The 72089-nt window shown below is 34.9% G+C and overlaps 1 protein-coding gene and 1 non-coding gene across 2 annotated transcripts; one reads left to right on the forward strand and one right to left on the reverse strand.

Annotated features, from left to right (window-relative positions):
• Positions 1-31803: 31803 nt before the first annotated feature.
• LOC125369564 lies at positions 31804-52339 on the reverse strand. Its single transcript, XM_048372340.1, has 3 exons — positions 51946-52339; positions 51454-51731; positions 31804-31983 (listed from the first exon to the last, which is right to left on the reverse strand). The coding sequence occupies exons 1-3, from the start codon at positions 52337-52339 to the stop codon at positions 31804-31806; spliced, it is 852 nt and encodes a 283-aa protein (XP_048228297.1).
• A 1060-nt stretch (positions 52340-53399) lies between these two features.
• LOC112534146 lies at positions 53400-53503 on the forward strand. Its single transcript, XR_003078455.2, has one exon. It is a non-coding gene; the product is annotated as a small nucleolar RNA R71 (small nucleolar RNA).
• Positions 53504-72089: the final 18586 nt, after the last annotated feature.

The following is a 72089-nucleotide window of genomic DNA, read 5'->3' on the forward strand; positions in this document are numbered from 1 at the left end:
AAAAGAAAGAGGGAGGGGAGAAAAGAGTGACATATAGCCCTGGCGGCTGGTTCGGTTTTTGCACAGTATTGAGTGCGAGAGAGAGTTGTGGGGAGTAAGAATCCCGGAATCGCAAGGTTCCGAGTGCAAAACCGTAGTGGAAGCACTTCAAGAGGCAGTTTGGGAGATTAATCAAAGTGTAGATCCAGATTTGGAGCTGTTCATCCAATTCGAGAGAAAAGGGTGTACATGTTTTATTTTCATTATTCTTTCATTGTAATTGATTTCCTAGATTGTTTTAAACATGAACATGTTTAGCTAGACTGATTTAATCCATTGGGATTTCTTTACTATGTTGGCTTGATATTATATTGTTGGATTGTTTGAGTTGGTTTTGTATTCTTCTTGTTTTCAGTATTAATAAGATTATGCATTATTCATGAGACGTTGTGAATTGTGATGTTTAGATTGCTTTATGAGATTGAGAAATCCATTTGGCAATTGGAATTTTGAATAACAAGAACTGGTTAATAATCGCTTACAGATAAGGATAATTAACTAGCCGGATTAAGAATTAACAAAGCTTAATAGAGGCGGATTAAAGCTTAATGCTAATTTAAGAATCAATTGTTAGGAAGAGATTCCAACTTTAGGTTATTAGGTTTAGGAATTCGGTTATCGAGAGAGAGAAACCGAATTCAGTTAAGAATTCGTCCACGGGTAGCATAATTAGACTCACCGATCCTTTATCTTTTGTTCGGTTGCCAACTAGTTTAGATTCCCTTTGGGTTTGTCTTCTTGTCTTGATTATTTCATTTATCAATTACTCTTGCATCTCCCTCAGAACTTAGCTTGTAGTTAATAGTTAGTTTAGAATTTATTCATTATCCATTTTAGGTTAATATAACAAAGAACAAAGGAGTAACTCTAGGCTTTCACTTTCCCGAGGAATACGACCTTGATACTCGCCATTAGTGCTAGACTGCATCGGTAGGTTCACTGCCTTAGGTGTAGGTTGCATAAAGAGCCCATCATTTAGCAATACCAAAATCAATATCAAAGTTGAGTCGTTAGTTCAATCAATATCAATAATTCATAAATAATAAGAACAAGAAATAAAGAATACTTAAATTAAAGAAGAATTCTGTTAAGCACAAAGCCTCACAAAATCACAATTAGAATTTATTCACTCTTGAATCAGAAACTAAAAACTTAGCCACTCATGGTGGAGTAAGAATTCACAAGAATTGTAGAGAATAGAAGAAGAATAAGAATATCAAGTATCCACCCCCCCCCCCCCCCCCTTACTTGGTAGAACTAGCCTCCTTATATAGGAAGTTAAACCTAAACCCTAATAAGAGAATCCTTATTAAAAAGAAATAAACTTCCTATATAATCTTATCCCTATAAGGAAGGATAAGATAAAGAGTAATCTAAACAAATTAAAATCCTAAATACATGGGAGAAAGTTCTCTTTATCCAACACTTCCAAAAATAAAGAAAATTAACTAAAGATGGGTCCACCACAAATTTATCTCTGAAAAATTCAAAGCCCTCTTTTGCAACTTTCAGCGGCTCATGGGTTGCAAGGCGTGGTCACGCCTTATTGAAAATGATCTTCTGCCTAAATTTTTGCTCTTCCTTCAAAAGACTTGGTTTTTGATAAGTGATGCTTTAAAACATGTCTTTTGGCTGAATTTCGCTCAATCCTTGATATTTCACCATCTAGATCAGAATAAACACAATTTCCACAACTAAGCACATTATCCAATCAAAATGTAAAAGAATTAAACACAATAAGTATAACTATTTATGACCTATCATTTTATTATATAGGAAGATTTTATTATAGGCTTTATTTTGTAATTCCTATCTTCGATTAATTCCTTATTGCATATGGGAATTAGGTTTTGTTTTCTCTATATAAACTCATTGTTCCCGCATGTCTCAAGGTTAATGAATATTTTTATTTTCATTCCATTGTGAGAATTCAATTCTTAGTTCTTCTAAGAACTTATGAACTTATCAAGACTTGTCTTATGGCGTTCCTTTGTGAGTTATCACCCACCTTCTTCCTTTTTATAATGCGAAAGCCCTCATTCCATAACAAGAAGAAACTAGAAGCTAAATATGAATAAATAAATAAAGAAAGATGGATAAACTAAAGTCAAATTAAGAATAAGAGTGGAGTTGTTTGGTCAACTACTCTCGTAGTCCCAAATTTTATGATCAAACTTAATAAAAATAATGAAAAATTCTGGTAGGGCTACTTAATAACACTCTAACCTAAATTACTTAGTTATATGCGTCCTAGACATGAAAACATTCAAATTCTCGATTTATTATACATGGATTAATCGAAAATAATATTATTTCTCCTTTATGCGCATGGATATACGTCTCATCCTGCTTGATCATCAAGCTAAGCCGGAATGCCACTGATCAATCTTGTCAATTGTGTTCCCATGATTCCTTATGCAAAATCATAAGTCATAAGGAGTCCTTGTGCCTAAAGGAACAAGCAATGATAGGGATCCTAATGGTGCAAATCCTAAATCGAAATATTTGGACATGCCTCAATTCGTTGTTCCTTCTTTCCTCAAAAGATTCATATGTGATCATCTAGAGAATGATATCAATACACAATTAACTAATTTTTTTTCTTCACATTCATCAAAGCATTGGATCGATGCCTATGATTGCCGCTTCCATGCACTTTCACTCAATAGTTGTGTTTATACTTCCTAAATTAAACCAAGCCATCATACTAGATAGAGATTAGAAAGAGAGACATAAAAGAAACAAATAAAATGAGAAATATAGGTAGGATTTCAGATCTGGTAAGGAAAGAAATCACAAGTTCTTTGTTCTCTTCCATGCGGCCAAGTGTAAGAATCAAATCGAATTGATTTAAATACAAGGGTGGATAAAGAACACAAAAGAAAGGAAGGACGTGAGGGATAAGTCTATGCTCGCTAGTGCGAGTGTTGATAAGTCCAAATAGTTCTTGAAAAAACCAAAAACTTGATTTCTACAAGGTAGAGAACTAAAATAATATGCTCATTAGGCTCAAGTATTCAATTGTATACGGTTTTTATAGAAAAGTCGTCATTCCATAAAAAGAAGAAACTAGAAGCTAAATATGAATAAGTAAATAAAGAAAGATAAACAAACTAAAGTCAAATCAAGAACGAGAGAGGAGTTGATTAGGCAACAACTCTCGGAGTCCCAAATTTTATGAGCCAGCTTAACAAAAATAAGGGTAAATACACATGGGACTACCTAAAAACACTTCGACCTAAGTTACTTCATTATATACATTTCAAACATCAAAATGCTCAAATTTTGGCTAGCATTATACTTATATTAATCCAAAACAACATGAGTTCTCCCTTACACATATGGATTTATGTCTCATCCTACTTGATGATTAAGGTAATCTCTAATGCCACCGGTTAAGCTTGTCAATTAGGCACCCATGATTCCTTATGCCAATCCTTGTGTCATCAGGAGTCCTCGTCCTTAGAGGAGCTAGGAATTATGGGGATCCCAATGGTGCAAATCATGAATAATAATATATGGGCATGCCCCGATTTTCATCTTTCCCTCTTTCTTCCAAAAGATTCATCTACGATCATTTGGAGATTGATATCAATAGTTGATCAACTAATTTTCTTTCTTCGTATTTGTCAACGCATTGGATCGATGCTTATAATTGATGCTTCCACGCGCTTTCACTCAACAATCGTGTTTATGCTCACCTAATAAAACCACACAATCAAATAAGACAGATTACAAAGAGGCAAGCAAAAAAATAAATAAATGAGAATATAGTTTGGATTTTGATAAGGAAAGAAATCACAAATTCTTTATTCTCTTCCATGTCTAAGTGTAAAGATCAAATTGAATTGATTTTAAACACAAGGGTAAATAAAGAACACAAGAGAAAGGAAGGACATGAGCGATAAGTCTAGGATCGCTAGTGCAGGTCTTCATAAATTCGCAAATGATACGAACGTGGCTAACTTTTGCCAAACCAGTATTCAATGTTGATGTCTTCATTAAGGATCATTCACCTGATCAAGCAAAAAAACTCTAACTCCCAACAAGACCCTTAAATAACTTGTACTTAAGAACCTTAATTATAAAGAATTAAAGGTTGTTTAACATAAATAAAAGTTTAGAGTAACCTAAGTTTGTAAAATACCAAGCCTTCACTTGATAAATTCACCATGTTCATAAAGAACAAAAGAAGAGAATCAACTCTAAAATAATCAATATTCAACAACCTTTACATAGAAATTCATACTAGCTTATATATGCCTTAGAAAAATCTAATTATATAATTATAAAGAAGCAAATAACAATAAGACTAGGAGTGGAACTCCTAAACTATAATGATAACTTAAAACAAGACTCCTGACTATTAAAAGACTTCTTTAAATGAAGAAACACTCCTAAAAATCGTCTAAACCAAGCTCATATAATAAACATGACATTTGGGCTTAAGTTTCATATAATAAGAGGCCCATTCTTGAGTATTGAACTCCAATTAGCTTGACTTATTTATTTTCAGCATATTTTGACTTGTTCATGCCTTCATATATTGAATTAAGTTGATAGGAATATCGTGAGGCCCATTATCTTGATTAAGCCCAATCTCACTTGGACTTTGGATCTCTAACCCAAGCTTCAACTCTTGCTTCACGAACACTCCTAAAACATCCTTGAACTTCTTCATGCAAGCTCTAGTCATTGGTCCATCATATTTGAGTGGCTCGTGTACAATCCTAGTTGGATTAACTAGGATTCCTAATGGAAGTAGGATTCCTAGTCGGATTAGGATTCCTAGTTAGAGTGGGATTCCTAGTCGAAGTAAGACTTATTGTGCTTGTAGGATTCATATCAGCAAAGTTCTTAGAAGAATCGATAACTTGATTTCCCGCAAGATAGAACACTGGAATAATACGCTCATTAGCCTCAAGTATTCAATTGCATGTAATTTTTATAGTGCGGAAGCCCTTATTCCATAAGAAGAAGAAACTAGAAGCTAAATATGAATAAATAAATAAATAAAGATAAATAAACTAAAGTCAAATCAAGAAAGAGGAGTTGACTGGGCAACAACTCTCGCAGTCCCAGATTTTATGAGCCAGCTTAACAAAAATAAGGGTAAATTCGTATGGGCCTACCTAAAAATACTTGACCCAAATTACATCATTATATGCATTTCAAACATCAAATTGCTCGAATTTCGCTATTATTATGCTTGGATTAATAAAAAAAACAACATGAGTTCTCCCTTATGCCCATGGATTTACATCTTGTCCTGCTTAATCATCAAGCTAAGGCCTAATGCCATCTGTCAAGCTTATCAATTTGCGCTCCCACATTTTCTTATGCCAATCCCTACATCAGCAAGAGTCCTCGTGCCTAGAGGAACAATGAAGGATGGAGATCCCAATGGTGCAAATGTTGAATCGGAATATATGGTCGTGCCTAGATTCTTATTGTTCCCTCTTTCTTCCAAAAGATCTATCGACGATCATTTAGAGAATGATATCAATACATGATCAACTAAATTTTTTTCTTACATTCGTCGAAGTATTGGATCGGTGCTTATGATTGCTACTTCCACACACTTTCACTAAAGAATCGTGTTTATGCTACCTAAATAAAACCAAACCATTATACTAGACAAAGATTAGAAAGAGAGACACAAAAGAAGTCAATAAAATGAGAACATAAGTAGGATTTTAGATCTAGTTAGGAAAGAAATCAAATTGGCTAAGCGTAAGGATTAAATCAAATTGATTTAAACACAAGGATAGACAAAGAACACAAGAGAAAGGAAGGACGTGACGGATAAGTCTATGCTTGCAAGCACGAGTGTTGATAAGTCTACAAAGTTCTTGAAAGAACCTATAACTTGATTTCCCACAAGGTAGAAAATTGAAATAATAGGTTCTCTAGCCTCAAGTATTCGATTACATGCAGTTTTTACATTGCGAAAGCCCTCGTTCTATAAGAAGAAGAAACAAGAAGCTAAATATGAATCAATAAGTAATGAAATGATGCGAATCCTATTGGCACTAGGATTCCTACTCCAATAAGGAATCCTACTTCAACTAAGATTCAAGTTCCACTTCACATCCGTGGAGGCCCAATTACAATGTCCAAGGCTAAGAAGATAAAAGAAGCTCTTAATGGGCTTGTTCAAGATGTTTGGGCTAAGGACACATCAATGCTTGAAGAGTTGGATTCAAATTCAAGGCTCATTAATCTAATTCAGTTTATTAGGCTTCAATAAATCGAATATGGGCTTAATGAGCATAAATGAGCACATAAAAGAGTTTGGGCTAATTAGCTCCACCAAAGATGACCCATGCATGTGGCTTAAAGAAACTAGGGTTTCTTACTCCTAATGGGCGGCTAAACAGCATTTTGGGAGTATTGGGACTTTATTTTTAGCTATCTATTTTAGTTGGATGTTTATCTCTATCCTATTTGAGTTGTAATTCCTTAATACCTTAGAATTAGGTTTTCCTAAAGGTTATTGATGTGCGTAAAACACACACATCTAAATGGAGTTTTTAAGATTGATTTTATGGACATTTGGATGTGAATTGGTCCCAACACTCACCCTATGCGTCTGTTTCTGTGCATTAGGTTCAAAAGAAGTCAAAGAATGATAAAAAGGGAAGAATTGGAGCATAATTGGACGTCAAAGCTGCCGAAACAAGCTAAGTACGAGCATGAGGAAGCTGAACATGGCCGTGTTGGTTTAACACTGACCGTTTTGGGTGCATTAGACATCAAAGAAGAAGAGTCGTTAGGGAGCATGACCACAGAGAGTAACACGGCCAGAAACACCAACCCATGTTCCCAACACGGCCAGGAACACAAAACCGTGTTCCCAACACGGCCATGTTGGCGGCGACAGGGGGAATTAATTAAAAAAAAGAAGAGAGGAAAGAAAGAAGAGCGGGGGGAGAACGTCCCAAACCCTAATATTTCTCTCTAAGGGTTTTCTAAGTTGGAACCAAGGGAAAAGGAGACTTAGATCAAGGTTTCAATCGGATTCCCTTCAAAGATTGAAGATTGGGCGAGGTTAGTTGATTGGTTTTCAATTTGGGTAAGAGGAACAAGAATCGATTCAATTCGAGCAAGAGGAATTGGGGCTGTTTACTCTCATCCAAGGGTGTAATTGGGTTTCTCTACCTTTACTCTTTGTTGTAATTGTATTCTTGTGGATTTTGATAATGAACATGATTAGCTAGATTGATTAAATCCATTATGATTTCTTTACTATGTTGGCTTGATATTATATTATTGGATTGTTTGGGTTAGTTTTGTATTCTTCTTGCTTTCAGTATTAATAAGATAATGCATTATTCATGAGACGTGAATTGTGTGTTTAGATTGCTTTATGTGATTGAGAAGTCCATTTGGCAATTGGAATTTTGAATAGCAAGAACTGGTTAATAATCGCTTAGAGATAAGGATAATTAACTAGTCGGATTAAGAATTAGCAAAGCTTAATAGAGGCGGATTAAAGCTTAATGCTAATTTAAGAATCAATCGTTAGGAAGAGATTCCAACTTTAGGTTATTAGGTTTAGGAATTCGGTTATCGAGAGAGAGAAACCGAATTCGATTAAGAATTCGTCCACGGGTAGCATAATTAGACTTACCAATCCTTTATCTTTTATTTGATTGCCAACTAGTTTAGGTTCCCTTTGGGTTTGCTTTCCTATCTTGGTTATTTTATTTATCAATTACTCTTGCATCTCCCTTAGAACTTAGCTTGTAGCTATTAGTTAGTTTAGAAATTATTCATCATTTATTTTAGGTTAATATAACAAAGAACAAAGGAGTAACTCTGGGCTTTCACTTTCCCAAGGAATACGACCTTGATACTCGCCATTAGTGCTAGACTGCATCGATAGGTACACTGCCTTAGATTGTAGCTAACACAAGTAGCATACATCAATTATAAAAGCCTAGTACAAATTTTCAAGTTGGTTAATCGATGATTCATATATTTTGTGAGATTATACTCTATTCTTAGTTCTTGTTTAGAGCTAATTCAAACTTATGAAGCAATTCATTGTTTATGGCATTCAAATCCGACTTATTAATTTAGAATCCATAATAAATTGTAGCGTCTTCTACCTTTAATGCCTTAGATTTGATAGTTTAATATACTTGAAGGGTCTAAGGTTTCCATTGATTTGGTTCTAGATAGATCTTGGGCAATGAAATCAAACTTGCATACGGGTTTAATCCTTTGATATAGGTTAGGTGTGTATCATTTGGTATCAGAGCTTTGGCTTCTAAATTAGGTTACGTATCTTTAATTTTCGCATATTCTTTTTGTTATCTTCTTTTGTCATTCTTCTCTATCCAATTTTTTTTCAAATTAAAAATAAGTCAGTTTCATTCTTGTGATCTTATTTAAATTTATTTTATGATTATTTGTGATTAATTATTCTAATCACATCTTTACTTGTTCTAAATTATTTGGTTAAGTGCCTTCGAAAAAAAGAAGAAGAAAAGGAAAATCCCAATGGCACACCAAAGCCCGCCCAACTCTAACCAAATAACAGTTTTAGAACAAGCCTTGGTTGGGTATCGCGACCCTATCTGCCTATTTATTGTCTTCTTCTTTGATTACGGCCGCCGTTCACCAGGGCTTCGGTTGCCGGCCCCCTAATATGATATTATGGTGCCGGTATAGACCGAAATTCCGTTATGGTTTTGAATGACTTTCTAGTCAGATCCTTCCTGCGTTTCGGATATTTTTATGTATAACTCTGTTATCTCTATCTAAACAACTCTTCTAGAAAGACTCTCTCCTACTTTATCTTGTTAGAAGAAGTTGTGGAAGATTCGTCCCCATTTTTGTTCGGTCATAGGTTGGTCCAAAGAGAGCCAAGAAAAGAATCAAACAAAGAAAGAAAAAAAAGTTATTGTCAACCGGCTCTACGATCGATTCTACGACCGGTTCTAACAAAAAATAAAAAATTAAAAAAGATTCGTCCCCATTTTTATTTTCTTCATTTTGTTAAGCTTAGTTAGTCTTTTATTACCTTTGTTCTTGTGTCATTCATTGTGTATAGGCTTAATCTTGTTCATTAATTCTAGTTTAGTCTTCTTATTTTTGTTTTCATATGTATATTTTAAATCTAATTTGTTGGATATTGAATAGTTACAATTTTGGTTGTTTGATAATTGATCGTTTTAGCCTTTATAAGAACCAAAGAGTAGAGATTGAGTGGTAAACAGCGAGGGGCGAGTTCACTAGAGGGTAAAAGCCTATTTAAGTAAAACACAAGCATGAGTGATGCAACAAAGACAAGAAATATAAATGGTCCTTTAAGCTTTCAACGAGGTCTGACAAACTCCAAGTCCAAAAGGATGAAAGAAGCTTTGTTGGGCTTAATTAAAGACATTTGGAGTGCTCAACCACAACATGGCTTAGCCCAAAGTTTAGGATTACAGAAAGGGACCAAAATCATCAATTTAGTGTAATAAGTCTGGGTTGAACTCAAAGGTCCAAAACAATTCATTTGAAGCCTTTTTATTTTCATTTTTATTAGGTTTTCTTAAGTTAAGATATGATTAGTTGTCATTTAGAATTATACAATGGATGCACATAATTAGTTATAATTTGGAGTTACAAAATAGATGCACATGATTAGCTGTCATTCAGGAGTTATAAAATGAATGCAATCAATGTAAAAACAACCACTTTTAATGAGTTTTAATGGTTGGTTAGAATTTAGGCTTAGAAAATTTAAGTGTCTTGCCTATTTCATTCTAAACAACTTTTAACATTTAATGGTAGAATCACTTTTAACAAGGATTCAAAATGAGCCTAGAAGAGAAGAGATACGTAAAAGAAAGCATGAGTCCATGTGCGCTTCCTATAATTTTAGCACCTAAGAAAGATGGTTCATGGAGGATGTATGTTGATTGTTATGTCGTCAAGAAAATAATAGTAAAGTATCACCATCCTATACCTAGGCTAGATGACATGTTGGATGAATTGCACGATGCTTATGTGTTTTTAAAGTGGATTTAAAATCTGGATATCATCAAATAAGAATGCGTGAGAGTGATGAATAGAAACTACTTTCAAAACAAAACACAAATTATATGAGTGGTTAGTCATGCCATTTGGTTTAACTAATGCTTCAAGTACTTTTATGTGATTAATGAATCATGTTTTGTGCACTTTCATTGGAAAGCTTGTAGTGATTTATTTTGATGATATTCTTATGTATAGCAAATCTTTAGATGAGCATATAATACACTTAAAGCTTGTTTTCGACGTGTTAAGGCAGACACATTATATGCTAATCTTAAGAAATGCACTTTTTGTACTAAATGAACTTACTTTTCTTGGATATATTGTTAATGACAAGGGAATTCATGTTGATGAAGAAAAAGTAAAAGTAATTAGAGAGTGGTCGAAACTTACTAGTGTGCATGATATTAGGAGTTTTTACAGTCTTGCTAGCTTTTATAGGAGATTCATTAAGGATTTCTTTAAAATTGTTGCACCTTTAACTGAATGCATTAAAAAGAATATGGGTTTCAAGTGGGGAAAAGAACAAGATGATGATGCTTTTAACTTGCTAAAGATAAACTTAGTTTAGCACCTTTACGTGCTTTGCTTGACTTTACTAAAACCTTTAAGGTTCAGGGTGATGCAAGTGGAATAGGTAATAGTGGAGTCTTGATGCAAGAAGGAAGACCAATTGCGTTCTTTGATGAGAAGCTAAGTGGAGCAAGTGTAAACTACCCAACTTCTGACAAAGAGTTTTATGCTTTCATAAGAGTTTTAGAGACATGACAGTACTATCTTTAGTATAAGGAATTCATTATACACACCGACTACAAGTCTTTGAAATATATCAACGGACAAGGGAAGCTAAGCCGTAAGATGCTAAATGGATGGAATTTACTGAATCCTTTCCATACATCATCAAGTACAAACAAGGTAAAGAGAATGTCGTTGCCGATGCTCTATCTAGAAGGTATGCTCTAATTTCTACACTTGATGCGAAATTATTTGGTTTTGAGTTTATTAAGGAATTATATAATTTAGACCATGATTTTGCTAATGTATATGGGGCATTTGAGAGAGGGGGTTTTGACAAGTTCTATAGACATGATAATTTTCTTTTTAAAGCAAACAAGTTATGCGTGCCTCAATCTTCTTTAAGGGAGTTGCTTAGGAGGGAGGAACATGGTGGGCGTTTGATGGGGCATTTTGGTGTGAGAAAGACTTTAGGTTTTTTAAGTAATCATTTCTTTTGACAACAAATGAAAAGAGATGTTGAAAAAATATGTGAGAGATGCATCACTTGTAAATAAGCTAAATTTAAAGTGATGCCTCATAGGTTGTATACTCCACTTCCTATACCTAATGAACCTTGGGTAGACATTTCTATGGACTTTATTTTAGGATTACCTAGCTCAAGGGAGGAAAAGATTTTATTTTTGCTATTATTAATAGTTTTAGCAAAATGGAACATTTCATTCTATGCCACAAAACAGATGATGCAACTCATATTGCGGTCTGTTCTGTAAAGAAATTGTGAGATTGCATGGAGTTCCAACTTAGTGATAGAGATGTCAAGTTCCTTAGCCACTTTTGGAAGATACTTTGGAGCAAGTTAGGAAAAAAGCTTCTATTCTCAACAACTTGGCATCCACAAATGGATGGACAAACAGAGGTGATTAATAGGACTCCCTCACAACTATTAAGGGCAATAATTCAAAAAATTTGAAGAATTGGGAAGAATGTTTTCCATATGTTGAGTTTGCATACAATCAGAGTATTCATACTACAATAAATTATTCAATCCATTATATGGGTTCAATCCATTATATATGGGTTCAATCCATTAACTCCTATGGATTTACTGCCATTACGCATTGATAAGGCTAATTTTGAAGGCAAGCAAAAAGCTGAATTTGTTAAAAGCTTATATGAGAAGGTGCGCGCTCAAATAGAGAAAAAAGATCAATAATATGAAAAACAACACAATAAGGGGAGAAAGGAAGTTGTATTTGAGCCGGGTGACTAGGTTTGGGTGCATTTGAGGAAGGAAAGATTTCCAAGCCAAAGGAAGTCTAAGTTAATGCCAATAAGGGATGGGCCATTCCAAGTCCTTGAAAGAATTGATAACAATGCCTACAAGCTAGATTTGCCAAGTCAGTATGGCAATGTAAGTGCTTCTTTTAATGTTGTTGATCTTTCTTTATTTGATGTAGTTGATGAAGTTGATAATGAGGCTAGTTCGAGGACGAATCCTTACAAGAAGACAGGGAATGATGCAACAAAGACAAGAACTACAAATGATCCTTTAAGCTTTCAAGGAGGTCCAATGATGAGATCAAAGTCCAAAAGGATGTAAGAAGCTTTGTTGGGCTTAATTAAAGTGTTTGGAGTGTTCAAGCACAACAAAGCTCAGCTTAAGGCTTAGGATTGAAAAAAGGGACCAAAATTATCAATTTAGTGCAATAAGTTTGGGCTGAACTCAAAGGTTCAATACAATTCATTTGAAGCCTTTTTATGTTCATATTTATTAGGTTTTCTTAAGTTAGAGTGCGATTAGTTGTCATTTGGAGTTACACAATAGATGCACATGATTAGTTATAATTTGGAGTTACAAAATGGATGCACATGATTAGTTGTCATTTGGGAGTTACAAAATGAGTGCAATCAATGTAAAAACAACCACTTTTAATAAGTTTTAATGAGGATTAAAGGGAAAAACATGGGAAAGCTCAAAAGACATCCATTTAGGGTTCTTTATCTTATTTCGACTATAAATATCAAAGCCAAATTCATTTGTTATAATTAATTGATGAATGATAATCTTTATTTACTTTTTGTGAGTGTTTTTGCTTAAGTTCTTGCATGAACTTTGAACTTATCAAACTCTTTTTTTAGTTTGTGGCTTTCTCTAATCAAAATCTTGTGTTTGATTATTAACTTATCAAATCATACTTGGTTTGTGGCGTTTCAAGTTGAATTCAAGTGCTAGTTTCATTGTTGGAACTAGTTTTCTCTAACTTCACTTGAGGAGATTCTTGGGTTTTGGGATCGTCTTGATTGGAGGGTATTTTCTTGCATTCCATATGTATCATAACTCATTAGTTATTAGGGTGTGTGGTTGCTAAGATGATAATTTCCTATCAGTGAGTCATATCCTTTGAGTGTAAACACACGAGAGACTGTTATTTGTTAGATTTCTTTGTTCCTTTTTGTGTTATTGTAGATTGTCAAGTGATGAGAACCCATGTAGCACAACGAATCCTAGTTGAATAAGGAATTCTAATTCAACTAGGAATCCTAATCCAACAAGGAGCCCTAATGATATTAGGAGTTCAAGTGAAGATGGGAATCCTGATTCAGCTAGGAGTCCTACTTTGATTAGGAATCCTACTCTAGCTAGGAGTCCTACTCCAACTAGGAATCCTAATCCCACTAGGATTGTACACGAGCCACTCAAATATGATGGACCAATAACTAGAGCTCACATGAAGAAGTTCAAGGATGCTTTAGAATTTTAGAATTGTTCGTGAAGTAAGAATTGAAGCTTGGGTTGGAGATCAAAAGTTCAAGTGAGATTTGGTTTAATTAAGACAATGGGCCACAAGATACTCATATCAACTTAATTCAATATATGGAGACATGAACAAGTTAAAATAGGCCCAATATAAACAAGTCAAGCTAGTTAGAGTCCAATACTTAAGAATGAGCCGCTTATTACATGTTACTTAAGCTCAAATGTCATGTTTATTATAGGGCTAGGGCTGGACGAATTTGCTCATTTAAAGAAGTCTTTTAATAGTTAAGAGTCTTGTTTTAAGTTATCTTTTCAGTTTACGAGTTCTATTCCTAGTCTTATTGTTATTTGCTTCTTATCATTATAGAATTAGGTTCTTTTTAAGGCCTATATAAGCTAGTACGAATTTCTATGTAAAGGGAGTTATTGAATGTTGGTTATTTTGGAGTTAATTCTCTTCTTTTGTTCTTTATGAACTTGGTGAATTTATCAAGTAAATGCTTGGTATTTTATAAACTTAGTTTAATCTAAAGTTATATTCATGTTAAACAACCTTTAATTCTTTACAATTAAGGTTCGTAAGTACAAGTTATTTAAGGGTCTTGCTGGGAGTCAGAGTTTCTTTGCTTGATTAGGTGAATGATCCTTGGTGAAGACATCAACATTGAATACGGGTTTGGTACAAGTTAGCCATGTTCGTATCATTTGGTATTAGAGCTTTGGCTCATCAATCAAGTACGTATCCTTTATTTTGTTAGTTGATTCGTAATTTTTAGTGTAAAAAAAACAAAAACAATTATCAATCCATTATTTTCTTATTCTTTGTTATTCGTTTTCTTCTCTAGAGTAATTTTTTTGTTCAATTCGTAATTTTTGCTATTTTTTAGAGTCTAATTCGTTTTTTCCTTTGTTTTAAGTGTTAAATACATTCTTTATTCTACATAAATCAAATCTGTCCTTTTCGTTCGTTCATCAAACTTTGTTCTTCGTTCATTCATCTTATTCTTGTGTGTTTTATTGTTTAGACTTAATCTTGGTTATTAAGTCTAGTTTCGTTTTCTTAGTTTATGTTCTTGTGTATTCTAAATCTGATTCGTTTGTTATTGAGTCGTTACAACTTTGGCTGTTTGGTATTTGATTATTTTAGCCTTTATAAGTGCCAAAGGGTAGAGATTGAATGGTAAAATGCAAGTGGTGTGCTCATTAGTGGATAAAAGCCTAATTGAGTGAAACACGATTGTTTTGAGTGTTGAACACGTGAGATTGTGTGTGTGAGATGGTTTATCAAGAGGAGTTGCTAGAGGACATCGAGATCTTCTTTATCAATCTTATGATATATTATGAGGATGAAAGAATGATGATTATTATGAAAAGAGTCGCCAAAATTCTTATAATCCTAAACCTAAGCCAAAGAAGATAGAAAGACAATCGTGTCAAGATCCCAATAATGAACTTTTAAAGGATATAAAATCTTTAAGGAGCAGCCTTGATTCACTTAAAAATAGTTTTGAAGTTTTAAAGGGATTGGTTCGTCGTTATGCTAAGCATCCTGAAGATTAAGCCGAGTCTAAGCCATCTTTAGAAACTAATATTGATGATGTAGAGAAGGTAAATTGCTCTATTGATGTTAATGAAGAATTTGAAGACATGATTATTAAAGATAGTGAGGAAGACAACAATTTGGCACCTTTAAGTGAGTCCAAAATTGAAGAAATCATTGTCGAAGATGAGGCAAAAGTTGAGTTAGTGATGAGTGAGATTGTGTTGGTTGATACAATGGAGTCATTTGAGCATGTCAATTTTATTGGCATTGAAAATATTATTTTTTCTAAAGTTCCTTTAATCACTCTTGTGAATGATTTGCACATTGATAATGAGCTTGTATTGTTCTTTGAGATTATTTGTTTGTTTCTTTCACAATATTCGGGCAAAATTCGATGACAAATCTTTTCAAAGAAAAGGGGAATGATGAGAATCCATGTAGCACAATGAATCCAACTTGAACAAGGAATTCTAATTCAACTGAAAATCCTAATCCAACAAGGAGCCCTAATGATATTAGGAGTTCAAGTGAAGCTGGGAATCCTGATTTAGCTAGGAGTCCTACTCTGAGTAGGAATCCTACCCAAGCTAGGAGTCTTACTCCAGCTAAGAATCCTAATCCAACTAGGATTGTACACGAGCCACTCAAATATGATGGACCAATGACTAGAGCTCGCATGAAGAAGTTCAAGGATGCTTTAGGAGTGTTCGTAAAGCAAAAGTTGAAGCTTGGGTTGGAGATCCAAAGTCCAAGTGAGATTTGGTTTAATCTAGACAATGGGCCTCAAGATACTCATATCAACTTAATTCAATATATAGAGATATGAACAAGTCAAAATAGGCCCAAAATAAACAGGTCCAGCTAATTGGAGTCCAATACTTAAGAATGGGCCCTTATTACATGTTACCTAAGCCTAAATGTTTCGTTTATTATATGGGATAGGGTTGGACAAATTTTAGGAGTATTTGCTAATTTAAATAAGCCTTTTAATAGTTAGGAGTCTTGTTTTAAGTTATCTTTTTAGTTTAGGAGTTCTATTCCTAGTCTTATTGTTATTTGCTTTCTTATCATTATAGAATTAGGTTTTTCTTAAGGCCTGTATAAGCTAGTACAAATATCTATATAAAGGGAGTTGTTGAATATTAATTATTTTGGAGTTAATTCTCTTCTTTTGTTCTTTATGAACTCGGTGAATTTATTAAGTGAAAGCTTCATATTTTACAAACTTAGTTTAATCTAAACTTTTGTTTATGTTAAACAACCTTTAATTCTTTATAACTAAGGTTCTTAAGTACAAGTTATTTAAGGGTCTTGTTGGGAGTTAGAGTTTTTTCGCTTGATTACGTGAACAATCCTTGGTGAAGAGATCAACATTGAATACGGGTTTGGCACAAGTTCGCCATGTTCGTATCATCATGGCTGATCCATCGAAGCTAGCCATATAACAAGTTATATAGCATTTGGAGTGTATAAGGAGGCAACTTTGAGATTTTGGTGATCGAGTGGAGAGGGTGGAAAGAAATCAAAATGGCCCCAACAACAATGCCAACCATGTAAACCAACACGCTCTTAGACAAATTCATAGAGGAAGGTGGCATGATGACCATTATGATGAGCCCGTTGATGATAATGAACAAGGGCATAGAAGGCAAGATAACAACTTTAGAAATATAAAGATGAAGATTCCTAAGTTCCAAGGCGAAGCCAATCCTGAACATACTTGGAATGGGAAAAGAAAGTAGATTTCATCTTTGATTGTCATAACTACTCCAAAGACAAAAAGGTAAAACTCGTAGTTGTTGAATTCATAGATGATGCTATAATTTGGTGGGATCAATTTTTTTTGAGTAAGAGGAGAAACGGAGAAGCACCTATTATTAGTTGGCAAGAGATGAAAACCGTCATGAAGAAGAGATTTTGTACCCCAACATTACTATGGAGATGTGTGTAATCGATTATAGAGATTGGTACAAAGATCTAAAAGTGTGGAGGAGTACTATTAGGAGATGGAAATTGGAATGGTAAGAGGCAACATAAAGGAGGAAAGAGAGGCAACTATGGCACGGTTCTTGAGCGGATTGAACAAGAACATTGCTGATGTGTTAGAGTTGCAAGAATATGTTGAGATGGAGGACATGCTACATAAAGCAATCAAGATTGAAAAGTAATTAAAGAGTAAAATGACTAGGTACAATTCAGGAAGTACAACTTCCACATGGAAACCAAATTGGAAAGATAGTGATAAGAGCTTTTCCATGCCCAAAGTAGATATTAGCAAGAATGGGAAAGATTTGGGCAACATTAAAACGAAAGGTAAACCTAAAACTTCTAACACTAGATCTCGAGATATTAAGTGTTTTAAATGTTTAGGGCAAGGACATATTGCATCACAATCTCCAAATAGGCGTGTAATGGTGGCTATATAAAATGGTGATATTGAGAGTGATAGTGATGATGATGAAGAACGCATGCCCGAGCTTGAGGATGCAAGTGACATAGATGAGCAAATTAGGCCTAATGGTGAGTTATTTCTCATAAGACGTGCTCGTAATATGCAAACAAAGGAAGAGAATAAAGTCCGAAGAGAGAACATCTTTCATGCTAGATGCCAAGTCCAAGATAAGGTATGTAGCTTGATTATAGACGGGGGAAGTTGTGCCAATGTTGCTAGTGCTAGTTTAGTTGATAGGTTGCATTTACCTACTACTAAACATCCAAAACCCTATAGATTGTTATGGTTGAATGATTGTGGGGGAAATAAGGGTTAACAGGCAAGCATTAATAGCATTCTCTATTGGAAGTTATAATGATGAAGTTTTATGTGATATCATTCTTATGCATGTAAGTCATATATTATTAGGACGTCCATGGCAATATGATAGGCGACTTGTGCATAATGGATATTCAAATCGATATTCTTTTATGATGAACAACAAACCTATTACACTTATACCATTATCTCCTAAGAAAGTTTATGAGGATTAGAAGGTGCTAAAAGAGAGAGAGAAAGCGCTTGAGAGGGAAAAAGAGTTAAAAGTGCAAGAAAATGAGAGTTGTGTGAAAAGCCATGAGAGATGTGAGCTTAGAGAGGAAAAAGGAGAGAAAGAGGGTGATGTGCAAAGAAGAAAAGAGAGAGAGGCGCATGCAAAAGGAAACAGTGTGATTGTGAGTTGTAAGAAAAAAGGCAATTTCTATGCAAAAAAGGGTAAGGTGAAGAGCTTTTATGTCAAGGCAACCCATGATTCTATTTTTGTGCAAGGGCGCCTATTTAAGCACTAACCAAGAAAGCACTAGTTTTCCTAGTGTATTCAATCTCTTGTACCCAAAGAGATGCCTAAAGGACTACCACCAATAAGGGGAATCGAGCATCAAATTTATTTTATAGCCGACGCTTCAATTCTAAATAGAACAACTTATCGAAGTAATCCTGAGGAAACGAAGGAATTACAATATTAAGTGGAAAATTTAATGGCCAAAGGGTTGATTAGAGAAATTATGAGCCCATGTGCGGTGCCCGTCTTATTTGTACCACAAAAGGATAGAACATGGCGTATGTGTGTTGATTGTCGTGCTATCAACAAGATTATGACAAAGTATCACCATCCCATTCCTCATTTGGATGATATGTTAGATGAACTTTATGGGTCGACTATCTTTTCTAAAATTGATTTAAGATCTAGTTATCATCAAATTAGGATGAAGGTGGGTGATGAATGGAAAGTCGCATTTAAAACAAAATATGGTTTGTATGAATGGTTAGTCATGCATTTTTGCTTGACTAATGCACCTAGCACTTTTATAAGATTAATGAACCATATTTTGCATGCTTTATTGGAAAATTCGTGGTTGTCTATTTTGATGATATCTTGATTTATAGCAAGTCTTTAGATGAGCATGTTGAACATGTGCGCATGGTACTTGATGTTTTGCGCAAAGAGAAGTTGTATATCAATTTTGCTAAATGTTCTTTTTGCACTAATAAACTTGTGTTTATGGAATTTGTTGTAAGTCCAAAAGGAATAGAAGTTGATATTGAAAAGGTTAAGGCAATAGAGTCTTAGCTGAAACCTAAGAGTGTTGGGGATGTAAGATCATTCCATGGCTTAGCTAGTTTTTTTAGGAGTTTTGTTAAGGATTACTCTAGTATAGCCGCACCTTTAACAGAAGTAATTAAAAAGAACGTGGGATTTGAAAGGGTGGGGAATAAGAAAAGGCTTTTAACTTGCTTAAATCTAAGTTAGTTAGTGCACCTTTACTTGCTTTACCTAATTTTGACATGACTTTTGAGATTGAATGTGATGCTTCCAGAATTGGTATTGGAGCTGTTCTTATGCAAGAAGGATGGCCTATATCTTATTTTGGTGAAAAGCTCCATGGGGCAGCCTTGAACTACCCAACTTATGATAAGGAGATGTATGCATTGGTGAGAGCTTTAGAGACATGACAACACTATCTTTGGCCTAAAGAGTTTGTGACTCAGACAGATCATGAATCATTGAAGCATTTGAAAGGGAAAAATAAGCATAACAAACGCCATGCTAAATGGAGTGAGTTCATTCAACCCTTTCCATATGTGATAAAAGGTAAAGATAATGCTGTTGTAGATGCGTTATCTCGAAGGTATGCACTTCTTTCTACTTTGAATGCCAAATTGCTTTGGTTTTGAGCATATTAAAGAAATTTATGAGCATGACTCTGATTTTGGCAATGTGTTTAATGCTTGTAAAAAAGGTGCTTTTGATAAGTTTTATAGACATAATGGATTTTTATTTAAAGAAAATAGTTTGTGTATTCTCATATTTTCTATGCATGAGTTAGGAAAGCTCATGAGGGTGGTTTAATGGGACACTTTGGAATTGCTAAGACTTTAGATGTCTTGCATGATGTTTTCTATTGGCCTAATTAATATGAAGCGAGATGTCGCTAGATTTTATGATCGATGCATTATTTGTAAACAAGCAAAGCCTAAATCTAAACTCCATGGCTTGTATTCACCATTGCCCGTGCCTAGTTCACCTTAGATTGATATTTCTATGGATTTTGTGCTTGGTTTACCTAGGTATAGGTGTGGTAATGATTTCATATATGTTTTTGTTGATAGATTCTCTAAGGTGGCTCATTTCATTCCATGTCATAAAACTGATGATGCAACATATATTTCTAACTTGTTCTTCAAAGAAATTATGTGTTTGCATGGTATGCCTAGAACTATTATTAGTGATAGGGATGCAAAGTTCTTAAGTTACTTTTGGAAGACTTTGTGGGGAAGTTGGGAACTAAGTTATTGTTTTCTATTACATGTCATCCACATACTGATGGTTAAATTGAAGTAGTTAATAGGACTTTAGGTACTTAGTTGTGTAGTATGGTTAAAAAGAACCTAAGATCTTGGGAAGAATGTTTGTCGCATATAGAGTTTGCATATAATCTTGGGAAGAATGGTTTTATTCCTTTATATCTATTAGATATGATTCTTTTACCTTTGAGTGAACATGTTAATCTAGATGGAAAGAAAAAGGCAGATTTTATGAGGAGTTTGCATGAGAAGGTGTGTGCAAATATAGAAAGAAAGAATAAATTCTATGCTTAACAAGCCAACAAAGGGCGTGTGAAGGTTGTTTTTGAACCCGGTGATTAGGTTTCGATACACATGCGCAAGGAAAGGTTTCCATCATAAAGGGGTTCCAAGTTACTTCCGTAAGGAGATGGTCCATCTCAAGTTCTTGAAAGGATTAATAATAATGCATATAAATTGGAATTGCCCAATGAGTATAGAATTAGTGCTACTCTTAATGTTGCTGATGTTTCTCTTTTTGATTTTGACATAGGTGATGATTTGAGGATGAATCATACTAAAAAAGGAGGGAATGATGCAAATCCTATTGGCACTAGTAGTCCTACTCCAACAAGGAATCCTACTTTAATTAGAATTTAAGATCCACTTCACATCCATAGAGGCCCAATTACAAAGTCCGAAGCTAAGAAGATAAAAGATGCTCTCAATGAGCTTATTCAAGATGTTTAGGCTAAGAACACATCAAGGCTTGAAGAGTTAGATTCAAATTCAAAGCTTATTAATCTGATTCAGTTTATAGGGCCTGAAAAAATCTAATATGGGCTTAATGAGCATAAAGGAGCCTATAAGGGAGTTCGGGCCTAATTAGCTCCACCAAAAATGGCCCATGCGTGTGGTTTAAAGAAACAAGGTTTTCTTACTCCTAATGGGCGGCTATATAATAATTCGAGAGTATTAGGACTTTGTTTTTAGTTATCTATTTTAGTTAGGATATTTATATCTATCCTATTTGAGTTGTAATTTCTTAATACTTTAATATTAGGGTTTTCTAAAGGCAATAAAAGCCTAGTATGAATTTTCAAGTTGATTGATTGATGATTAATATATTTTATGAGTTTATACTCTATTCTTAGTTCTTGTTTAGAGCTAATTCGGACTTATCAAGTAATTCATTATTTGTGGCATTTGAATCCAACTTAGATCTAATTATTCAAGCCTTGATCGGTGCTTATGATTGTCGCTTCCACACGCTTTCACTCAACATTTTTGCTTATGCTACCTAAATAAAACCAAACCATCATACTAGACAGAAATTAGAAAGAGAGACAAAAAAGAAATAAATAAAATGAGAATATAAGTAGGATCTCAGATCCGATAAGCAAAGAAGTCACAAGTTCTTTGGTCTCTTCCATATGGCTAAGCTTAAGGATCAAATCGAGTTGATTTTAACACAAGGGTAGATTCAAAACAGAGAAGAAAGGAAGGATGTGAGTGATAAGTCTATGCTCGCTAGCACGAGTGCTAATAAGTCCACAAAGTTCTTGAAAGAACCCATAACTTGATTTCTCGCAAGGTAGAAAACTGGAATAATATGTTCATTAGGTTCAAGTGTTCGGTTGCATGTGGTTTTCATAGTGCAAAAGCCCTCATTTCATAAGAAGAAGAAACTAGAAGCTAATTATGAATAAATAAGTAATGCAAGATAAATAAACTAAAGTCAAATCAAGAACTAAAAAGGAGTTGACTGCGCAACAACTCTCGTAGTCCTAAATTTTATGAGGTAGCTTAAAAAAAATAAGGGTAAATTTGCATGGGCCTACCTAAAATTACCAATTATCATTCAAATTCAACTTAATTTTACACCAAAATTCATACTAGCCTTATATAGGCCTTAGAAAACCCTAAATCTTAACTAATAAGGTTTTATATCTTATCTAAGATAAGAACAACCTTTCTAATAAAAAGAGATAAGTAAAACAAAGTCTTATTTAGGTTAAGATACATTTGTGGTCTCCTATAATAAGCCATAAAACTATAATTTACATAAGTCATATAGATGGGCCTCAAAACATAAGCCAAGTTAGGCCCAAAGTCTTTATATGCTCTGATTCTACTTCTTTGGTCTTTTTAAGCCTAATAAATTGAATTAGATTAATGAGCCTTGAACTTAAATCCAATTCTTCAAGTCTTGATGTGTCTTTAGCCCAAATGTCTTGGATAAGCTCATCGACTTGTAATTTGAATCGGCTAGTTGAATTAGGATTCCTTTTGTTGCTTGAACTACTAATATCATCAAGACTCCTTACTGGAATAGGATTCCTAGTTGAGTCAAGACTCTTTGTTGAATTAGGATTCCTTGAGCTTGTAGGATTTGCATCATCAAGACTCCTTGTTGGAGTAGGATTCATTATGCTAGTTTGGTTTGTATCACAAGTTAGGCCTAAAGTCTTCATATGCTCCAATTCAGCTTCTTTGCCCTTTCTATGCCCAATTAGATTCATTCAAGCCTATTGAACTGAATTAGATTAATGAGCCTTGAACTTAAATCCAATTATTCAAGCCTTGATGTGTCCTTAGCCCAAATTTATTGGATAAGCTCATTGACTTGCAATTTGAATCGAACCAAGACTCCTAGTTGAATTCGGATTCCTTTTGTTGCTTGAACTCCTAATATCATCAGGACTCCTTGCTGGATTAGGAATCCTGTGGAGTTAGGACTCCTTGTTGGATTAGGATTCCTTCTTGGAGTACGATTCATTGTGCTAGTTTGGTTCGTATCAAAAGATTTTGTGATTTCTTTCCTCATTGAATCTAAAATCCTACCTATGTTCTCATTTATTCTTTTACTTGTATAATGGTTTGGTTTTATTTTGGCGAGCATAAACAAGAGTGTTAAGTTAAAGTACATGGAAGTGACAATCATAGAAACTGATCCAATGCTTGGAAAAATGCGATGAAAGAAAATTAATTAATTGAGTATCGATATTATTTTTCGAATGATCGCGGACGAATCTCTCAAAGGAAATATGGAACACTGAGAAATCGAGATATGCCCAAATATTTCGATTGATGATTTGCAACATTAGGATCTCCATCATTCCTTATTCCTCTATGCACGAGGACTACTAATGACACAAGGATAGACATAAGGAATCATAGGAATGCAATTAAAAAACTTGACTAGTGGCATTGGGGATTAATATCATGATCAAGCAAGACAAGACATAAATCCATGCATATAAAGGAGATATTGTTTTCACTAAATCCAAGCATAATACAAGTGAGAATGCTAGTGCTTTGATGTTTAGGACACACATAATGAAGTAGTTTGGATCGAAGTGTCATTAGGTAGGCTAAAGCAAATTTTTCCTTGTTTTTGTTAAGTTGGGTCATAAAATTTGGGACTACAAGAGTGGTTAACCAGTCCTTACGGTAATCCTTGTGTCATCAAGAGTCCTCGTGCCGTGAGGAACAATGAATGATGGAGATCCCAAATTTTATGAACCACCTTATTGAAAACAAGGGGAAATTCATGTGGGCCTACCTAATAATACTGCAAACCAAAATTACTTAATTATATGCATCCCAAAGACCCAAAAGCTTGCATTCCTAACTATATTATGCTTGGATTCATTGATAACATAATGATTTCTCCCTTACGCGTGTGGATTTACGTGTCATCCTGCTTAATCTTAAAGCAAAGCCTTAATGCCATTGGTCAAGCTTATCAATTGTGTTTCCATTATTTCTTATGCAAATCCTTTTGTCACCATGCGTCCTCATACCTAGAGGAATAAGGAATGATGGAGAACCTAATGGTGTAAATCCTGAATTAGAATATTTGTTCGTGCCTTGATTTTCATCTTTCCCTCTTTCCCCTAAATATTTGTCCATGATTATTTAGAGAATGATATCAATATTCGATCAACTAATTTTCTTTCTTCATATTCTTCTAAGCATTGGATCAGTGTCCTCGATTACCACTTCCATGCGCTTTCATTGAACAATTGTGTTTATGCTCCCTAAATAAAACCAAACCATCATAGTAGACAAAGAGATACAAAAGAAACGAACAAAATGAGAACATATGTAGGACTTCGAATTCGATAAGGAAAGAAATCACAAGTTTTTTATTCTCTTCCATATTGCTAAGGGTAAGGATCAAATAGAATTTTTATAAACACAAAGGTAGATAAAGAATGCAAAAGAAAGGAAGGACTTAAGCAGTAAGTATATGTCCGTAAGCATGAGTCTTGATAAGTCGACAGAGTTCTTGAAAGAATTCATAACTTGATTTTCCACAAGGTAGACAACTGAAATAATATGCTTACTAGCCTCAAGTATTCAATTGCATGCAGTTTTTATAGCGTGAAAGCACTCATTCCATAAGAAGAAGAAACTAGAAGCTGAATATAAGAAAAAAATAAATAAAGCTGAATAAACTAAAGTCATATCAAGGACTAGATATGAGTTGACTGGTTAACAACTCTCGTAGTCCTAAATTTTAAGATCTAGCTTAATGAACATAAGGGAAAATTTGCGTGGGCTTACCTAATAATACTCTGACCCAAATTACTTAATTATATACGTCCCAAACATCAAAACACTTGCATTACAACTTGTATTATGCCTGGATTAATCGAAAACAACATGATTACTCCTTACACGTGTGGATTTACATCTCGAAAGAGACAAAAAAGAAATAAACAAAATGAGAATGTAGCTAGGATTTCATATCTGATAAGGAAAGAAATCACAAGTTCTTTATTCTCTTCCATATGGCCAATATAACTCACATTGAAATGATTTAAAGACAATGGTATACAAAGAACATAAAAGAAAGAAAGGATGTGGGAGATAAGTCTAGGTTCGCTAGCTCGAGTCTTCATAAGTTTGCAAAGTTCTTGAAAGAACCCATAACTTGATTTTCTGTAGAAGACTAAAATAATATGCTCACTTGCCTCAAATATTCAGTTGCATTCGTTTTCATTGTGTGAAAACCCTCATTCCATAAGAAGAACAAGCTAAATATGATTAAATAAAGAAGAAAGATAAATAAACTAAAGTCAAATCAAGAACCGGAGAGGAGTTGACTGGTGAACAATACTCGTAGTTCCAAATTTTATGAGCTAGCCTAACAAAAACAAGGAGAAATTTGCATGGGCCTACCTAATAATACTTCAGTAGAAATTACTTCATTATATGTGTCCCAAAAGTCAAAGCTCACCCGTGGATTTGCGTCTTGTCTTACTTGAAAGGACCCATAACTTGATATCCTACAAGGTAGAAATCTGAAATTTCCATAACTTGATTGGCCAATAACTCTCGTAGTCTCAAATTTTATGAGCCAACTTCATAAAAACAAAGGTAAATTCTCATAGGCCTACCTAAAAATACTCTCACCCAAATTACTTCATTATATTCACTCGTATTACGGCTAGTATTATGCTTGGATTAATCGAAAATAACATGAGTTCTTCCTTACATGCATAGATTTATATCTCGTCCTCCTTGATCATCAAGGTAATCCCTAATGTCACCGGTCAATCTTGTGAATCTGCATTCCCATGATTCCTTTCGCCAATCCTTATATGTCATCAGGAGTCCTTATCTTTAGAGGAGCAAGGAATGAGAGAGATTCCAATGGTGCAAATCATGAATAAGAAAATTTGGATGTACCTCAATTCTTGTCATTCCCTCTTTCCTCCAAAAGATTCGTTCGCGATCATTTGGAGAATGATATCAATACTCGATCAACTAATTTTCTTTCTTCGCATTTGTCCATGCATTGGATCATTGTTTATGATTGACGCTTCCACGCGCATTCGCTCAACACTTATGTTTATGCTCTCCAAATAAAACCAAACTATCATACTAGACAGAAATTAGAAAGAGAGGCACACACTACAAGAAAGTTATAGTTTAATGACTAAAAATTACCGATGGATTCAAGTTAGTAGGTAAACTAGTAAAAGTACCGACTATTCTCCGACGGTTTTCATAAATAAAATTTTCATTTTTGTACCGATGAATTTACCGACTATTTTATGACAAATATTTATTAACAACAATAGCACCGTCCATAATTAAGTCACAATCTCTTAGTGCTATAATTTAGCAACCAATTACCAGCAATATAAAAAGAAAATTTACCGACTATAATCAGCCGTCACTAAACTAATTGCTAAAATTTACTAACTATTTTCAGTTTTATAGCTAAATAAATAAATTCTTGCAATTTCTTAAATAACATTAGAGATGATTTTTCAAACTCTCACTAATTTCATGTAAAAAATGATTTACCAACTATTATATTTTTTTGCTAAATATATAACTTACAATTTTTTTACTTGAGATTACAAATGATAATGCAAACTGTTGCTAATTTCATGGAAAATAAATTGATTTGCCAACTATATTATTTTTATTGCTAAATATGTAAATTTTTACAATTTATTTTACATGAAATTATCGGTAAATTGTCAAACCATTGCTAAATTCTTATAAAAAATTAATTTACTGACTATTTTAGTTTTATCGTTAAATATGTAAATTTGTACAATTTTCTACATAAATTACCGATGATTTTTCAAACCGTCACTAATTTCATGTATTTTTGTCGCCAACTTTTACAAATTGTAGACATTTTAAATCAAAACTCTATTGTTTTAATTATATTAACCTTCTTCCTCAAATAACCATAACTTTCCTTCCTTCCTTAATTTCCTCATCTTCCTCCCTTTGTCACCTACAGACAATGCACTCTTCCAGCATCTCCGTCTCTTGCACCTCTAACCGGTGTCGCCTATCATGCCCCACCACTGCCTATCTCACCTCTCATAGTTGGTGTAGGTTAGTTAATTTTTTTGAAATATTTTTTTTAATATTTTTTTTGTTTTATATGGAAAGCTACTTTAAATGGAAATGAAACTTGATGCTTTCGTTTAATTTCTTAAAAACTAAAATAAATTATGTTATTGTTGATCTTGAATGTAACAATTTAGGAGAGAACGACGAAAGAGAAAGATGGTAGAGATATTCACCTCCCTTTGTTCACTTTGAGCAATAAATTCCTAAATCTTATTTATTTATTTATTATTATTATTATTATTATTATTATTATTATTATTATTGTTATTATTATTATCACTATTAATAGGGAGGCAAGAAATATAAATTGGGCTCTTTTTCTTTCTTTCTTTTTTAATAGTTGTGTTAATGAATCTTTAGAAAGTGATGATATGGGCAAGTGACTTGCCACCTTATTGATTATTAGTAGATAGATTATAATCAAGTTTTTTCATTTTAGCTTAATTTCTTTTTGTTTTGTTAATCTGTTGAGACATTTTTTTTGGTTGATCATCTTTGACTCCTAGATTGTATTGGATAATCGGTGAAACTTAATTACTTATGTTAGTAGGCAGGTTTATATTGTTAATGATTGGTTTACCAAATACCAACCCTATCAATAGGCAGATTAATATTTATTTATTTATTTTTAATTTTAATATTGTAACTAAATGCATAAGCATGTTATTTAGTGATTAGTGTAAATAAGTAATTTTATTTATTGCCTTTCAATTTTTTAAGTATGTGTTCTTTATTCTTCTATGTTTTTATGCTTGTTATCCACCCTTAATCACACTACTTTGTTGTTTCTCCTTTTTTTATTTTTATTTCTACACTTGAAAGAATAAATATAAGTTTTCTTATTTGTGTCCTTTTAAAAGACCTTATGCTTCCAATTACTTGACTTAATAGTTAAATATAAATGAGAGGCAAGAAATATAAATTGGGCTCGTGCAATAAATTTCTAAAATGTTATTTATTTATTTATTTATTTATTTATTTATTATTATTATTATTATTATTATCACTATTGGTAGGGAGGCAAGAAATATATATTGGGCTCCTTTTCTTTCTTTCTTTTTTAATCGTCGTGTTAATGAGTCTTTAGAAACTGATGATGTGGGCAAGTAATTTGTCACCTTATTGATTATTGGTAGATATGATTATAATCAAGTTTCTTCATTTTAGTTAAATTTCTTTTTTTTTTTGTTAATCTGTTGAGATATTTTTTTTGGTTGATCCTCTTTGACTCCTAGATTGTATTGGATGATCGGTGAAACTTAATTACTTATGTTGGTAAGCAGGTTTATATTGTTAATGATAGGTTTACCAAATACCAATCCTATCAATAGCAGGTTAATATTTTTTTCATTTGTTTTGAATTTTTAATTTTGTACACTAAATGCATAAAAATGTTATTTAGTAATTGGTGTAAACATATAATTTTATTTATTGCCTTTCAATTTTTTAAGTATGTATTCTTTATTTTTCTAGGTTCTAATGCTTGTTGTCTACCCTTAACCACTGTCTTGTTGTTTTCTCTTTTCTTTTCTACACTTCAAAGAACAAATATGAGTTTTCTTATTTGTGTCCTTTTAAAAGAAACTCTCAACGAGTATTTATCGCCTTATGCTTTCAATTATTTGACTTAATAGTTAAATATAAATGAGAGAGTTTAAGAGCAATCTTTCTAAAATAGTTTAAGGTCATTATAAATATTCCAAAAGAAACATAAAGATCCAATCTTACTATCAAGACCAATGTTATAGTCATTTTGCAGATTTTGCCTTTTAAGAATTTTGTAGTAATTTTAAATAGCTAAAAAGTATAAATAAGCCCTTGATTTCTACCTAAAATATACCAGCTAATATTGAAAGTGTCTCACCCAAATTGAAAAAAATAAAACTAATTTGAGTATAATGTAATTTTAATTAAATCGAATATATATATATATATATAGTAGATTTTATATTCTTGTTTGGATTTATGCGTTTTTAATCGTCTAATATTGTAAGTATATATTATCTTAAATATTTATGATGTTAGTAAGTAATTATTGCTGTAATTCTGTTGGTTATGCCCAATTATCTTTAAAGTAGGAAATGGACTCGTTTTACGAGTGTATCTTACTTTTATAGGAGAAATTCTGTCGAAATTTCGGTAGTTTTTTAGGAAAGAAAATTAAGGGTTGCAATGAATACATATAAAATTTAATGTGAGATGTAATGTAATGTACACAGGAGAAAAACATGAATTTTGATCAGTAATGGATGCACACTAGGCTTAATGCTTATGGTAAAATTAGCTATGAATTTACCTCCATGGTATGTATGAAAGAGGCGTACATGTTCTTATCTATAATTATTCATGGGCCAACTAATCCTAAAAACAAGATAAATGTTTTCCTCCACGTTTGATTGATGAATTGAAGTATCTTTAGGATGTGGGTGTCCAAACATGTGATGTGTCTGGATAGCAGAATTTTCAAATGAGAGCAGCTCTTATGTGGACCATCAGTGATTTTCCTGCAGACCATCAACTCAAGTCATAGTCAAATTACTGAGACTGTTTTACACGGGTCAAAAATCAGCAACATGCAAATATCATCCAAAATTCATATATACTAAACTTACCATATAGCTATTTTTCTCTCAGAATTTCTAATGTTGTTCTCAAATAATGTTCATGCTCTTCCAAACAATCGAAGTATATCAGAATATCATCAATAAACACAATCACGAATTGATCAATATACGGTTGGAAAATATTATTCATCAAAAAGATAAATGTTGCAGGAGCGTTAGTCAAACCAAATGGCATAACAATAAATTCATAATGAGCATATCGTGTTAAAAATGTTGTTTTTAGGTATAGAAGTCTTTACAACCCTTAATTGCCAATATATAGATCTCAAGTCAATTTTGGAAATTACAGCTACCCCTCTGAGTTGATCAAACAAATCATCAATGTGAGGTAAAGGATATTTGTTTTTGATAGTAACTTGGTTCAAGTTTTTATAATCAATGAAGAGTCGCATACTTACATCTTTTTTCTTCACAAACAACACGAGCTCCCCAAGGTGATATGCTACGTTGAATGTTGGTGCCATTCTGTAAGGTGCTATGGAAATAGGAGCAACTCCTAGAATAGTTTCAATTTCAAAATCTACCTCTCGTTGAGCTGGTAACCTCGGTAATTCCTCTGGAAATACATCTAGAAATTCTCTAACTATCGGTAACTCTGAAACTCCTAGAATAACAATTGTAGTGTCTACCATATTCACAAGTTAAGCATCACACCCATATTTCATTAAATGCAAAGCAGCAGTAGTAGAAATCAAACATGTAGGCATAATCTTCCTGTCACAGTTTTTACTTCCCCATCTACATCCATTTTTACTTCCTTCGTTAAACAATCAACTATAACATGATTTCAAGATAGCCAATCCATTAGTTAATCCAAAAGGCATAACTAACCATTCATATAACCCATATTTTATTTTGAATCCATTTGTCCGCTTTCCTCATAGAGATTTAATGATATCCACTCTTTAAATCTATCTTAGAAAACATACAAGATTCATATAATTCATCTAACATGTCATCTAGTTTAGGAATGGGATGTCTATACTTTACAGTAATATTGTTGACAGCATGGCAATCAACACACATTCACTAAGATCCATCCTTTTTAGGTACTAGTAACACAGGAATCATACATGGACTCATGCTCTCCTTCACGTGCCCTTTGGTCATTAACTCCTAAACTTGCTTTTCAAGTTCCTTTTTCTCTTGGGGATTACTCCTACAACGTTTATTTGGAATTGAAGCTTCAGGTACAAAGTCAATTTGGTGCTCAATTCCCTTAATAAGTGGTAAACCATTAGGCACATCTTTGGGAATCACATCACCAAATTCCTATAACGAGGAAAGAATAGGACTAGGTAGGGAAGAATCAAGATTGTTAGTGCTTAGAAAGGCCTCTGTGTACAAAAGTACAATTATAGGCTGATTGGAATAAAAAGCTCTCTTGATCTCACTCTCCCTCCCATAAAAGCTCACTTTTCTCTCTTTATTTTCACTCATATGCATATCCTCTTTCTTTTCACTCTTAATTAAACCTGCCTTTTCATTCATTCTTTTTTCTTTAAACTTTCGGCCTTCTCACTTTTTTCACTGTTTCATGCGCATTTGATCATGATACACCTCTTTAGTTGTCAAAGGAACAAGAGTAATAGGCCTTCCATTCATTATAAAAGAATTCCAGTTAGTGTATCCATCATAAACTACTCTCTTATCATAGTGCTAAGGATGCCCTAAAAAAAGATGACCCGCATGCATAGGTACGATATCACATAAGACCTCATCCTTATAACGCCCAATAGAGAAAGACACTAAAACTTGTTTAGTCACCTTAATCTCTCCATAATCATTTATCCATTGCAATTTGTAAGGCCTAGGATGTGCTAAAGTAGAAAAGTCAAGCTTTTCAACTAACTCAACACTAGCAACATTTGTACAACTACCCCCATCAATAATCATTTGTTATTTACATGGCATCTAGTATGAAAATATTATCACGTTGTGCCTCATCTACTTTGGCATGTGCGCTCAAGGCTCTTCGTGCCACTAATATCTCTTCACTTACTAGCATCTCAATATCACTTGAATCCTCAAGTGGTAGCATATCTTCCTCTTCCTCAATCTCAGTGTCCAATCCACCATCATCCTTCAAGATCAAGGCTCTTTTGTTAGGACATTGAGAAGCTATGTGTCCTAACTCCAACCACCAAAAGAATTTGATGTCCTTTGTCCTTGAATTAGGTGTTCTCGGCCTTGCTGGAAGTTTTTATAGTGAACTGCTTTGAATCCTTTGGCTTTTTTCATATCTTGACCTTTCTTTGACTTCTTCCTTCTTCCAATTCAATTTCCATGTGGATGTAGAAGCCCAATTGAATCTGTTGGAGTTGTTTTGATTCTTGAGTTGCCTCTCCACTTTAGTGGCCATATGTCCCATATCTTCAAGTTCCACATAATGGTGCAATTCAATCATATTAGCAATATTTTAGTTTAAACCATGTAAGAATCGAGCCATAGTAGCCTCTCTATCCTCTTCCACATTAGCCCTAATCATGGCTATTTCTATCTCTTTGTGGTAGTCCTCCACACTCTTAGATCCCTCCATAAAACTTTGTAATTTCTTATACAATTCTCTATAAATGTGAGAAGGAACAAACCTCTTATTCATGATCCTCTCCATCTCCTCCAATGTGGAAATTGGCCCTTCACCATTCTATCGCCTTAAAAGCACAAGTTGGTCCCACCAAACCACGGTATAATCAATGAACTAAACCGCAGGTAGCTTCACCTTCTTCTCTTAAGAATAATCATGGCAATCAAATACTAGCACAATGTTTTTTTCCCATTCAAAATAAAGCTCTTAGTCATTCTTGCCTTGAAACAAAGGATTTTCATTTTGATATTCCCCAAGTTTCCATCTTGCCTTCTAGGTCCTCTTTCATCTCATCCTCCATAAGCTCTCCTAAATCTATCCTAATCCAAGTTAGAACCTCGCCTCTCTTCTTCGTAGTCATCCTCACAGTAATCATTATGATTCGTATGCCTTGGCCTCCTTTGATTGCTATTGAAGTGCCTAGGCTGCCTTCTTTGAGAATTGGACTCCACTCGCTCAAGTATTTCATCCATGTTGTCAAACCTTAGATTTAGGTGTTCCAAGGTCCCTTGAATGGATTTCATATAGGGTTTGAGATCCACCTTCCATGGCTCATCATCCGAGATCCCTTTATCCTTACTTTGGGACATGATTCAAATCTGCAAAACAAAGATCAAAACAAAACCTCACCCACTCCCTTGCGTGTTTACACTCAAAAATAGTTAAAACACTCATATTTCATAAAATTTAGCTCTTCCCCTCTTTTGTGCTCATTATTCTTGCCTTTTACCACTCTTAATCCTTACGTTTAGTTTTTAGTTGAACTCACAAACTCAAATTGCAAACAAGTCGTGTAGTATTCAAAAGGACATAATCAACACTCCTAATAGCATTTCTAGGTTATAGCATTTGGACAAAAAGAATAGACAATAAAAGACAAGTTTGTGTAGGCCAAAATGTGACAAGTTTCAGCCAAAAGAAATAATACCAATAGGTGTGTAATTTTTTAATGTATAAAAATGTAGGGTAAAAGTAGTAAAATTAATCAAGAAGGCGATTTATGTCGAATGCTCAGAAAAAATTGCAAACAAACTTGATTTGCCTAAATGTGTGCCTTTTCTCTTCTTTTGAGTTTTCTTTTCTCCTTTTCTTTCTTTTCTTTTTCTTTTTCTTTTCTTTCTTTTCTTTTTGTTTTCCTTCTTTTCTTTTTCTTTTCTTTCTTTTCTTTTTCTTTTCAATTTCCTTTTTTTTCTTTTTCTATACTTCAATAAGAACACACAATAAGCAACAAAATTAAAACTTAAGCAAACTAAACAACTTTAGGATAGAAATTTGTTTGAGCAAACTTTCAACCTTGAAGAAGAAATCAATAAGAAATTTTGGCTATGATAAAAAAAATGAAGGAAAAGATAAGAGAAACAATAAACAAAATAAAACAGTAAAGTAAAGGATAGATAGAACAGATTTAGAGACTTAGATTTAATACCAAATTATGTGAATCTTGGCAACTTGTGACAAGCCCCAACACGCGAAATTGGAACAAGATTCTCAAGAAAGCTAAATCTGAACTTTGATAACCTTGACCCAAAGATAACTTGAATCTTGAATCTTGGTATAAAAAAGATTGTTGACGCCATACTTAAGAGAGGTAGAAGGTGAGTGATAAGTCGATGTTGAACGCCACAAGGACAAGTTCTTAATAAGTTCGAAGTTCTTCCAAAGAACCAAGCAAGAATAATTTTCACAAATATGTTTAACTCAAAAATATTCATTAACCTTGAATAATGTGGTTACATTTAGGTTATATAGTGAAAGAAATAAATCTAATTCCGAAATAGCATAAAGGAAATAAACTAATTAGGAATTTTCTAAAAAATATGCTAAATAAAAGTTTCCTAAATAATAGAATAAGGAATAGTCAATATTTACTAAATAAAAATTGACTAAACAATCAAGCAAAGCTTTCTAAACAATAAAGTGTACGGCTGCCTCCTTATTTCCTAATGAAGAACACTCCAATTTAGCAAAAGAGGAAGCTAAAACGTGCTCCCATGCTTCCTATTTGATTTGGCACGTCCTTTTAGCCCAATAGGAAGCTAAAGTGGTGTTTCCCTTTTTCCCTCTTCAAGTATTAAACTATCCCCCTTGTGCACACATATTCGGCCCATGCTTGATTTCATTAAGCCCATCATATTGAATTAAATTAACAAGGCTAGGAGCCTTAATTAAATCTAACTCGTCATGAGTTAATATATCCTTAGCCCAAATCTCTTGAATGAGTCCTTAAGAGCTCCATTCATGCGTTCGGCCTTAGATCTTATAATTGGCCCACTTTGAATGTATAAAGGATCCATTGAGCTTGGTGTAGGATTCGACCCAATGCTTGTGCTTGGATCATGACATGAGTCTTGATGCTTGGTATTGTGATTCGCATAAGCTTGTATGCTCTTTGTCTACCCTTGTGTTTAAATCAATTCAATTTGATCCTTACGCTTAGACATGGAAGAGAATAAAGAACTTGCAATTTCTTTCCTTATCGGATCCGAAATCCTATCTATGTTCTCATTTGTTCTTTTCTTTTGTTCGTCTTTTTCTAATCTATGTCTTGTATGTTGGTTTGGTTTTATTTGGCGAGCATAAACAAGAGTATTGAGTTAAAGCATGTGGAATCGACAATCATAGGCACCGATCCAATGCTTGGGAATAATGCAAAAAAAAAAAAGAAAATTAGTTGATCGAGTATTGATATAATTCTTCGAATTATCACAGACGAATCTTAAGGAGGAAAGAGGGCGAGAATCGAGAAACGCCCAAATATTCTTATTCAGGATTCACACCATCAGGATCTTCATCATTCCTTATTCTTCTAGGCACAACGACTCTTGATGACATAAGGATTGGCATCAGAAATCATGGGAATGCAATACAGCAGGAACACGAGCATAACAGAGAAAGCATGTTGTTTTCAATAAATCCAAGCATAATACAGCAGGAACACGAGCATTTTGATGTTTGGGATGCATATAATGAAGTAATTTAGGTCAAAAGTGTTACTTGGTAACCCCACGCGAAGTTCCCATTACTTTTGTTAAGCTGGCTCATAAAATTAGGGACTACGAGAGTTGTTGACCCGTTAACTCCTCTTTAGTTCTTGATTTAAGTTTAGTCTATTCATCTTTCTTTATTTATTTAATTATATTTAGCTTCTAGTTTCTTCTTCTTATGGAATCAGGGCTTTCACACTTCTAAAACCACAAGTAATCAAATATTTGAGGTTAGTGAGCATATATTTTAGTTTTCTACCTTGTAGAGAATTAAGTTATGGATTCTTTCAAGAACTTTACAAACTTGTGAAGACCCACACTACGTCCTTCCTTTCTTTTGTGTTTTTTGTCTATCCTTGTGTCTAAATCAATTCGATTTGATCTTTATGCCTAGCCATGGAAAAGAATAAAGAGCTGGCTATTTGTTTCCTTATCATATCCGAAGTCCTACCTATGATCTCATTTGTTCTTTTCTTTTGTTCTTCTATTTCTAATCTATGTTTTGTATGATGTTTGATTTTATTTAGTGAGCATAAACAAGAGTGTTGAGTTAATGCACATGAAGCGACAATTACAGGCACCGATCCAATGCTTGGAAAAATGCAAACAAAGAAAATTAATTGATAGAGTATTGATATCATTCTTTGAATGATCACAGACGAATCATTTGGAGGAAAGAGGAGCGCCAAGAACCAAGGCACGCCCCAATATTCTGATTCAGGATTTGCACTATTGGAATCTTCATCATTTCTTCTTTCTCTAGGCAGGAGGACTCCCGATGACATAAGGATTGGCATAAGGAATCATGGGAACACAATTAACAAGCTTGACCGATGCCATTAGGGCTTAGCTTGATGATTAAGCAGGAAGGGATGTAAATCCATGCGTGTGAGGGAGAAATCATGGTGTTTTCAATAAATCTAATTGTAATACAAGCGGGAATATGAACATTTTGATGTTTGGAACGCATATAATGAAGTAACTTGGGTCGGACTGTTACTTGGTAGTACAACGCGAATTTCCCATTATTTTCATTAAGCTGGCTCATAAAATTTGGGACTACGAGAGTTGTTGACCTGTCAACTCCTCTCTAGTTCTTGATTTGACTTTAGTTTATTCATTTTTATTTATTTATTTAATCATATTTAGCTTCTGGTTTCTTCTTCTTATGGAATGAGGGGTTTCGCACTATTAAAACCACATGTAATCGAATATTTGACTTATTGCTCACGTCCTTCCTTTCTTTTGTGTTATTTGCCCTCCCTTTTGTTTAGATCAATTTGATTTGATCCTTACGCTTAGCCATGGAAGAGAATAAAGAGCTTGAGATTTGAAATCTATGTCTTGTATGATGGTTTGCTTATCGGATATGAAATCCTACCTATGTTCTCATTTGTTCTTTTATTTATTTCCTCTCTTTCTAATCTATGTTGTTTTGCTTTTATATGGCGAGCATAAACATCAATGTTGAGTTAAAGCGCATGGAAGAGACAATTATAGGGACCAATCCAATGTTTGAACAAAATGCAAAGAAAGAAAATTAGTCGATTGAGTATTGATATCATTCTTCGAATGATCATAAACAAATCTTTTAGAGGAAAGAGGAACACTGAAAATCAAAACACGCCTAGATATTCTTATTCATTATTTGCACCATTGGGATCTCCATCATTTCTTATTCCTCTAGGCACGAGGACTTCTAATGACACAAGGATTGGCATAAGGAATGATGAGAATGCAATTGAGAAGCTTCACTGGTGGCATTAGGGATTAGCTTGATGATCAAACAGGATGAGACATGAATCCACTCTTGTAAAGGAGAAATCATGATATTTTCAATAAATCCAAGTGAATAGAAGTAGGAATGCGAGCTTTTTGATGTTTGGTACACTTATACTAAAGTAGTTTGGGTCGGAATATTATTAGGTAGGCCCATGCAGATTTTTCCTTAATTTTGTTAAGCTTGTCCTTGATATAACTTTAGTTTATTCATCTTTCTTTATTTATTTCTTTTCATACTTAGCTTTTAGTTTCTTCTTATGGAATGAGAGCTTTCACAAGCTTGACCAAAGTCATTGGGGCATCTGGTGTTGCTTGGTCATCAAGTCACATCCCAATGCCACCGCCCGAGATTGTTAATTGCTTTCCTATGATTCCTTAATGAAAATAAGGAAAAATTCACATGGGCATACCTAATAACACTTCAACCCAATATACTTCATTATATGCCTCCCAAACATCAAAACACGCTTATTCGTGCTTGGATTAATCAAAAGCAACATGATTTCTCCCTTGCACGCGTTGAAATTACATCCCAACGGCAAGTTAAGACCTAATGCCATCGGTCAAGATTTTCAATTTCATTCCCATGATTCCTTATTGCAATCCTTGTGTCATCAGGTGTCCTCGTGCCTAAAGAAATAAGGAATGATGGAGATCTCAATAGTGCAAATCCTGAATCAGAATATTTAGGCGTGCCTCAATTCTCATTGTCCCCTATTTCCTCCATAATATTGGTTTGCGATTATTCAAAGAATGATACCAATACTCGGTCAACTAATTCTCTTTCTTCACATTTGTCCAAGTATTGGATTAGTGCCTATAATTGCCGCTTCCATGAGCCTTTTCTCAACAGTCGTGTTTAAGTCACATGCAAGGGCAATTTAATGTTTTCAATTAATGCTATTGTAATACAAGATGAAATTCGAGCACTTTAATGTTTGAAATGCATATAATGAAGTAATTTGGGTTGGAGTGTTTTTAAGTAGGCCCACGTGAATTTACCCTTATTTTTATTAAGCTGGCTCATAAAATTTGATACTGCAAGAGTTGATGCCCAATAAACTCCTCTCTCGTTCTTGATTTGACTTTAGTTTATTCATCTTGCTTTATTTATTTTTTTCATATTTAGCTTCTAGTTTCTTCTTCTTATCAAATGAGGTCTTTCGCACTATAAAAACCGCATGCAACCAAATACTTGAGGGTAGAGAACCTATTATTCCAGTTTTCTACATTGCCAAAAATCAAGTTATGAGTTCTTTAAAGAACTTTGTAGACTTATCAAGATTCATGCTAGCAAACATAGACTTATCTCTCACACCCTTCCATTCTTTTATGTTCTTTGTCTACCCTTGCACCTAAATCAATTCGATTTGATACTTACGCTTAATCATACGAAAAGAACAAAGAGTTTGTGATTTATTTCCATATTGGATCCAAAATCCTACTTATGTTCTCATTTTGTTCATTTCTTTTGTGTCTCACTTTCTAATCTTTGTTTAGTATGATGGTTTTATTTTATTTGGTAAGCATGAACATGAGTGTTAAGTGAAAGCGCATGAGAAAGCGGCAATCATAAGCACCAATCTAATGCTTGCACAAATGCAAAGAAAGACAATTAGTTGATCGAGTATTAGTATGATTCTCCTAATATCATGGACGAATCTTTTGGAGGATAGGAGGAACGATAAGAATTGAGGCATGCCCAAATATTTTGATTCAGGATTTGCACCATTAAGATCTCCATCATTTCTTATCACTCTAGGCCCGATGAGTCTTGATGATACAAGGATTAGTGTAAAGAATCATCGAAACATAATTAACAAGCTTGACCAGTAGTATTGGGGCTTAGCTTGATGATTAAGCAGGACGAGACATAAATCCACACACATAACTCCATAAGAAGATGATCAATCTACTTGAATGTTTCTTAAGCATGCATTCTACACAAGAACAAAAAGAAAAAAGCAAAACAACTTTTAGGTTTAATGACCAATTATCATTCAATTCAACTTAATTTTATACATCAAAATTCGTACTACCCATATATAGGCCTTAGAAAACCCTAAATCTCAACTAAAGAGTATTTACATCCCATCTAGGATAAAGATAACCTTCATAATTAAAAAAGGTAACTAAATTAAAGTCCCAATTAGGTTAAAATACATGTGTGGCCAACAAAATAAGCCATAAAATCCTAATTTACGTAAGACATGTAGATGGGCCTCATAACATAAGCTAAGTTTCGCCTAAAGTCTTCATATGCTCCAATTCAGCTTCTTCGGTATTTTTAGGCCTAATTAGATTCAATTAAGCCCAATAAACTAAATTAGATTAATGAGTCTTGAACTTAAATCCAATTATGTGTCCTTAGCCTAAATGTCTTAGATAACCTCATTAACTTGAAATCTGAATCAAACTAGGACTCCTAATTGAATTAAGATTCCTTTCATTACTTGAGCTCCTAATATCATCAAGACTCTTTGCGGGATTAGGATTCCTAGTTGATTCAGGACTCCTTATTGGATTAGGATTCCTTGAGCTAGTAGGATTTGCATCATCAAGGGTCCTTGTTGGAATAAGATTCGTTGTGCTAGTTTGGTTCCGATAATGGATAAATCATGTTGGTTTCAATTAATCCAAGCATGAATGAGCATGTTTTGATGTTTGGGAGGCATATAATGAAGTATATTGGGCCACAGTGTTATTAGGTATGCCCACGCAAATTTCTCCTTATTTTCGTTAAGGAATCATGGGAGAGCAATTGACAATCTGATATGGATTGGCCAAGGCCTAAAGATGTTGATTTGGATGGACTTGATGATAAGGGCAACAAGAAAGAATCAAGGACAATTCTATTAAGTTTGCCACAAGATCCAATTATAAGGTTAAGGGCCAAGAAGCTTCAAGAGTCCTTAAATGGCTACATGCAAGAGTGGGCTAACAACGGAAGTCTAATAGAATTCGGCGAAAATGAAATTCATAAAGAATGAGTTTTGTTTGATGTTTTTAAAGTCCAAGTTTATGGAGGCGAAATAGGCTTTATTTAATATTCTTAAAGTCCAAGTTTATGAAGGCTTTGCTTAGCTTTTGGTATCATATTTGGTTAGATGTTAGAAGCTTGTAAGGAAACTCATATGAGGTCATATTAGTTAAGTAAGAGTTCTATTCTTCTTAAAAACCGCATGCAACCGAATAGTTGAGGCTAATGAGCATATTATTTCAGTTTTCTACCTTGCAGGAAATCAAGTTATGTGATCTTTCAAGAAATTTGTGGACTTATCAACACTCGCACTACTAAGCATAGACTTATCCCTCATGTCCTTCCTTTCTCTTGTGTTCTTTGTCTATGCTTGTGTTTAAATTAATTCGATTTGATCCTTAGACTTAGCCGAATGGAAGAGAATAAAGAACTTGTGATTTCTTTCCTTATTGGATCTGAAGTCCTACCTATATTCTCATTTTGTTTGTTTCTTTTGTGTCTCTCTTTCTAATCTCTATCTAGTATGTTGGTTTGATTTTATATGGGAGCATAAACACGAGTGTTGTTGTGTAAAAGTGCATGGAAGCGACAATTATAGGCACCGATCCAATGCTTTAGCGAATGCGAAGAAAGAAAATTAGTTGATCGCGTATTGATATCATTCTCCGAATGGTGGCGAGAAATACTTTAGAGGAAAGAAGGAACGCCGAGAATTGAGGGACGCCCAAATATTCTGACTCAAGATTTGCACCATTATGATCTCCATCCTTCATTATTCCTCTAAGCACGAGGACTCCTGATGACACAAGGTTGGGCATAAGGAATCATGAGGAATGCAATTAACAAGCTTGACCTGTGGCATTGGGGCTTAGCTTGATGATCAAGCAAGAGAGACGTAAATCCACATACGTAAAGGAGAAATCAGGTTATTTTTTTATTAATCCAAGCATAATACAAGCCAAAATTTTGAGCGCTTTGATGTTTGAAATACAAATAATGAAGTAATTTGGCATGTGTTGTGAGCTAAATTAGGGACTAAATTGCTGTTTTCTACTACTTGTCAGCCACAGATCGATGGTCAGACTGCAGTTATTAATAGGACTTTTAATTCAGCTTCTTCCTGCTTTAATTTCTAGGAATTTGAAATCATGGGAAGGTTTATTACCATTTGTTGAGTTTGCATATAATAGGGTTGTTCATAGCACTACACACACTTCACCTTTGAAATTGTATATGGTTTTAATCTACTAACTCCTCTTGATTTGAGTCCTTTACCTTTTAACAAGCTTGCTAGTATTGAAGGTACAACCAAACAGATTTTTTTCATAAGTTGCACAAGCGAGTTGAAAAGAGAATTGAGAAGCAAAATGCTAAAGTGGGAGAGAAAGTGAATAAGAGAAGGAAACCCATGGTTTTTAACCAGGAAATTGGGTTTGGGTGCATTTTCATAAGGAGAGGTTTCCTAATCAACAGCAATCAAAAGTTGAACCCTCGGGGAGATGGTCCTTTTTAAGTCATCGAAAGGATAAATGACAACACTTACAAGATTGATTTGCAAGGTGAGTACAATGTAAGTGGCACTTTTAATGTTTCTGATTTGCATCCTTTTGATGTAGCGAATGAGCTTCATTCGAGGACGAATCTTTCAAAAGAAGGAGGGAATGATATGGGAGAGGAGCTTGATGGAGAGGACATGAATAATCAAGGAGCTGTTAAAGATCCATTGGGCTTACCTTTAGGTCAAATTACAAGGAGTAGAGCTAAGAAGCTTTAAGGATTATTGATCACTGATAGCGGTAAATCCTAAAGCAAGACTACGACCTAAGGCAGTGTACCTATCGGTGGAGTATAGCTAACAGCGAGTACCAAGTGTCATATTCTCCAAAGAACGTGTGAACCTAAACCTACTCAATCTTCTCTGTTATCTAATCTTAAAAATGGCGTTGAATGCTAAATACAAAATGAACTAAAGCTACTCTAATTGTTATCTAATTACGGCTACTAGGGAAGGATTAATTCAAGTTAAGGAATAACCCTTTGGGAATTCTTGTCTCTAGGGAATGGAAACTAAAGATGGAATTGATTAATTGAATTCAATTTCCATGGGAAAATCTCTACGCAATTAACGCCTTTCTCAAGGACACTAACATCTTAACTTAGATTAATTAGGTTGAAATCTCTTCCTAACTCTAATTATACAAATTAGCATTATGTACCATTTAACACTATTGAGAGTTGTTAATTCTCAATCCGGTAGAACGAACACCCTATCTCTAGGGGAATTCAATTCTAGGTTGCAAAGGACAATCCAAACCTAAACGTCTTTCAAGAACATTCAAATTCCAATAATCATTCAACAAGATATGAAGAACAAATCAATAAGCACTTCCATTGCAAACCACTATTGAAAATCAATACATTCAATTCAAAAGTTAAGTATAAAAATCCCTAGATAAAGAACCCTATTGGGTTAACAAGTTTAGCTAATTATGTTCATTATCAAAACCCATAAGAATTCAATTAAAATAATGAGTAAAGGTAGAGAAACCCGAATACACCCTTGGATGAGAGTACACAGCTCCAATTCCTCTTGCACAATCTTGAATCGATTCTTGTTCCTCTTGCTCGAATTGAAACCAATCAACAAACCTCGCCCAATCTTCAATCTTCCAAAAGAATCCAATTGAAACCTTAGAGAGAGAAAAGAAAAGAGTTTGGGACGTCCTCACCCCCCTTTTTTTCATGTTTCCCTCTTTTCTTTCTTTTAATTAATTCGTCCAGCTGCCGCGAACATGGCCATGTCGGGAACACGGCCTGGTATTGGTGGGCGTGTCGGGAACACGGCCCCGTGCTGATGGCCGTGTTACTCTCTGTGGTCATGCTCCTTAATGCTTCTTTTTCATGTTGTCAAATGCACCCAACACGGCCCGTTTTGGTGCTCATGTTGGGAACACGGCTAGCTCTTCAGAACGTGTTTGGAATGCGGTCGTGTTGAGCTTCCTCATGCTCGAACTTGACTTGTTTCCGCAACTTTGACGTCCAATTCTGCTCCAATTAGACCTAATGCACACAAATAGACGCATAGGGTGAGTGTTGGGAACAATTCACATCCAAATGTACATAAAATCAGCCTTAAAAACCCCAAAGTACGATAGTGGTTAACCAGTCCTTTTGAGGAATAAGGAATGATGGAGATCCCAAATTTAATGAACTAGCTTAACGAAAACAAGGGGAAATTCATGTGGGCCTACCTAATAACACTCCAAACCAAATTACTTAATTATATGCATCCTAAAGATAAAAGAGCTCGCATTCCTGATTATATTATGCTTGGATTCATTGATAACATTATGATTTCTCCCTTGCATGAGTGGATTTATGTCTCGTCCTGCTTGAATTGAAAGCTAAGCCCCAATGCCATCAGTCAAGCTTATCAATTGTGTTTCCATAATTCCTTACGCCAATCCTTGTATCATCATGTGTCGTCGTGGCTAGAGAAATAAGGAACGATGGAGATTCTAATGGTACAAATCCTGAATCAGAATATTTGCTCGTGCCTTGATTCTCATCATTCCCTCTTTCCTCCAAAAGATTCATTTTCGATCATTCGGAGAATGATATCAATACTCGATCAATTAATTTTCTTTCTTCGCATTCATCTAAGCATTAGATCAGTGCCTATGATTGCTGCTTTCACTCAACAGTCATATTTATGGTCTCCAAATAAGAAAAACCATCATACTAGATATTAAGGTACAAAAGAAACAAACAAAATTAGAACATAAGTAAGATTTCATATTTGATAAGGCTAAGCATAAGGATCAAATAGAATTTTTATAAACATAAAGGTAGACAAAGAACACGGAAGAAAGGAAGGATTTGAGCAAGTCTTGATAAGTCTGCAAAGTTCTTAAAAGAACCCATAACTTAGTTTCCCACAAGGTAGAAAATTTAAATAATATACTCACTAGTCTCAAGTATTCGGTTGCATGCGGTTTTTATAGCGTGAGAGCCCTTGTTCCATAAGAAGAAGAAACTATAAGCTAAATATAAAAAAAATAATAATAAAGATAGATAGATGAATAAAGTGAAGTCAAATCAAGAATGAGAGAGGAGTTGACTAGTCAATAACTCTCGTAGTCCCAAATTTTATGAGCTAGCATAACAAAAATAAAGGAAAATTTGTGTAGGCCTACCTAATAACACTCCAATCCAAATTACTTCATTATATCCATCCCGAACATCAAAGCACTTGCATTCTTGCTAGTATTATGTTTGGATTAATTGAAAATAACATTATTACTCCCTTATGCATGTAGATTTATGTCCCGAAAAAAGACAAAAAGAAACAAACAAAATGAGAACACAGTTAGGATTTCATATATGATAATGAAAGAAATCACTAGTTCTTTGTTCTCTTCCATATAGAATACATAAGGATCGAATTGAAATGATTTAAAGACAATGGTAGATAAAGAATACAATAGAAAGAAAGGATATAAGCGATAAGTCTAAGTTCGCTAGCGCAAGACTTTATAAGGCTGCAAAGTTCTTGATAGAACTAATAACTTGATTTCTTGCTTTATAGAAGACTAAAATAATATGCTCACCAGACTCAAATATTCAGTTGCATGCCTTTTCATAGTGCGAAAGCCTTCATTCTATAAGAAGAAGAAACTACAAGCTAAATATGAATGAATAAATAAATAAATAGAGAAAGATAAATAAAGTAAAGTCAAATCAGGAAGTGGAGAGGAGTTGACTAGTCAAAAACATTCATAGTTCCAAATTTCATGAGCTAGTCTAACAAAATAAGGCAAAATTTGTGTGGGCCTACCTCATAACACTTCAGCAAAAATTACTTCATTATATATGTCCCAAACGTCAAAACTTGTGCATGGATTTGTGTCTCCTCTTGGTTGATCATCAAGTCACACCTCAATGCCCCTAATTAAGCTTCTGAATTGTATTCCCATGATTCCTTAAGCCAATCCTTCTGTCATTAGGAGTCCTCATGCCTTGATGAATAAGGAATGATGGAGACCCCAATGGTGCAAATCCTGAATCAGGATATTTGATCATGCCTGGATTCATGTCATTTCCTCTTTCCTCTAAAAGGGACGCACAAAAGAAGCGAACAAAATGAGAACATAGATAGGATAATGGGTCCGATAAGGAAAGAAATCCCAAGTTCGTTATTCTTTTAGATATAGCTAAGTGTAATGATCAAGTTCTTTATTCTCTCTTAGTCCAAAATTTTACGAGCTAGCTTAACGAAAATAAGAGAAAATCTGTGTGGGTATACTTAATAACACCTCGACCCAAACTACTTCATTACATGCATACCAAATATTAAAACAAGTGCATTCCAGCTTCCATTAATCGAAAGCAACATGATATCTCCATTATGCATGTGGATTTGCATCTCGTCCTGCTTGATAATCAAGTCACACATCAATGCCACAAGTAAAGTTTTTCAATTATGTTCCCATGATTCCTTACACCAATTCTTGTGTCATCCAGAATCCTCATGCCTAGAGGAATAGGGATTGATGGAGACCCCAACGCTGCTTGTACCCAATCAACTAATTTTCTTTTTTTGCTTTTGTCCAAGCATTGGAATGATGCTTGTGATTACTACTTCCACATGCTTTCACTCAACACCGATGTTTTTACTCCCTAAATAAACCAAACCATCATATTAGACAAAGATTAGAAAGAGAGGCAACAAGAGACGAACAAAATGATTACATAGGTGGCATTTTGGATCTGATAACAAAAGAAATCAGAACTTCTTTATACTTTTCCATACGGGTATGTGTAAGGATCAAATCGGGTTTATTTCCAATCCTTATATCATCAGGAGTCCTAGTGCCCAATGGAACAAGTAATGACAGAGACCCCAATGGTGTAAATCCTAAATCAAAATATTTAGGTGTGCTTCGATTCTCATCGCTCCCTCTCTTCTCCAACAGATTCATCCGTGATCATTCTAAGAATGATATCAACACTCGATCAACTAATTTTCTTTCTTCGCATTTGTCCAAGCATTAGATTGGTGCCTATGATTTCCGCTTCTATGAGCTTTTACTAAACACTCGTGTTTATAGTCCCCAAATGAAACCAAACTCTCATACTAGACAAATTTAGAAAGAGAGGAATAAAAAAAATGAACAAAATGAGAACATAGGTAGGATTTCGGATCCGATAAGAAAAAGAAATCATAAGTTCTTTATTCTCTTCTATGTGGCTAAATGTAAGGATCAAATAGAATTGATTTAGACACAAGAGTAGACAAAGAACAGAAAAGAAAGGAATGACGTAAGTGATAAGTGAAAGTTCGTTAATGCAAGTTCTTGATAAGTCTGAAAAGCTCTTGAAAGAACCTACAACATGATCTCCCACAATTTAGAAAACTAAAACAATATGCTCACGAGCCTCAAGTATTTGGTTGCATGCAATTTTCATAGTATGAAAGCCCTCATTCCAATAGAAGAAGAAATTGGAAGCTAAAATGAATAAATAAATATAGAAAGATGAATAAACTAAAGTCAAATCAAGAACTAAATAGTAGTTGATTGGTCAACAACTCTTGTATACCAAATTCCGTGAGCCAGCTCAACGAAATTAATTGAAAATTCACATTGGCCAACCTAATAACACTCGCAAATTAATTCATTATATACATCCTAAACATCAAAACATTTACATTGTTGCTTGTATTACTGTCACACCCGTGCTCTAAGTATGTATCATCCTTTTAGCATTGCATTTTCATATAGTATCTTAATTGAATTAAGGTAGTACTCAAGTTTGTTTAATAGTGGGGCTTAATTGAAGATTTTGCGGACATTTGGATGTGAATTGGTCCCAACACTCACCCTATGCGTCTGTTTGTGTGCATTAGGTTCAAAAGAAGTCAAAGAATAATAAAGGGAAGAATTGGAGCATAATTAGACGTCAAAGCTACCGAAACAAGCTAAGTACGAGCATAAGGAAGCTGAACATGGCCGTTTTGGTTTCAACACGAACACGGGCACCAACACGACCGTTTTGGCGGCGACAAGGGGAATTAATTAAAAGAAAGAAGAGAGGAAAGAAGAGAGAGCGGGGCAGAACGTCCCAAACCCTAATTTTTCTCTCTCTAGGGGTTTTCTAAGCTGAAACCAAGGAAAGAGGAGACTTAAGCACAATTTAACATGACCACTCAAACCATCCTGACAGAATGAGCAATAAATTGTTTGGTACGGTTCCACAAAGACAGAGATAGAACTAGCACAAACATAAAACTGCAAAGGCATAGAGGACTTTCTAAAGTTTCCTACGCATTAAGCCATGCCTAATTTTGAGTTTTCTAGCTCAAGATATGAAATAAATACAGAGGCTGAAAAATCCAACCTGAGAATACAGCTCACCAATCCTAACTCAAATCAATCAAAACTCTTATAATACTTACCATATAAACCTTTAAAGCCTTTATAGATGAAGATTATGGCCAACAAAGTGCTTAAACCTTGAAATTCCTCTTGCCAAAAGATTAAACCAGGTTTTTTAATGAAGAAACTCTTTCAATTCCTCTCTTTTCTTTTCTAATGTTAAGTGTGTGTGTGTGAGCATATATGTATATGGAGACTTAGGAGTAGAGAATGGATGATTCTAGACATAGTTTAGGATATTACTTATGAACCCTCTAGCTTTTATTTTTTCATCCTAATTCAATCCATCATTTTTTTTGTCATTATTTATTTAATTCTGTTTTGATGATTTTTGTTTGGAACCTACTCAAAAGCACACTTGTGAGAAATTGAGCCTAAATTGTAAGCATACACTTTATGTGCTTGTATTTATTTCTTGTTGAGAGTGTCGATTACTGTCTTTACCTTTAGAACTTGCTCGGTAATGCTTATGAGGGCCGCAAGGAGGGTTTAACACTTTGGTATGATAGAGGCACTTAGGTTTTCATTCTAGCCAAATAGCCTTCATTCGTTTATTGATTCTGTAGATGACCCCCTCTTTCACCATTTTCTATCATATTCCATTACCACTTAGTTTTATTCTACTTTGGGTTATGATTTTGCATGAGTTGTTTTTATTAGGAATTTTTATCTTGGGAATAGCGTTGGAATCTTATAGCAGCTTACTTCAATCCAAAAAGAAATTCACTCTATTATGTGAATGTTATTCCCTTATGAAAAAGAAAAAAAGAAAAAAAAGAAAAAGAAGAATAAGAGGGAAAGGTGACGAAAAGAGAGAAAGTAAGTGAGCTAAACATTTTGACTTGATTCCTATTTCCCACCTTGGGCTACTATCCATCGTTTACCCCTTGTGATTATTGTGACTTGTGTGCATGTCATATATTTCATTGCAGAACACTATAGGTTCAACTCTTACCAAATTTACCTACCCCTACCTAATCCCCATTACAACCCTTATAAAGACCTCTTGACATGGTTGTTGACTCTCCATAAGTGGTAGGAGTAGGATTTAAGAGCTAGCATATAGTAAGTAAGGCAGTAGTTGATGCATTGAGTGATTAAACACTACCCTTTAAACACTTTGAGTGATTTAGAGTGAATCTGGTGAGGAGTTGGTTCTGAATAATTTCGTTGAGACAGTATTGTGTAAATTATTGGCATCTTGGTTGTGATACTTGAATTGATTGCTTCTTTTCTTTTTGTTTGACTTACGCTTGTTAGGGATATGTGCACGAGCTCTCTAGCTTGTCTGTCAGTTTAAGTATTGTTCCTTAGTGGTTTATTTTCCTTATTTTACTTTTGATTGCTTGAGGACAAGCAATGAGCTAAGTGTGGGGTTATTTGATGTGCATAAAATACACACATCTAAATGGGGTTTTTAAGATCGATTTTATGGATATTTGGATGTAAATTGGTACCAACACTCACCCTATGTGTATGTTTGTGTGCATTAGGTCTAAAAGAAGTCAAAGAATGAAAAAGGGAAGAATTGGAGCATAATTGGACGTCAAAGTCAAACGAGCTAAATGCGAGCATGAGGAAGGCCGAACATGGCCGTGTTGGTTTCAACACTGGCCGTGTTCTCAACACGGTCACAAACACAGGCCGTGTTACCAGCATGGCCGTGTGGCATCAAAGAAGAAGTAGATCTTATGGAGCACGGCCACAGAGAGTAACACGGCCAGGAACACCAGCCCGTGTCCTTAACACGGCCATGGACACGGCGGTATTGGAGGCGACATGGGGTATTAATTAAAAGAATGAAGAGAGGAAAAAAAGGAGGAGGCTAGGGCTAGAACGTCCAAAACCCTAATTTTTCTTTCTCTAAGGGTTTTCTGAGTTGAAACTAAGAGAAAAGGAGACTTGGATCAAGGTTTCAATCAGATTCCCTTGAAGGATCGAAGATTGGGCGAGGTTCGCTGATTGATTTTCAAATCGAGCAAGAGGAACAAGAATCGATTCAATTGGAGCAAAAGGATTTGGGGCTGTTTACTCTCATCCAAGGGTGTAATCGGGTTTTCTCTACCTTTGCTTATTATTGTAATTGAATTCTTGTATACTTTGAGAATGAACATGATTAGCTAGATTGATTAAATCCATTGGGATTTCTTTACTATGTTGGCTTGATATTATATTGTTGGATTATTTAGGTTAATTTTGTATTCTTCTTGTTTTCAGTATTAGTAAGATAATGCATTATTCATGAGACGTTGTGAATTGTGTGTTTAGATTGCTTTGTGTGATTGAGAAGTCCATTTGGCAATTGGAATTTTGAATAGCAAGAACTGGTTAATAATCACTTAGAGATAAGGATAATTAACTAGCCGGATTAAGAATTAACAAAGCTTAATAGAGGCGGATTAAAGCTTAATGCTAATTTAAGAATCAATCGTTAGGAAGAGATTCCAACTTTAGGTTATTAGGTTTAGGAATTCGGTTATCTCGAGAGAGAAACCGAATTCGATTAAGAATTCGTCCACGGGTAGCATAATTAGACTCACCTATCCTTTATCTTTTGTTTGATTGCCAACTAGTTTAGATTCCCTTTGGGTTTGTCTTCTTGTCTTGATTATTTCGTTTATCAATCACTCTTGCATCTCCCTTAGGACTTAGCTTGTAGCTATTAGTTAGTTTAGAAATTATTTATCGCTAATTTTAGGTTAATATAACAAAGAACAAAGGAGTAACTCTGGGCTTTCACTTTCCCGAGGAATACGACCTTAATACTCGCCATTAGTGCTAGACTGCATCGATAGGTACACTGCCTTAGATTGTAGCTAACACGAGTAGCACACATCAACACTCAAACAAGAAATATAAAGAGCATATGTATAGTGAATGCTCAACTGGCTCAAAATCTCACATTTGAAGTGTGGCATTAATTGCAATTGGTTCTCAACATCATAAATTAAGTCATCACTTAAGAAACACATGCATATGACATAATCAACATTCTAAGTTAAAATTCGACAACTCAAGAAATAATTAAGTAACACTGATTTAACCTGGCAGAGTTAATGTGTTAAACATCATTAATTGTTTTCCAAGAATAATAAACAACAAAGAAAAGTAATTGAAATTCTATAAATCAAATTGTCAATTTAGCTCGAAAATAGCATACTTAAGTTTATAAAGAACATAGTATCCTAACATCCTAACAATATATATCATCAGTAATAGCAATTTCAAACACATCTAAAAATCATAGGAAAGAGAAAAGAACATACGGTTTACCCGCACCCACCCCACACTTGAAGAACAAACTATCCTCAGTGTAAAACGAAGTGGGTACCCTGCATGGGATGTGCAAATAAGAGAAGTAGAAATAATAAAATCCAAGTTCATAACATGTATGAAAAATAGAGTAAATAAATGCAAAAAATAAAGGAAGATCTAAGGAAGACTGCTTTGATCACTCGTCGAGGCTGGTGGAGTGAAAATTTTATGCATCCTCGGCAAGAGTTGAAATTGAAAGATATAAAAATAACATAAATTAAAAATAAAAATAAAAATTAAATAAAATACAAAAACCAAAACTAGGAAAATGTTCTAAAACTAAAGATTCAAGTATCAAAAACACAAAATAAAAGTTAGGGTGCCTCCTAAAAGCGCTTCTTTTTGTTTCGAGTCATTTAGCTAGACTCGGTGACCATTCTCTACATGTGTGAGTTTGATGTATGTCAGCAATCCTCCATGCAACCGCTTTTTAGTACTTTCTTAGAGAGGGCAATGTCATTTCCCTCACCTCGGGTGTCAAGTTTGATGCTAGAGTGACAGGCAACCTATTATCCTCATCTATATGTGCATAGTCGAGATGATGTGGAAGCTCTTTCAAATCGAGAACTGGTGGTTCCTCAAGTGATGGCCTCAACTTTTGCACGCCTATACTTTCAATCACAACAAACTCATCAGTATTATTGCTTGGCTCGTTTGCTAACAGAAACTCAAACTGCTCTAAAACTTCCTCATTTGACAGCTCATGCTCATTTCCCCTTGGCAAAGTAACTTGTAGAGGGTCTTCAACTAATACTTACTACAACTATGTCTCAATAGCATCGTCAAATACATTAATAGCATACACAACATTATCATTAATCTAAAGACTATCTTATAGAATTATTCAAGTCCAAGGTGACAGTCTCATCTCCTACCCTAAGTTTTAACTTTCCATCACAAAAATCTATTATTGACCTAGATGTTGTAAGAAAATGTCTACCTAAAATCAAGGGTACACTACCATCACCGTCCATGTCTAAGATCACAAAATCAACAGGAAATAAAAATTTATTTACTTTTACAAGCACATTCTCTACAATACCCCTAGGATACTTAATAGACCTATCAGCTAACTGTATACTCATCCTAGTGGGTTTAGTCTCTCCCAGCCCTAACTTTGCAAACAGGCTGTATGACATTGCATTATTACTAGCCCCTAAATCAGCTAAAGCATCATCAATAGATAAGTTACCTATAACACAAGGAATAGTAAAATTCCTTGAATCATGTCGCTTTTTTGGTAACTTGTTCTGGAAAATTACCGTACATTCCTCATTTAATGTCACGCACGCCAAGTCCTCAAACTTCCTTTTGTTGCTAAGAATCTCCTTTAAGAACTTTGCATACCTAGGCATCTGTGAAATAGCTTCAACAAAAGGTAAATTTATATGTAGTTGTTTAAATATATCCAGAAATTTACCAAACTGCTGCTCGACTTACGCCTGCTTTAACATGGCAGGGTATAGAATTTTGGGCTGGTATTCCCTCACTCGAATCTCCTTTGCCTCTTCCTTTTCTAGTTCCTTCACCTTGGTAGCTTCAACTTTCTTGCGTCAATCTACTTGTGCATCAACATCATTATTAGAAATAGAGGAAGAACCAGGAATATACTTACCTGACTACAACGTGATTGTGTTCACATGCTCTCTCGAATTAGACTCTGTAGTGCTAGGCAGAGTCCTTGGCTATCTCTTAGCCAACATCCTAGAAATCTAGCCTATTTAAGTCTCCAAGTTCTGTATGGAGGCCTGTTGATTTCTAAGAGCTACGTCCCTTTGCTGAAATCTGTTCTCTGAAGTGGACACAAACTTCATCATTAACTCCTCTAAACTGGGCTTCTTCTCCTAGTTCTAAAGTAGTTGAGAGAGAACAGTCTAATGTTGGGGTTGCTGCTGATGCAACCCCTGAAATCCTGGTAGACCTTGAGTATTGTTATTTCGCCACCCGAAATTGGGATGGTTTCTCCACCCTAGGATGTATGTGTTACTATACGGGTTATTCTACTGCCTTGGCGCATTTCCTATATAATCAACTTGTTCATGGTCAGCAGAAAAAGAAGATGAAGCAAACATACCTCCCGCATTACAGTTTGCATTGTAATGCGGACTACCACAAGACTTGTAGCCAAGCTATACTGCTTGGATTGGCATCTGGAGCTGGTCAATCTTCTTGGCTAAAAGCTCCACCTGAGCTGCCAAGGCTGATGTAGAATCTACCTGGTTCACCACTCCTTGCCATCCTGCCCTACTCCTAGAAGACTGTCACTAATATGTGTTCATGGCCATCTCCTCAATTAAATTCTGGGCCTACCCTGGCGTCTTACTGTTAATGGCCCCACCTACAACTGCATCTACCATCTGCCTTTTGGATGAGTTCAAGCCATTGTAAAAAGTCTGCACCTGCATCCATAATGGCGAACTATGGTGTGGGCAACATCTTAGCAAGTCCTTGTACCTCTCCCACACATCATACATGCTCTCATCATCAAACTGCACAAAAGAAGAAATATCATTACGCATCTTTGCAGTCTTACCAGGAGGAAAGTACTTATAAAGAAATTTCTCAGCCAAAAAATTCAGGTGGTGATGGTGTTGGCTGGTAGGGACTGTAGCCATCTCTTTGCTCTATCCCTCAAGGAAAATGGGAACAGCATAAGTCGAATGGCATCATCGCTAGTCCCACTTATTTTGAAGGTTTCACAAATCTCCAAGAAATTCACAATATGGGCATTAGGATCTTCACTAGGCAAGCCCTCAAACTCTACACTCTGTTACACCATCTGAATGACATTTGACTTAATTTCAAAATTTTTTGCTGCAACAGCTGGCCTTAATATACTAGTGCGTCCCCTCCAAGGAAGGTCTAGCAAACTCGTACATCGTCTTATTAGCTTTAGCGACATTGTTGTTGTCATCTCCTATGTCTACTGGTGTATGGATAGGAATCTGAATCTACTTCCCCTCCTCCATGTCTAATCACTTCCTCAGCTGCCTAAGGTATCGCTCTAGTTCGGGCAGAGGATCTACTTGTGCAAGATTAGAACTCCTGGTCATAAGCTACCTGAAATGAACAAGGCAGCAACAAACCAAGCAAATAAATGAATGGATAAATGAATCAAAAGTAAATGTAAAAAATAGAAAAGAAAAATGGCTAAAGTAACAAATAGCAAATTTCACTCTAGTTTTAAAAGGAGATAAATTAGAAACACTAAAGGTTGCACTAATATTATACTTTCTTCGAAGGTCAAGTTTGTAAGCATTAGTGCTAATCTTAGCAACCACTTAGAAGGGTCCATCTCCTCTTGCTTGCAACTTAGAACGCCTTTGAAGAGGAAACCTCTCCTTGTGCATATGCAACCACACTCTATCACTAAGCTCAAACACAACTTGTTTTTTACCTATATTGTGATAATGCACGACTTGCTCATTTCTCTTCTCAATTTGTTGCCTTACCTTCTCATGAAGTTGTCTAACATATTCGGCCTTCTTGGAACCATCCAAGTTAGCACTCTCTTATAATGGCAAAGGTAATAAATCCAAGGGAGTTAATGGATTACAACCATAAACAACTTCAAAAGGGCTATAATGAGTACATGAATGCACACTCCTATTATATGCAAATTCTACATGAGGTAAGCAATCTTCCCAATATTTGATCTTCTTTTTTCTAATAGCACGCAATAATTATTCTAAGGCCTTATTAACCACTTCGATTAGCCATCCATTTGAGGGTGACAAATAGTAGAAAATAACAATTTAGTACCTAACTTAGTCCATAACGTCTTCCAAAAATAGGACAAATATTTCGCATCCCTATCACTAACAATAGTCTTAGGCATGCCATGCAAACATACTACTTCTCTAAGGAATAAATCAGTAATATGTGATGCATCATCAGCTTTATAACATGCAATAAAGTGTGCCATTTTACTAAATCTATCAACCACCATATAAATACTATCATTTCCACGCTTACACCTTGGCAACCCTAAGATAAAATCCATAGAAACATCAATCCAAGGTGAAATAAAAATAGGCAATGACATATAAAATCCATGGGGCTTGCTTTTAGACTTAGCAAGTAAACAAACAACACAGTTGGCATAATATTTCTCAATATCAACACGCATTTTCGACTAATAAAAGTGCTCATGCAACATATCTAAAGTCTTAGCAACACCAAAATGCCCCATCAATCCTCCCTCATGCGATTCTTTTAAAAATAATTTACGCATATAATAATTAGGCACACATAATTGATTATCCTTAAACAAGTAGCCATCATTCCTATAGTATTTATCAAAAGCTCCATGCTCGCATGCATCATATACACTTCCAAAATCAGGATCATAAAGATAATGTTCTTTAAGCAATTCAAATCCAATCAATTTATAATGAAGTGTGTTAATCAAGGCATACCTCCTAGAGAGTGCATCAGCCACCACATTATCCTTACCCTACTTATATTTGATCACATGGAAAAGTCTTTATAAATGAACTCCAAGTTGCATGCCTTTTATTCAACTTCTTTTGACCCTTCAAATGGTTTAAGCTCTCATGATCAATATGAATTATGAACTCATTCGGCAATAAATAATGCTGCCATGTCTCCAATACCCACACCAATGCAAACATCTTCTTATCATAGGTGGGATAGTATAAGCTTGCACCACTAAGCTTTTCACTAAAATAGGCAATTGGCCTACCCCTCCTGCATCAATACAGCTCCAATTCCAACTGTAGAAGCATCACATTCAATCTTAAAAGTAGAATCAAAATTAGGCAAAGCAAGTAAAGGAGCATAAATCAATTTATCTTGTGCCTCTCCCTATTTAAAACCTACATGCTGCTTAATAGGGTGGTAAGGGTAGAAAAATTCCTGAAAAAATGCCTATATAAGCTAGCTAGGCCATGAAAAGATCTCACCTCACTCACACTCTTAGGTATTGGCCAAAAAACAATAGCCTCTACTAACAACAAATTCAAGAAAAACTACCTTAGGAGTGCAAAAGTCACACTTGCCAAGATTAACACAAAGTTTTTCTCTTCACAAGACATCAAATAAAGTCCTAAGATACTGTAAATGCTCATGCATGGAATTGCTATAGACTAATATGTCATCAAAATACACAACAATAAATTGCCGATAAAAGGACGTAAAACATGGTTCATATGTCTCATAAAGGCACTAGGGACATTAGTTAGCACAAAAGGCATCAATAAGGGAGTTTGTGCCTAATTAGCTCTAGAAAAGATGGCCCATGCATGTGACTTAAAGAAACTAAGGTTTCTTACTCCTAATGGGCGGCTATATAATTTTTTAGGAGTATTAGGACTCTATTATTAGTTATCTTTTTTAGTTAGGATGTTTATCTCTATCCTATTATGAATTTTCAAGTTCATTGATTGATTGATGATTAATATATTTTATGAGTTTATACTTTATTCTTAGTTCTTGTTTAGAGCTAAATCGAACTTATCAAGCAATTCATTGTTTGTGGCATTCAAATTTGACTTATCAATTTAGAATCCATACTAAATTGTGGCATTTTCTACCTCTAATACCTTAGATTTGATAGTCTAATATACTTGAAGGGTCTAAGGTTTCCATTAATCTGTTTATAAATAGATCTTGGGCAATGAAATCAAACTATTATACGGATTTAATCCTTTGATATAGGTTAGGTTCATATTACAACTCCTTTCTAGTTCTTGATTTGATTTTAGTTTATTCATCTTTCTTAATTTATTTACTCATATTTAGCTTCTAGTTTCTTTTTCTTATGGAATGAGGGCTTTCACATTGTGAAAACTGCATGTAATCAAATATTTGAGGCTAGTCAGCATATTATTTAAGTTTTCTACCTTACAAAAAATTAAGTTAATCGGGTTCTTTTAAGAACTTTGCGGACTTATGAAGACCCGCACTAGCGAACCTAGACTTATTACTCGTGTCTTTTCTTTCTTTTATATTCTTTGTTTATCCTTGCATTTAAATTAATTCAATGTGATCCTTATGCCTAGCCATGGAAGAGAATAAAGAATCCTACCTATGTTCTCATTTGTTCTTTTCTTTTATTCGTCTCTTTCTAATCGATGTCGTATATGATGGTTTGGTTTTATTTGGTGAGCATAAAATAGGAGTGTTGAGTTAAATCACATGGAAGCGACAATTATAGGCATTGATCCAATGCTTGGACAAATATAATGAAAGAAAATTAGTTGATCGAGTATTGATATCATTCTTCAAATGATTGCAAATAATTCTTTTGAGGGAAAGAGGGAACGCCGAGAATCGATTCATGATTTGCACCAATAGGATCTCCATCATTCCTTATTCCTCTAGGCACGAGGACTTTTGATGACACAAGGATTGGCAAAAGGAATCATGCGAATGCAATTAAAAAGCCTAACTTATGGCGTTGGGGATTGGCTTGATGATCAAGCAAGATGAGATGTAAATCCACGTGCATAATGGAGAAATCATGTTGTTTTCAATAAATCCAAGCGTAATACAATTGGAAATGTGAGCATTATGATGTTTGAGACACATTTAATGAATAATCTAGGTCGGAGTGTTATTAGGTAGGCCTACACAAATTTTCTCTTATTTTTGTTAAGCTGGCTCATAAAATTTAAGACTACGAGAGTAGTTAACCAGTCCTTATAGTAATCCCTGTGCCATTAGGAGTACTCATGCCTTGAGGAACAAGGAATGACGGAGATCCCAAATTTTATGAACCAATATAAAAAAATAAAGGGAAATTCATGTGGGCCTACCTAATGACACTCCAAATCAAATTACTTAATTATATGTATCCAAATATAAAAAATCTCGCAATCCTTATTATATTATGCTTGGATCCATTGATAACATTATGATTTCTCCCTTACACAAGTGGATTTACATCTTATCGTACTTGATCTAGAAGCTAAGCCGCAATTGCCACTAGTCAAGTTTATCAATTGCATTTCCATGATTCCTTATGCCAATCCCTGTTTCATCATGTGTCGTCGTTCTTAGAGGAATAAGGAATGATGGAGATCCTAATGGTGCAAATCCTAAATCAGAATATTTGTTCGTGACTCGATTCTCATCGTCCCTCTTTCCTCTAAAAGATTCATCTATGATCATTCGAAGAATGATATCAACACTCGATCAACTAATTTTCTTTCTTCATATTCCTCTAGACATTGGATTGGTGCTTCCATGCACTTTCACTCCACACTCGTGTTTAAGCTCCCCATATAAAACCAAACCAACATATTAAATAGAGATTAGAAAGAGAGACACAAAAGAAATAAACAAAATGAGAATATGGGTAGGATTTCATATCCAATAAGGAAAAAATCATAAGTTCTTTATTCTATTCCATATGGCTAAGGGTAAGGATCAAATCGAATTGATTTAAACACAAGCGAAGATAAAGAACATAAGAGAAAAGGAAGGACATGAGGGATGAGTCTATGCTCGCTAGCGCGAGTGTTGATAAGTGATATGAACATGGCTAACTTGTGCCAAACCTGTATTCAATGTTGATGTCTGCGCCAAGGATCAGTCATCTAATCAAGCAAAGAAACTCTAACTCCCAATAAGACCCTTAAATAACTTGTACTTAAAAACCTTAATTATAAAGAATTAAAGGTTGTTTAACATAAACAAAAGTTTAGAAGAAACTAAGTTTGTAAAACACCAAGCCTTCACTTGATAAATTCACCAAGTTCAGAAAGAAAAAAAGAAGAGAATTAACTCCAAAATAATCAATATCCAACAACTCCCTTTACATAGAAATTTATACTAGCTTATATAGGCCTTAAAGAAACCTAATTCTATAATGATAAGGAACCAAATAATAATAAGACTAGGAATAGAACTCCTAAACTAAAAAGATGACTTAAAAAACACTCCTAAGAATTAAAGGACTTCTTTAAATTAACAAATACTTCTAAAATATGTCCAATCCTAGTCCATATAATAAACATGACGATTGAGCTTAAGTAACATGTGATCTACGACCCATTATTTAGTATTGGACTCCAAATAGCTTGACTTGATTATCATGCCTCCATATGTTGGATGGAGTTGGTAAGAGTATCTTGAGGGCCCATTGTCTTGATTAAGTCCAATCTCACTTAAACTTTGAAACGGACTAGGACTCATAGTGGGATTAGGATTCCTAATGGAAATAGATTCCTTTTCGTCGCTTGAACTCCTAATATCATCAGAATTCCTTTTCGTCGCTTGAACTCCTTGTTGAAGTAAGATTCCTTAGGCAAGTAGGATTTGTATCATTAGGTTTTCTTGTTGGAGTAGAATTTCTTGTGCTACATGGATTCTCATTAATAAGTCCAGAAACGTATTGAAAGAATACATAACTTGATTTCTTGCAAGGTAGAAATCTGAAATAATATGCTCATTAGCCTCAAGTATTCATATAGTGCGAAAGCCTTCATTCTATAAGAAGAAGAGACTAGAAGCTAAATATGAATAAATAAATAAAGATTAATAAACTGTAGTCAAATCAAGAATCAAAGAGGAATTGACTGGGCAACAACTCTCATACTCCTAAATTTTATGAGCCAACTTAATAAAAATAAGGGTAAATTTGGGTGGGTCTACCTAAAAAACTTTGACCTAAATTACCTAATTATATATATTTCAAACATCAAAGCGCTCGAATTTGAGCTTGTATTGTGCTTGGATTAATTGAAAACAACCTAATTTCTCTTGTACACGTGTGGATTTACGTCTCTCTTGCTTGATCATCAAGTTAAGCCTTAATGCCATCGGTCAAGCTTGTTAATTGCGTTCCCATGATTCCTTACACCCAACCTTGCATCATCAGAAGTCCTCGTCCCTAGAGGAAAAAGGAAGGATTGAGATCCTAATGGTGCAAATCTTGAGTCATAATATTTGGGCATCCCTCGATTCTCGGTGTTCTTTCTTTCCTTTAAAGATATCTTTGCGATCATTCGGAGAATGATATCAATACAAGATTAACTAATTTTCTTTCCTCGCGTTCGCTGAAGCATTGGATCGGTGCCTATGATTGTCGCTTCCATGCGCTTTTACACAACACTCGTGTTTATGCACCCCATATAAAACCAAACCAACATACTAGATAGAGATTAGAAAGTGAGACACAAAAGAAACAAACAAAATGAGAATATAGGTAGGATTTCATTTCCAATAAGGAAAGAAATCATAAGTTCTTTATTCTCTTCCATACGGCTAAGCCTAAGGATCAAATCGAATTGATTTAAACACAAATATAGACAAAGAACACAAGAGAAAGGAAGGACGTGAGGGATAAGTCTATGCTCAAAGCACGAGTGTTGATAAGTCCATAAATTTCTTGAAAGATCACATAACTTGATTTCCTTAGAAAACTGAAATAGTATATTCATTAGCCTCAAGTATTCGGTTGCACGCAGTTTCTAAGAAGAATAACTAATCTGACCTAATATGAGTTTTCTTACAAGCTTAAGAAACTCTAACATCTAATCAAATAGGATACTAAGAGTTAAGGAAAGCCTTCATAAACTTGGACTTTAAGAATATTAAATAAAGCCCATTTGGCTTCCATAAACTTAGACTTTAAGAACATTAAACAAAGCCCATTCTTTATGAATTTCATTTGGGGCGGAATCTTGTTGGACATTGTTAGCCCACTCTTGCATGTGGCCATTTAAGGACTCTTGAAGCTTCTTGGCCCTTAACCTTGTCATTAGATCTTGTGGTAAACTTAATGGATCCTTCCTTGATTCTTTCTTATTGCCTTCGTCATAAAGCCCATTCAAACTAATATCTTTAAGCCTTGCCCAATCCATATCAAATTGTCAATTGCTCTCCCATGATTCCTTAATGAAAACAAGGGGACATTCGCTTGGGTGCACTTAATAACACTCTGGCCCAATATACTTCATTATATGCCTCATAAACATCAACACACTCTCATTCATGCTTGGATTAATTGAAAGTAACATTTATCTATTATTGGAACCAAAATAGCACAATGAATCTTATTTCAACAAGGAGTCTTGATGATGCAAATCCTACTAGCTCAAGGAATCCTAATCCTATAAGGAGTCCTGAATCAACTAGGAACCCTATAAGGAGTCCTGAATCAACTAGGAATCCTAATCCAGTAAAGAGTCTTGATGATATTAGGAGCTCAAGAAATGAAAGGAATCTTAAATCAACTAGGAATCCTAGTTCGATTCAATTTTCAAGTTAATGAGGTTATCTAAGACATTTGGGCTAAGGACATATAACTTGATTTAAGTTCAAGATTCATTAAACTAATTCAATTTATTGGGCTTGAATGAATCTAATTAGGCTTAAGAAGACCAAAGAAGCGGAATTGGAGCATATGAACACTTTAGGCCAAACTTGGCTTATGTTATAAGGCCCATCTACATGTCTTATGTAAATTAGGATTTTATGGCTTATTTTGGGAGGCCACACATGTATTTAAACCTAATTGGGACTTTGATTTAGTTATCTCTTTTAGTTATGAAGGTTATCTTTATCCTAAATGGGATATAAATTGTAACGATCAGGAACCATATCACATGAGATATTGTCCACTTTGGCCCTCACTGGCCTCACGGTTTTGTCCCTTTAGCGGGTTTGAGAACTTCCGAGGAGGTCCCCTATCTTGGAATTTCTTTGAACCAAGCGCGTTTAACTTTGGAGTTCCTACAACTCCATAGCCAAAAAACCAAGCATGAGATATTGTCCGCTTTGGCCCCTATTAACCTTGCAGTTTTATCCATTTGGCTGGTTCGAGAACTTCCCAAGAGTATCTTGGAATTTCTCTAAACCAAGCGCATTTAACTTTGGAGTTCCTACAACTCCACAGCCAAACAACCAAAAGGCGCCTCATGTGATTAGTTCTAACTCTTTACATATATGTATCAACCATTTTCCGCCCCATTTCGATATGCAATTCGATTCATTCATGTACACCCGTACCTTAAAGTGCTGCCATACTAGAAGCCTACCATAAGCCGCTCCTTGTCCTTGCATCCTATCTTTGCCCCGGCGTCCACTTCCCGCCCTCGTCGGACAGCTTCTCTAGGCCACGTTGTCACATGCCCACTAGCTTCCGCCTGGTTCATCCTCGAACCACACATCTATTAGAGGGGTCCTACTCTAATACCATTTATAACGATCCAGAACCAGATCACATGAGATATTGTCCACTTTGGCCCCTCAATGGCCTCACGGTTTTGTCTCTTTGGCGGGTTCAAGAACTTTTTATAGGAGGTCCCCCATCCTAGAATTTTTCTAAACCAAGCACGTTTAACTTTGGAGTTCCTACAACTCCACAACCAAATAATTAAATGAGGCGCCTTTTAGTTGTTTGGTCGTGGAGTTGTAGGAACTCCAGAGAAATTCAAAGATGGGGGACCTCTTAGGAAGTTTATGAACCCACCAAAAGGACAAAACCGTGAGGCCAGTCGTTACATAACTCCTTATTAGTTAAGATTTAGGGTTTTCTAAGGCCTATATAAGGGTAGTACAGAATTTTAATGTGTAGAATTAAGTTGAATTTGAATGATAATTGATCATTAAACCTAAAAGCTGTTTTGCTTTTTTGTCTTTCTGTTCTTGTGTAGAATGCATGCTTAAGAAACATTCAAAGTAGATTGATCATCTTGTTATGGAGTGTATGTGTGTGGATTTGCGCCTCGTCCTGCTTAATCATCAAGCTAAGCCCGAATGCCACTGGTCAAGCTTGTTAATTGTGTTCTGATGATTCTTTACGCTAATCCTTGTATCATCAAGACTCATCGGGCTTAGAGTAATAAGAAATAATGGAGATCTTAATGGTGCAAATCTTGAATCAAAATATTTGGATTTGCCTCAATTAATCCAAGCACAAATGAGCCTGTTTTAATGTTTGGGAGGCATATAATGAAGTATATTAGGCCGAAGTGTTATTAAGTATTACCCACACGAATTTCCCCTTTTTTTAAGGAATCATAGGAAAGCAATTGACAATATCGGGTGGTGGCATTGGGACGTGACTTGATGATCAAGCAGCACAAGATGCCCCAATGCCTTCGGTCAAGCTTGTGAAAGCCCTCATTCTATAAGAAGAAGAAAGTAGATGCTAAATATGAAAAAAAATAAAGAAAGATGAATAAACTAAAGTTATATCAAGGACCAACTTAACAAAAATAAAGGGAAATCTGCATAGGCCTACCTAGTAACACTTTGACCTAAACTACTTCATTATAAGTGTCCTAAACATCAAAAGACTTGAATTCCCACTTCTATTCTCTTGGATTTATTGAATACATCATGATTCTCCCTTACGAGAGTGGATTCATATCTCATCCTGTTTGATCATCAAGCTAATCCCTAATGCCACCAGTCAAGCTTTTCAATTGCATTTTCATGATTCCTTATGTCAATCCTTGTGTCATCAGAAGTCCTTGTGTCTAGAGGAACAAGGAATAATGGAGATCTTAATGGTGCAAATCATGAATCGAAATATTTGGGCGTGTCTCGATTCTCGGCGTTCCTCTTTCCTCCAAAAGATTTATTTATGATCAATTGAAGAATGATATTAATACTCGATCAACTAATTTTCTTTCTTCATATTTTTTTCAAACATTGGATCGGTCTATGATTGTCTATTCCATATGCTTTAACTCAACACTGTTGTTTATGCTCGCCAAATAAAACCAAACCATCATAGAAGATATATATTAGAAAGAGAGGAGCTAAAGAAAGAACAAATGAGAACATAGGTAGGACTTTAGATCCAATAAGGAAAAAGATCGCGAGTTCTTTCTCTCTTCCATGGCTAAGCGTAAGGATCAATCGAATTGATTTAAACACAAGGGTGGGCAAAGAACACAAAAGAAAGAAAGGACGTGAGCAATAAGTCTATGTTCACTAGTGCGAGTCTTCACATGTCAGCAAAGTTCATGAAAGAACCTGTAACTTAATTCTATACAAGCTAGGAAACTGAAATAATATGCTCACTAGCCTCAAATATTCGGTTACATGTGCTTTTGATAATGCAAAACTCCTTATTCCATAAGAAGAAGAAACTAGAAGTTAAATATGATTAGATAAATAAAGAAAGATGAATAAACTAAGGTCAAATCAAGAACTAGAGAGGAGTTGACTGGTCAACAACTCTCGTAGTTCCAAATTTTCTAAGCTAGCTTAGTGAAAACAATGGGCAATTCGCATGGGGCTACCAAGTAACACTCCAACCCAAATTACTTTAATATATGCATTCCAAACATTAAAATGCTCACGTTCCCGCTTGTATTACGATTAGATTTATTAAAAACAACAATGATTTCTCCCATATGCTCGTGGATTTACATCTCTTCCTGCTTAATCATCAAGCTAAGGCCTAAAGGCACCAGTCAAGCTTGTTAATTGTGTTCCCATGATTCCTTATGCCAATTCTTGTGTCATCAGGAGCCCTCGTGCCTAGAGGAACAAGGAATGATGGAGATCCCAACAATGCAAATCCTGAACTAGAATATTTTGGTGTACCTTGATTCTCGGCGTTCTTCTTTCCACTAAAAGATTCGTCTACGATCATTAAAAGAATGATATCAATACTCGAGCAACTAATTTTCTTTCTTCATATTTTTTCAAGCATTAGATCGATGCCTATAATTGTCGCTTCCACGTGCTTTAATTTAACACTTCTGTTTATGCTCGCCAAATAAAACCAAACCATCATACAAGACATAGATTAGAATGAGACAAACAAAAGAAAAGAACAAATGAGAACATAAGTAGGACTTCAGATCTGATAAAGAAATAAATAGCAAGTTCTTTATTCTCTTCCATGGCTAAGTATAAAGATGAAATCGAATTAATTTAGATACAAGGATAAATAAAGAACACAAAAGAAAGGAAGGACGCAGTGCAGGTCTTCACAAGTTCGTAAATTTCTTGAAAGAACCCATAACTTAATTCTCTACATGGTAGAAAACTAAAATAACATGCTCACTAGCCTCAAATATTCAATTGCATGCGGTTTTGGAAGTGTAAAAGCCCTCATTTCATAAGAAGAAGAAACTAGAAGCTAAATATGATTAAATAAATAAGGAAAGATAAATAGACTAAACGAAAGCCCTCTCGTAGTCCCAAATTTTATGAGCCAGCTTAATAGAAACAAAGGAAAATTTGCATGGGGCTACCAAGTAACACTCTAACCGAAATTACTTCATTATATGCATCCCAAACATCAAAATGCTCGCATTCCCACTTCGTGTTATGCTTGGATTTATTGAAAACAACATGATCTCTCCCTTACGCACATGGCTTTTTGTCTTGTCATGCTTGATCATCAAGCTAACTCCTAATGCCACTGGTCAAGCTTGGTAATTGCGTTCCCATGATTCCTTGTGTCAATCCTTATGTCATCAGGAGTCATTGTGCCTAGAAGAATAATGAATGATGGAGATCTTAATGGTGCAAATCCTAAATACGAATATTTGGGCATTCCTCGACTCTCGGCGATCCCTCTTTCCTTCATAAGATTCATCCGTGATTATTTGAAGAATGATATCAGTACTTGATCAACTAATTTTCTTTCTTGGCATTTTTCCCAAGCATTTTATCGGTGCCTATGATTGTCGCTTCCACATGCTTTAACTCAACACTCTTATTTACGCTCGCCAAATAAAACCAAACCTTCAAATAAGACATAGATCATAAAGAGACGAATAAAAGAAACAAACAAATGAGAACAAAGGTAGGATTTCGGATTCGATAAGGAATGAAATTGTAAGTTCTTTATTCTCTTCCATGGTTAAGCATAAGGATCAAATCGAATTGATTTAAACACAAGGGTAGCCAAAGAGCATAAAAGAATGGAAGGACATGAGCAATAAGTCTAGGTTCGCTAGTGTGAGTCTTCATAAGTTCACAAAGTTCTTAAAAGAACCTGTAACTTAATTCCCTGTAATGTAGAAAACTGAAATAATATGCTCACTAGACTCAAATATTCGGTTGCATGTGGTTTTTATAGTGTGAAATCCCTCATTCCATAAGAAGAAGAAAGTACAAGCTAAAGATGAGTAAATAAGTAAAGAAAGATGATTAAACTAAATTCAAATTAAGAACCAAAGAGAAGTTGACAGGTCAACAACTCTTGTAGTCCCAATTTCTATGAGCTAGTTTAATGAAAACAAGGGAAAATTTGCGTTGGGCAATCTAATAATGTTTTGACTCAAAATACTTCATTAAATGCATCCAAAACATCAAAACGCTCACATTCCTACTTGTATTATCCTTGGATTTATTGAAAACAACATGATTTCTCCCTTACGCACATGGATTTACATTTCATCTTGCTTAATCAACAAGCTAATCCCTAATGCCACTAATCAAGCTTTTCTAATTGCATTCACATGATTTCTCCCTCACGCGCATGGATTTACGTCTCGTCCTGCTTGATCATCAAGCTAATCTCCAATGCCACCAGTCAAGCTGTTTAATTGCATTCCCATGATTCCTTATGTTATAAAGAGTCCTCATGCCTAGAGGAACAAGGAATGATGGAGATCCCAATGGTGCAAATCTTGAATCAAAATATTTGGGCGTGTCTCGATTCTCAGCATTCCTCTTTCCTGCAAAAGATTCATCCATGATCATTCGAAAAATGATATTAATATTCTATCAGCTAAATTTCTTTCATCGCATTTGTCCAAGCATTAGATTGGTGCTTATGATTTTCGCTTCCATGCGCTTTAACTCAACACTCTTGTTTATGCTCGCTAAATAAAACCAAACCATTATACAACACATAAATTAGAAAGAGAGGAACAAAAGCAAATAATAAAATGAGAACATATGTAGGATTTTAGATCCGATAAGGAAAGAAATTGCAAATTTTTTATTCTCTTCCATGGATAAGCATAAGGATCTAATTGAATTGATTTATGCCTTAACCCATAGAGCCGATTGGCTCTGCACAGTCCGAATCGACTCTGTAGGGGCCGAAAATGGGTTCTTGGTAGACAAAGAACATAAAAGAAAGGAAGGATGTGAGCAGTAAGCCTAGGTTTGATAGTGCGAGTCTTATAAGTTCGCAAAGTTCTTGAAAAACTTATAACTTAATTCTCAGCAAGGTAGAAAAATGAAATTATATGCTCATTAGCCTAAAATATTTGGTTGCATGCGGTTTCCATAGTGCGAAAGCCTTATTCCATAAGAAGAAGTAGAAGCTAAATATAAGTAAATAAATAAATAAAGATAAATAAACTAGAATCAAATTAAAAACTAAAGAGGAGTTGACTGGTCAACAATTATCGTAGTCCCAAATTTTATGAGCCAACTTAATAAAAATAAGGGAAATTCGTGTTGGGCTACCTAATAACACTCTCATCTAAAGTACTTCATTATATGCATCCCAAACATCAAAATGCTCACATTCCGCTTGTATTACGCTTGAATTTATTGAAAACAACATGATTTCTCTCTTAAGCGCGTGGATTTACGTCTCGCCTGCTTGATTATCAACCGAAGCCCTAATGCCATCGGTCAAATTATTAATTGCATTCCCATGATTCCTTATACCAATCCTTGTGTCATCAAGAGTCCTCATGCTAAGAGAAATAAGGAATGATGAAGATCCCAATAGTGCAAATACTGAATCAGGATATTTGAGCATGCCTCGATTCTCAGCATTCCTCTTTTCTCTAAAAGATTCATCTGTGATCAGTACTGGATCAACTAAATTTCTTTTATCACATTTGTCCAAGCATTGGATCGATGCTTATGCTTTTCGCTTCCATGCCCTTTAACTCAGTACTCCTGTTTATGCTTGCCAAATAAAACCAAACCATCATATAAGACATAAAATAAAAAGAGAGGAATAAATGAAACGAACAAATGAGAACATAGTCTGGATTTCGTATCCGATAAGGAAAGAAATCACAAGTTCTTTATTCTCTTCCATGCTTAAGTGTAAGGATCAAATAGAATTGATATAAACACAAGGGTAGACAAAGAACACAAGGAAAGGAAGGACATGAGCAATAAGTCTAGCTTCACAAGTATGGGTCTTCATAAGTCCGCAAAGTTCTTGAAAGAACTTGTAAAGAAAGATGAATAAACTAAAGTCAAATCAAGAACTAGAGAGGAGTTGACTGGTCAACATCTTTCTTTGTAGAGAATTAAGTTACATGTTCTTCAAGAACCTTGCAGACTTATGAAGACACGCACTAGCGAACCTAGACTTATTGCTCATGTTATTCCTTTCTTTGTTTTTCTTTGTCGACCTTTATGTTTAAATCTATTCTATTTGATCCTTACGTTTAGCCATGGAAGAGAATAAAGAACTTCTGTTTTCTTTCCCTATCAGATTTGAAATCCTATGTATGTTCTTCTTTTTTCTTTTCTTTTATTCGTCTCTTTCTAATCTATATCTTGTATGATAGTTTGGTTTTATTTGGTGAGCATAAATAGCAGTTTTGAGTTAAAAGCATGTTGAAGCGATAATTATAGGCACTGATCCAATGCTTGGAAAAATGCGAAGGAAGAAAATTAGTTGATCACGTATTAATATCATTCTTAAAATGATCGCGGACGAATCTTTTGGAGGAAAGAGAGAACACCGAGAATCAAGGCACGCCCAAATATTCTGATTTAGGATTTGCACCATAGGAATCTCCATCATTCCTTATTTCTCTATACATGAGGACTCTTGATGACATAAGGATTGGCATAAGGAGTCATAAGAACGCAATTAACAAGCTTGATTGGTGGCATTGGGGCTTAGCTTGATGATCATGTAGGATGAGACATAAATCCATGCACGTAAGGAAGAAATCATGTTGCTTTTAATAAATCCAAGCGTAATATAAGCGAGAATGCGATGTTTTGATGTTTGGGACGCATATAATGAAGTAATTTCAGCAACATGTTGTTCATAGCTGGTGTGGTGAGTCCTTGAAGAGGCATTAGATGGCAGAAAGAACTCAAACGCTTTGAGATAAATCTCACTCTATCCAAAGTCTCATCTACATGTGTCATCTGCTCTCGCCTGGCCTAAAGAGCATCCTAGCAAACATTTAAAGAAAAAGTGGAATGCTAATATATAATAGAGATAACTGATAAGATGCAGATTATTTTAAAAATAGAATTAGCCTACATGAATAGATATGGACTTCTGATCAATGAAAGTATGACCATCTTTTTTCTTAGTATATAGGTGAACAAATAACTTTGCAGCAGTAGGTAGTCGACCTAGTTGTGTAGTCTAAAAGAATAGTACATATTATTTAAATACTACATTGATGTCATAAAATATATAAAAATTTATAAAGTTACTTAAACTAACTTTAATAAAATTCTTATAGGTCGTCTCTCATACTCGTAATAGGTAGTAGTGCCTCCAATGTGAGTGGATGGTTTGGATCTATCACTAGACTGCGACATCCTATTCTTTGCATACAACTGTGAGATCTGTTTCACTTTTGGCTTGTTCTAAAAAATCAGGCTTCTTCCCACCCTTCTGAATCTTGCAAATGATATCCTAGTACCATGCTGAAGCTTTTGTCTTCCTTGGGAGAAAGAGATATCAATGTAACTTTTCTCCCTTCCTTCACAAAAATATACCTATCATGTCCCAGAATATATTTTTTTCCTACTTGTAGTATATGAATGATGTATTCGTTATGAATATGAAATTGAAATTAATATAATGTGTAAAAAATAAAACATTACACTGTCTAAATATCAAATTAAACATAAATATATAAAAAAAAATTGATAGAAATAAAAGAAATTTTTTAACTAAAACCACTATCTTTGCTCTTACCAAACTTTTGGTGTTCAAAAATTCAAATTCCAATCCTAACTTTATCTTTTTAACCTTTTGCAATTGTCACGACCCCACCCGTGGGCCCGTGACCAGCACTAGGGAATGGGTAGGCTTAAGGCCACCGAAACCCGTAGTAAGCCTGACACTCACTGATTTAAACAAATCTCATCTCAAATTAATATTATTAAAACCATAAATTATCTTAATAGTTACACTTTACAAAAATTACTTCGGTCTACCAGAAAAACTAGGCGAGACCCGAAGCTCAGAAAATTTACAACTGATACATCTACTATTACTACTGCGGAGAATCTAAGATTTACCATTTTACATACCAAATCAAATACTTTACCCGAGGATGAAGGAGTCGGGTTACTGAATAAGAGTCGCGGGAGAACTAACAGTCACGAATCTGAAAAAAAAAAATGGAGACTGTCAGTCTCGAGAGTGAGTTAAAATCAAATAATCTAGGGACTATTGCTTCTTCTCAGAAAAACATAGATTGTTCAAATCAATATATCAAACCATACTATAATCATACCCTACTATTTCCTTCACATAAAATATTAATCATTCGAATCAAAATATCAACCATGCACGTAAATACAAATCACATTATAATCAAATACCATAATAAATAAATAAATAAAAATATATATTTACTTTTACGGGACGAGTGGCTCGGTAGAACCCTAAACCCCAAATTCTAGTAGCCTTTCGGCTCTCTTAATCCAACAGGTCTGGCGCCCAGAGAGCAAGCTCCATCAGGGTCCTTACCTCCAGCCTGAACACTTGAATTCCAAATAAGCCGGCGCCCAGAGAGCAAGCTCGATCAGGGACCTTAACTCCGGCAATCAACTGAACTCAGCCCAGAGAGCAATGCTCGATCAGGGCAAACAAATCCATAATAACCTTATGTCCATGATCATTACCGGTGCGCACGCGGTCCTGATGTAACCCATCAGGCGGCATGTTCTACAAGCCACATTTCCCAAATCGCAATCACCACATTTAATAAATATTATTGTCTAATTAAATCATTCAACCATATCAAAATAACGATTATCAATTTAGAGTAAGACTTCAGGCAACTCATAAGGAAAACTGATTATATTTGGTATTATCATAACATTACTATAATAACACTTATATTACCTTTAATAATTAGTAATTCAGTGAAATTATTTACGTTGCGAAACTAATAACCATATTAAGCATGAACTTTCAAAATAGCATATTAAAATCAAACTTAGCAATAGCGCAATGATTAAATGACTTTAACTCACAGGATTGGCGACCTCCTAGCTCTGCTCCGGTGCCTCAGTCGGAGCGAGCCAAACAGACAGATCTAATCACGGAAAACAATTTATCAAAATGCTGAAACAATCGATCTTTAATCTTAGATCTAGACTCCTAGGTACAGAATCTCGACTCGGGAACTCACGAAATTCGGCAGAACCTCCCCTACAACACGAACATTACCCCCCGTAAAAACGGGTCCAGAACCTGCCAGAAAAACACTCCAAATATCCAACAATTTAAACAACGGGAGTCGGGTCCCCAAACTTCACTATTTCCCAACTCCGCCACGGCCAAAACACAAGGCGGTGGCCAGCGGACAAATATTTATGACTCACAAAAATCATCAAATACACAATATAATCCAATAGACACAATTAAACCAAGAATTTCTAAAATTAACGGGCTAAAGATAATTACAGGGCGCTCGATCGCTCGGTCGACTCGCCCTCCGGTAGCGAGTCCAATCGACGATCCGAACACACCATCGAACTCACAATGACGCGCTGAAGACGATCCCCGCTTCCGATTTTCCGATCTGACACTCGATCGTCCGGAGAGATTTACAGACAATCTCGACCGTCGATTTGCAAAAGAAATCTGATCGCCACTAAACCGGTGCCATCGCGAAGCTTGAGCTGAGGAGAGTCGGGATTCGTCCTCCGATCATCCATCCTCCGCCGGAGCTCGCCGGAAAAGCCCAAAAGCGGTACGCCACCATTATCTCTCTCCGGATCTTCCGTCTCCGGCCACCACAGTACATGCTTTGCCAAAGCTCTCGTAGAGGAGCCGATCGCCACCCAACTCGGCCGACAATTATAAAAATACCCCTGACCGACATATTTATTTACAAAAATACCAAGCTCACAAATTTCCATTAAAACCCCATAAAAATAACATTATACTTTCAATCCTTATTCCAAAATAAATTTCCAATTAAATCCTACACACAATTAAATTAAATAATCAATTTCCAACTCAAAATTTAA

Source organism: Ricinus communis, chromosome 3 (assembly GCF_019578655.1).
Source record: "Ricinus communis isolate WT05 ecotype wild-type chromosome 3, ASM1957865v1, whole genome shotgun sequence".
Classification (NCBI taxonomy): Eukaryota; Viridiplantae; Streptophyta; class Magnoliopsida; order Malpighiales; family Euphorbiaceae; genus Ricinus; species Ricinus communis.

Bases quoted from the DNA above. Each gene is read 5' to 3' on its own strand.
- LOC125369564 (XM_048372340.1), bottom strand. From the start codon at position 52,339: ATGCCTAGGTATGCAAAGTTCTTAAAGGAGATTCTTAGCAACAAAAGG. The intron at 51,732-51,945 runs GTAGTGTACCCT...AGTAAGTATTAG, and splicing joins CTTAGACATGGACGGTGATG to TTGAAGACCCTCTACAAGTT. The intron at 31,984-51,453 runs GTGAGGGAAATG...TTGATCTTGAAG, and splicing joins CATCAAACTTGACACCCGAG to GATGATGGTGGATTGGACAC.